The sequence below is a fragment of the Melanerpes formicivorus genome, unplaced genomic scaffold, assembly GCF_026170545.1.
Source record: "Melanerpes formicivorus ecotype bairdi unplaced genomic scaffold, bMelFor1.0.p_v2 SCAF_134, whole genome shotgun sequence".
Lineage (NCBI taxonomy): Eukaryota > Metazoa > Chordata > Aves > Piciformes > Picidae > Melanerpes > Melanerpes formicivorus.
In genome coordinates, this window is record NW_027142486.1 from 829,136 (window position 1) to 899,173 (window position 70,038).

At 53.4% G+C, this 70,038-nt stretch overlaps 2 protein-coding genes and 1 long non-coding RNA gene across 3 annotated transcripts; all 3 read right to left on the reverse strand.

The window, feature by feature from the left end:
• Nucleotides 1-949: 949 nt before the first annotated feature.
• LOC137456655 (uncharacterized) lies at nt 950-3,358 on the reverse strand. Its single transcript, XR_010991069.1, has 5 exons — nt 3,230-3,358; nt 2,203-2,241; nt 2,039-2,077; nt 1,569-1,643; nt 950-1,091 (listed from the first exon to the last, which is right to left on the reverse strand). It is a non-coding gene; the product is annotated as an uncharacterized lncRNA (long non-coding RNA).
• Nucleotides 3,359-21,812: 18,454 nt separating this feature from the next.
• On the reverse strand, nt 21,813-22,878 carry LOC137456652 (olfactory receptor 14J1-like). Its single transcript, XM_068168222.1, has 2 exons — nt 22,855-22,878; nt 21,813-22,768 (listed from the first exon to the last, which is right to left on the reverse strand). Exon 2 carries the CDS (start codon nt 22,743-22,745, stop codon nt 21,813-21,815), a length of 933 nt encoding a protein of 310 aa, XP_068024323.1. The 5' UTR covers nt 22,746-22,768; nt 22,855-22,878.
• Nucleotides 22,879-46,407: 23,529 nt separating this feature from the next.
• On the reverse strand, nt 46,408-50,868 carry LOC137456686 (olfactory receptor 14J1-like). The gene is made up of 4 exons (XM_068168246.1): nt 50,738-50,868; nt 47,450-47,592; nt 47,226-47,363; nt 46,408-47,018 (listed from the first exon to the last, which is right to left on the reverse strand). The coding sequence occupies exons 3-4, from the start codon at nt 47,338-47,340 to the stop codon at nt 46,408-46,410; spliced, it is 726 nt and encodes a 241-aa protein (XP_068024347.1). The 5' UTR covers nt 47,341-47,363; nt 47,450-47,592; nt 50,738-50,868.
• Nucleotides 50,869-70,038: the final 19,170 nt, after the last annotated feature.

Sequence of the window (70,038 nt, forward strand, 5' to 3'; positions counted from 1 at the left end):
CTCTCCAGTCTGAATCTCCCTCAGGTCAAACCATCAGCCCCTGCCTTGTCACACCAGGCCCTGCTCAGAATCCCTCCACAGCTTTCTCATCAGCCCTTTAAGTACTGTTAGGCCCCAGTTGTGGTTTCCCCTTTTCCTGTTGGTTCCCTGCAGTCCAGGGATAAGCCACAGGAAGCTGCTGCCCACCATTCCTCTTGCATTTGGCTGCCCTGGGGATGCTAAGGTCTCCCTCTGCATCCAGGGAAATATTCCCCTGAAGTCACCCCCACTGAAGAGAGGAAATGATGCAATCATGGAACCACTGAGGCTGGAAAAGACCCTTGAGATCACCACATGCCATGGGGTGAGGGAAACATTGCCGCTGTGACAGTGGCTGGTAACTCAGTGCATGCCTGGAGAGAGCAAAGCACAGCCCAGAGAATGGACACAAAGTCCCCAAGGCTGGGCCACACAGGGCAGGGGACAGAGGAGCATCCAACCAGTGTCTTGTGCCCATGCACCTCCTGGTCTGCATTGGGGTACCCCAGAGAAGAGTGTGGGCTGAGGGCCAGGAAGGCCTCTGGGCCCTGCATGGGGCTCTGCAATCTCCTGTAAGCCCAGGGGTGCTGAGCCCATGGGATAGGGAACCACCACCCCTGCCAGAGTGGGGCAGAGGAACCAGGGGTCCCAGCTGCCTCTCCATGCTCCTCACCTGCCCTCACCCCAAAACACCAGAGCGTTTCACCCCTCCCAAACACCACCTGCCCAAGGCCTGGCATTGTGACTGCCTGCATCTCCCAGCCTCATGGCAGGGTGCTCCAAGGGAACCTTCTCTGGACAGAGGCCCCCAGACATCCAGGCTCCCAGACCTGCCCTCTGCCAGTCTGCTCCTCACCATGGTGCTGCCAGAGGATGCAGGTGTTGGGGTAATGGCAGAGGAGGGGCAACATGGTCCTGGACACACAGAGTGTAGCTTTGCTGAGGGGGTTTATTGATCATGAGAGGGACATGGCCCAGGGCTCCCAGGGGATCAGGTGGGGACATCCAGGGATGATCATCTCCTCTTTCCTCTGAAGGGGGCCAGGACAGAGGTGTCACCAGCAGTTCCAGCCCTGAAAGAGAGAGACTCCTAGGGTCAGCTAGGACATAAGAGGAACCTTGTCCCCACTATGTCTCTTTGCAGAGACTTGGGGAAAGAGAAGGGAATTGGAGCTCTCAATATACCCTGGACAGGATTTGGCTCTCCTGAGATCCAGATGTCACCAGAGCCCCTTGCCCAGTGTGTGGTTACCCTGGGATGTCCCTAAATCTCCCAGAGCCCTGCCCAGCTCTTACTGTGCCTGTGGAGATCTGTGTGGCACCAAAGCCTCTGCCTGGCCTGCACAGCGACCCTCTGGGTCTGTAGAGCCCTAGTGAGTTGAAGCAAAGGCACAGAGCCAGCTCTGTGCTGTGTCCCCTGGGGCACGGATCAGGGACAGTGACCTCTGTTTCCTTTTCTCACACCTAAGGTCTGCCCACCCCAGAGGGCTCAGGGATGCCCCAGGGCCCAGGATTCTTTGTGGGGTTAGGAATGCCCTGGTGCTGCTCACCTAGACAGCAGCTTTAGCAGCTACAGCCAGGCGCTTCTGGCGCACCCGCTCCAGCAGGACATCAGCCGCAGGCAGCTGGGGAGAAAGGGAGGTTAGGGACAAGTCTGGGTGCACTGGGGTGTGCTGGGAGGATGGGGGGAAGCAATGGAGTCCTTGGGGAAGTTGCTTCTGGAGCAGATGAGCTTGGATGGTGGTGCCCAGAAGGCAGTGAGGGTCCTGGGAAGGGGCCCACCTGGCTGTGTGGTTGTGTACTGGGGCAGCCGGGGGTGTACTGGGTTGTACTGGGGTGGATGGGGATGCAAAGGGGGCTCTGGGGGAGAGGTCCTCCCTTGGAAAGCACTGGGGTGCTGGGGTATTCTCTGGAGTTGCAGTGGGATGCACTGGGGTGTGCTGGAGCACCCTGGGATGCTCTGCAGTGTTGTGGCCATGGGAAGGGAGGGGGTGGGTCCAGCAGAACTCTTGGTACCCACCTCGACACTCTCCAATGGCTCAGGTTTGGCTACATTCACCTGCAGAGAGACCAGGAGACCTCACTGGTCACTGGGATACCTCCAGTCCCAGCAAGAGATGGGAGGGCCAAAATGCCCTCCCGTTCCCCAGACTGGATGCCCTCCAAGTCCACCTCACTACTTACATCCAGTTGAGAATTTTCCTCAATGCTTTCCAGCAGTGCCTAGGGAGGAAGAGCAAGGAGGTGACCTGGAAGGAACCTCAGTGGGGCCCTGAGTGGGGCACAACTGTCCTCAGTCCCAGCAGGCCAAAGGCTTCCCTCTGGTCTGAAGGGGAAAATGCCTTCTGCTCCCCTCGGCCTGATTCCTCCAAGTTCCCCTGGGATGCCTCTCCATGCAGGGTCCAGGGCTGGGGATGGAGACAAGAAGAGTGTAGGGAATTCAGGTCTCCAAAGAGGATGAGGTTAAGGAAAAGGCTTCCAACAACAGAGCACTGGGGTGAATTAATGGACCCCAATGGACTGGGCTGGAGTGTTGAAGGGGCAGGACAGTGTGGGATGCAATTCATAGGTAAAGGATTCAAGATGAGGGGGCATGGGGACATCAAGAGAGCTGGTTGGTGGGGGCAGAAGAGAGAGGCCAAAACCAAAGGGACTGGGAGAGTGTTTGGGAATGGCTATGGCAGGAAGAGGATTTGGGGTGACCACTGCAATGGAGAGGATGAAAGGCAAAGGGCTGAGGGACAAGATGGAAAGAAAGGCATTGGGAGAGATCAAAGGGAGGGCATCTGGGGACATTAGATAGGACATGGAGGAGATCCCAGGCAGAAGATGTTTGAGGGGAGCAAAAGCATGGGATGGGGAGTTGCAGAAGGGAGGGGTGTGGGGTCACCAAGAGAAGAAACTGGTGGGAGCCTTCCCAGCTTTGGTGTTGGACCTTCCCAGGGAGGGAACAGCTCCAGGCATTCACTGAGGAACTCAGGCCTTGGGCACAAGAAGCTGCTTAGTGGGGGAAGTGGAGGGAAGAGATGGAGCTGTGGGAGGGAGAGAGCTGCATTGCCAGGAGAGGCAGGGGAGCCTGGAGGAGCCTCTTGCTTGGGCAAGGGAGAGGCCAAATCAAGGGGTTTCATCCTCACCACTCCAATTTCATTCCCCATGTCGTGTAGCCATGACCCATCCCCATGAGCCCCTCCCTGTGGCACTGGAGTCTTACCTTGGCATCTGCTGGGGTGCACAGCAGGATGGTGAAGAGCAGAGCCACGCCGACCACTGCCACCTTCATTTTCCTCTGTGGTGTGGTAAGTCCTGGGTGAAGCTGGGGAAGGTGAGGGGCAGATTTATCCCTCCCAGGACTCCTCCTTCTTCCTCCTAAGAGCCCCCAGGGCAAAGGCAGGCTTGGCAGTGGCACCAGCCCTGGCAACAAGCCCAGGCCTGGCACGCAGTCACCCTCACCTCTGGCACAGATCCATCCACCTTCCTTGGCATCTCTCCAGCTTCCTGCATGGGGCAGCTGCAAATCAAACAGCCCAGGCCTCCAGGGGCACTGGGGGGTGGGGTGGATAGAGTACTGCTGACAGCAGTGACCACTCACTGCTTCCACATGAAGACTCCAAAAGCCAGACCCTCCCCATCTCCCAGTGCCTCTCCTTTCCCAGCACTGCCACCTTCCAGTCTCCCTCACCTCCCAGCCCAGTCTTTCACTCCAGTAATGCTCCAGAGATGACACCAAACTCAAACCCAGGGTCACTAAGAGCCATCCCTGACACCTCTCCAGCCCCCTGGGGAAATTTGGGGCTGAGACTGACTCCTCTTCTTGGGAACACTGGGAGATGGGAGGACAATTGGTGGCCTGGGCAGTAGGGACAGCAGAGTGGCTGAGTGTCTTGGTTTGAGGAGCGAGACAGCTGCTCTTCAGCCCTTCCCAGGGGAGTAAAGGACAATGCTCCCTGCTGGCTATGAAAGAAAGAAGTGGCAGTGGAAGTATCAATCACAACTGCATACAGCAGCACAAAATCCATCATCCACCTCGGCCATGGCTCTCCAAGAACCTCCTTAAGCCAAAGCTTCACACCACCTTCCTCCAAACCAGGCCAAACACCCAGGCCTCACATGCACCCTCCTCCCCACCCCCAAGAGAAATTCTGCTTGCCAGCTCCAGGCCAAGCCAGGCCACTCCAGGCCCCAAGTGGCAGCCTGGCCAAGGCTGAACAAGCCTGAGTCCCCTGCACAAACCCAAGATAAAGCTCCACCTGTCCTCCTGGGAGCAGAGAGGTACAAAAAATGGAAGAACAAAGAGAAATGGCAGTGTTTATAGAAATGCAGGGCTTATGGGCATGAAATAACAGGAGATTACACTTTTTGGTCCCCCTCTGGGACCTATCTAGGAGGCCTGTAAGGTATGGTTTAAGACACCCCAGTGCTTAAAGCCTCGACACTGAGATCTTCAGTGACTGGAAGCACTGCTGGGGAGCACTGGGGGGTGCTGACCACTGGGAGATGAGAGCTCATTTGGGGGAAGTGCTGGGGTGGTTGCAGTGCTCAGCTCCAGCCCACCCCATTGCCCTTGCACTCCAGGACCCAAAGTGGTCCAGTCTGCAGCCACAGCTTCCCCAGAGCAGAGACCAGAGGGGAATATCCTCTCCCCTGGCCCTGACCCTGACAATGCCTGGGGCCACTGAGCCCTCCCAGACAACCTGGGTCCCACTCTGCAGAGCTGCCCCTGGATGGTAGGTCCCAGTGACCCTGGCCCCAACAAGACTCTGGCTCCAGCCCTGTCACTGGCTAGAACTTGGCCACAGCTCACCCCAGGCATTGGGTGTCCTTGAGTGTCCTTTCAATGCCCTTTTCCTTGGCCCAGGCCAGCACTGTTCCTTAGCAGGGTGTGGCCATCCACAGGGTCACAATGAAGAGGGCTCTTGTGCCCAGGCAGCCACTTGGAGCTAATGGTGGGGCCAGAGCTGCCCTGGCAAGAGGAAGGATGTTTGTTCCTGCAGCACCTCTGATCAGCTGTGAGTGCCCAGGGCCTGTGGCACAAAGAGCCCCTTCAGCACTGACCTCCTGGGGCATTTTGAAGGGCCATTGGTCTCTCTTTACAGGACACTAACTGTAAACAAGAGCTCTGCTGTGGGGCAGTTGTGCAAAGGCCTAAGGCAACAGACTTGAGAGTTTGCTTTGGAAGCTGCCCAAGAGCAGGCAGTCACCTGGCAGATGGTCACTGTGACAGCTCCTGCTCTGGGAGCTCTTTGTCAGAGCTGAGTGGCTCAGGGATGAATTCTTGAGCCTATCAACACTGTGCTGTGAGCTGATTGGTGTTCTGGAGTTCCCTCCAGGACTGCAAGAGAATCTCACCTCCTCCCCACAAGCCTGTGTCCCAGCCCTTGTGCCAGCATTTCCAAGAGGATGCCTTCCTCTCTCACACTGAGCTGTGTCTCTGCAGTTAAGGCTCAGGCTTTTTCTGCTCAAGGGAAAGGGCACTGCTGGCACACACCACATGCCACCCTGTGTGACCAGGGAGGACATGAGGAGGTGGCATGGTGAACCTACCTGGGGAGTGGAACCTTGGGGATAGGAAGTGCAAGAACAACCAACAGCCAAAGGCCATGGACCCAGGAAAAGTGCTGCTGAAGGGTCTGTTGGGTGGAGCAGAAGGGCTGCTCCTACTTTCCACCTGGAGGAAGGGAATTCTGCTCTGCAGCTACAAAACCCAAACCCTGCCTATGCTGACCAGAAGTAAAGGGTCCTGTCTCCAGCTGGGCAGAGGAAAGACGTCAAAGGTCAACGAGTCCAACCTGTCACCACAGAACTAGACCATGGCACCAAGTGCCATATCCAGTCCCCTCTTGAAAACCTCCAGAGACAGTGATTCCACCACCTCCCTGGGCAGCACATTCCAATGATGAATAACTCTCTCAGTGAAGAACTTTCTCCTCATCTCCAGCCTAAACTTCCCCTGGCGCAGCTTGAGACTGTGTCCTCTTGTTCTGGTGCTGGTTTCTTGGGAGAAGAGACCAACCCAGCTCTTTGGAGGGAGTCCTTATCTCCTGCTAACATGAAGGGCAGACCTGCAGACGCCTGACTAATTTTCTCCTGTGCAATTATGGCCTGCTTAGGCCAGGGAGACAATGAGTGGGGGAGAAAAGGAGCAGCTGGGGTTTGTGGTTCAGTCTGCTTGGGGGATGGGGTTTGTGCATTTTCATGCATTCTGTATTTTTCCTGTCTATTTCTGAATACAATTTCTGTACTTATCTCCAATTCCACAAGTGTCTTTGGTTTACTTCCATTGGGAGTAAAATGATCTCTGTCCACTCTTTAAACTAAGACAACATTCTAATTAGATTTGCATCATCATCATCATCATCATTATTATTACATCTCCCTTTCATTTTCTGTCCTATTAAACTGTCTTTATTTCAGCACACAAATTTGACTTTTTCCCCTCTGCTGGGCTCTGGCACATGGAGGATGATGTTAGACCACTGTGCACCCTGTAAAGAGCTGGCTGCATCCAAAAGGGATTGTCTGAGGCAAGCACTAGCAGGTGGCCATTACTTGATAGCTCAGAAATAACAGCAGGATCAAGACAGCTTCTCCTGCGTTCATTGCTCTCAGCGTCCCTCAGATGGGAAGTGTGAGACAGGATTTGTGTCTTAATGTCTGTGTGCAATGTGTTCAGGCATGATCAAGTCTTCTCTGTCAGGAGTGAAATGTAAAGATCAGAACTATTAAGATCTAAGTTCTTCTTTACAATGTCTGTTATCTTTGACCATGTATTATGCCAGCTCTGTTAGAACATTGTAACTAGTTCAACTTAAGCTTTGTCCCTTGTATGGGTTACATCAGTCTGTTAGACATGCTGTGCTACAGAACTCCTGCTTTTGCTATATAGCTTAGGTTTAATTTGCTAGCTTCTGTGTATGCAAGTAGTATCTTGTATAGGATGAGAAGAACTCCTATGACCAAATGCCAGTGATGAGCAGTGTGAGCGATCAGGCAGTGTAGGCCTAGAGCCTGACATGGTGGTAGGCCATGCTCAGCATAAGTGCAGAAGTGGCTAGCAGTGTAGCAAAACAGTGCTGTGCCTGCAGCATGTAACTAAAGCAGGACACTGGTAGCTATAAACACAGAAAGTTATCTGGGAATAACAGGACACACACCTGCATCAACAACCTCACATGTCATTAGGAGTTGGACCAAGACTCTATAATAGTGCCATGTGTGGTCACTCATAGGGAACCAATGAAGCTATGCCAATGAGGCTCTCCGAGTTTATATAAGTTGTAGAAGTTCCCTTGATATGCACTTCTTCTTCTTTGCTTTATTTTACCTTCTTTACTGTGCTATACTCACTATGCTTGCTCTACAGTCCTACAATACTGGAACAATGGCTCAAGGGTATGGGTGTGAAGACTTTGATGGAATGTGTTGTTTGAACCTGTCAGATCATGGAGTGTCAATGCATGCTGAGATTAAGTGGCTAAGGAATCACACGCGTGCTGTTGCAATTGTAAAAAGTCCCTTGGATGATTGGTTAAGATCAATATTTGGGAATGTGTCACAGTGGGTTATACAATTGATAAAAGAAGCTTTAAGGTTTTTAGGTATTATTGTACTAATTTTGATTCTTGTTAAACTTGTCTATAATTGTATCATGCAAAGTGTTCAAAGGATAACCTCCAAGGCCTTACTTGCACAAAAGAAAAATGGGGGAATTGTTGGGGATTGGCTTAGGGAGAAGGGACAATGGTCCCAGGAACATCTGTGCAATTCAGGCCTTGAAGGACTTTCTGTTGAAAATATAGCAAGGGAGTAGGAGTTGTGGAAAAGTGCCTGGTATGCTAAGGTCAAGCTTCCCCTGAGAAGAGACAAACAAAATAAGGAGGAGGCAAGATCTGGGAAAAAGAGCAATTAGACTTAGTAGAAAAAACCACAGAGTAGTGAAATAATGATGTAATCTTTCAGAGTTAAACCAATAGTATGTGTTAAATTAGAATAGAATTAACTGTGCATAAGATAAGACTATAAATAATGAAGTGTGGAACAATAAAGTTGGATGATTTCTATCACTCATATTGAGTGCTGTCGTCCCTGTCTCCATTCTCGTCAATCCATGAGTGTGACATCTGTGCTGCCATCAAGCAGGCCAAGCGCACAAAGCTTCTGTGGTATGGGGGGAGATGGTCGAAATATAAGTACGGAGAGGCCTGGCAGATCGACCACATCACCATTCCTCGGTCTCACAGCGGCAAGCAGTACCTACTGACCATGGTGGAGGCAAGTACAGGGTGGCTGGAGACCTACCCAGTACCTCATGCCACTGCTCGCAACACCATCCTGTACCTAGAGAGACATGTCCTGTGGAGACACAGCACCCCTTGGATGATTGAATCAGACAATGGAACCCACTTCAAGAACCATCTCCTAAGGGACTGGGCAAAGGAACATGGCATTGAGTGGATTTACCACATCCCATACCTTGCACCAGCTGCAGGGAAGGTTGAGCGCTACACTGGCTTGCTAAAAACCGCCCTAAAAGCCATGGGGAGTGGAGCCTTTAGGAACTGGGAGAGACACCTAGCTCAAGCCACTTGGTTAGTGACCAGCAGAGGATCTGTGAAATGAGCTGGTCCTGCCCAGTCCGACCTGCTGCAAACAGTGGATGGAGATGGAGTTCCTGTGACTGCTGAGAAGAACCTGCTGGGGAAGCCAGTGTGGGTTTTCCCTGCTGCTGGTGGGTGCAGACTAACCCGAGGAGTGGTCTTGGCTGAGGGGCCTGGTGACACCTACTGAGTCATGTTAGAAACTGGGGACATTCAGTGTATCCCACAGCAGAATGTGACTCTGGCTGAGAGGGGATGAACTGAGAGGGGGCAGCGCGGATCAATGTATTATAGTCACTGAGTGAATAGTTATAAGTTGTTCAAAGTTTCTCCCTCCTAGCTTAATATCAGCCTAGCATCCAGGACTCAGCATACACACCACACACCAACCCAGAGAACTCCTGGGTCATCTCACCTGCTTCCCTACAGCAACGGACTGTTCCTGATTTTTTCCTTTCCCTTTCAAAAACAGACTGATTCCTGATTCTTCTCCACATCCCTGCCCAGTTCAAGCACCACCTACATTGACCAGCACCAGAGAGAGAGAGACTGCCCTGAGAGAGAGCGAGCCGGGATAACAAGGGACTTGCACCAAGGATTCCAATACCACATGTCAAGATTGGATGAAGGGGCTGTGACAGGAGAGTGGAAGTGGAACAGAGGGGTGGATTGTGGTGGGTTAACACCCATTCTGAAAATAACACAGAGCAGGGTGGAGGGCTTGCAGGTGCTTTGCCCTCCCTGCAGGGCATTTTCCCCCTGGGAAACTGAGTCTGTTCCACTCCCCCCTCCCTGCCCAGTAAGGTATAAAAAGCAGGACATTGCAGTCATTAGGCTCTCTCCTTTTGGCTCCTGCCTCTCCTGGATGAGAGCTACTGCGGCTGCCCTCCTGATCCTTTGCCATGTGGTTGGGAAGAAGTTCTATACAGAGAGAGTGATTGCCCATTGGAATGGGATGCCTGGGAAGGTTGTGGAGTCGCCGTCATTGGAGGTTTTCAGGAGGAGACTTGATGGGGTGCTTGGTGGCATGGGTTAGTTGTTTAGGTGGGTTGGATTGGTTGATGGGTTGGATGCGATGATCTTGAAGGTCTCTTCCAACCTGGTTTATCCTATGTAATTCTATTCTATGTAATTCTCCCAGCTGCCTCCATGCCTCTGCAGAGGGAGAGACTAGTTTTGTATTCTTGGGGTTTTTTTTCCCCATCCTATCCATCCTTGTTCCTTGCCCTTGTGAACCTTACCTGCTGTTATTATATATTGTTATATATATTGTTATATATTGTTTAAAGAAAACTCTTTACCTCTCTACTTCCAGGCTGACTCCAAATTATTGCTTGGTGGATTTGCTCCTTCCCTTTCCATTTTTCCTTTTCCCCCCTTCTGTTGGGAGGGAGGAGGGGTGAGCAGGGGAGAGATTCTCAGCCTTGCCCCCATCTGAGCTCTTAACTCCCAGTTAAGGCTCAAACCACTACAAGTGTCATAGAGGCAGAGTGTCACAGTGCCAGAGAGACACGGTGCCAAAGTATAACGGTGCCAAATTATCACAGTGCCAGAGCATCACAGTACCACAGCCTCACAGTGCCAGAGCGTCACACTGCCAGAGTTTCACAGTGTTGGAGTGTTACAGTTCCGGAGTGCCACAGTGCCAAAGTGCCAGACTTCCAGAGTGTGACAGTGCCAGACCATCACAGTTCCAGAGTATCACAGTGCCACAGTGTCACAGTGCCAGTGTGTCACAGTGCCAAACTGTCACAGTGCCAGAGTGTCACAGTGCAATAGCATCACAGTATCAGAGCATCACAGTAGCAGAGCATTACAGCACCGTAGCATCACAGTACCATAGCATCTCAGTGCAGGTATCACAATGTCCATGCATCACAGTGCCAGAGCATCACAGCACCACAGGATCACAGTGCCAGAGAGTAACAATACCAGAGTGTCAGTGTATCAGAGCATCACAATGCCAGAGCATCACAGTAGCATAGTGCCACAATACCAGAGGATTACAGTGCCAGAAAGTAACAATTCCAGAGTGTCACAGTATCAGAGCACCACAATGACAGAGAATCACAGTGCCAGAGCGTCACTGTACCATAGTGTCACAGTGCTAGGGCATCATGGTGCCAGAGTGTGGTAGAGCCAGAGCATCACCATGCCAGATTGTAACAATGCCAGAGCATCAGAGAGCCATAGCATCACAGTACCATAGTGTCCCACTACCATACCATGAAATTGCCATAGCATCACTGTTCCACAGCATCACAGTGCCATAGCATCACAGTACCAGAACGTCGCAGTACCATAGTGTCACAGTAACATAGCGTCACAGTGACAGAGCGTCACAGTGACAGAGCATGGTAGAGCCAGAGCATCACAATGCCAGAGCATCACAGTGCCAGAATGTCACAGTAAAAAAGTGTCACAGTGCCAGAGTGTCACAGTGCCAGAACATTACAATGCCATAGCATCACAGAACCAGAGCATCACAACACCAGAGCATCACAACGACAGAGCATCACAGTGCCAGAGTGTCATAGTACCATAGCATCACAGTACCAGAGCATCACTGTGCCATAGCATCACAGTGAGAGAGCAAGATAGTGCCAGAGCATCAAGAGCCAGAGCATCACAATGCCAGAGCATCACAATAGCATAGCATCACAGTGCTGGAGTGTCACAGTTCCAGAACATCACAATTCCAGAGTGTCACAGTGCCAGAGCATCACAACTTCAGAGCGTCATAGTGCCCCAGCATCACAGAACCAGAGCATCACAATATCACAGTATCACAGTTCCCTAGCATCACAGTGCCATATCGACACAGTGCCATAGCATCACAGTACCATAACGTCCCAGTGCCAGAGTCACACTGCCAAAGTGTAGCAATGCAATAGTGCCACCATGAGAGAGGGTCAAAATACAATGGTGTCACAGTGGCAGAGCACCACAACAACAGAGCTTCACAGTGCCATAGTGGCACAGTGCCAGAGCTTCACAGTGCCAGTTTCACAGTACCACAGATTCACGGTAAAAGAGCATCACAGTACCAGAGCTTCACAACCTCAGAGCATCATAGTGCCAGAGTATCACAGAGCTAGAGCATCACAGTACAAGAGCACCACAATAGCAGAGCTCCACAAGATCAGAGCATCCTGGTGCCATACCATCACATAGCCAGAGCTCACAGTGCCCCAGATTCACACTGCCATATCAAAACAGTGCATAGCATCACACTACCAGAGCATCACAGTCCCATAGGATCAGAGTGACAGAGTGTTAGAGTGCCAGAACATCACAGTACTATACGGTCACAGTGCAATAGTGTCACAGTACCATTGAATCCCGTGTCCTGTAGGGGCTTGGCAAGTGACAGGCTGGGTACAGAGCTGGTGGAGTGGTGATCCTTGGTAAGGCTAAGGCCGAATCGACATCTGGTGGTGAAACACGCTGCAGCTCCTTCAAAATGCACATCGCAGAAAGGTTCAGTGGCACAGTGCCCAGAGCAGCTGGCACAACCAGAACATCCAGGGCTGCTATCGGCTTAAAGTCTTGTGCCACAGTAAAAGACACCACTTTAGAGTCTATCTCCTTAAAATCCCTTTTGTGGCACCACAGTTCAGGCAGTTTGAAATAAAGAAGGTGAAGAGGGTCTGGCTCCGGACACCCAGGCGTGGTCTCCACGAACCATGTTGGGATTGCACAGCTGTTTGGGCTCTGGGAGGAGCTGGAAATACAATCAGTGTCTGACTCCACAAGTGATCTAAAGACAGCATTAGACTCCTTAACCATGAAGCCTCTGGCTCTTTATCTCCAACCTCTCAACTCTTTCTCCAAATAAAAAATCCTCTTATCAAAATATCCATTTTTTTGCCTCATCATTTTCAAGTTCGTCCAGCACCTGCTCGCCGCAGGAGCCCAGGGTCACAGCAGGGTCACTGCTGGGGCCACTGCTGGAGCGCAGCAGGGTCGCTGCTGGGTTTGCAGCAGGGTCACAGCAGGGTCACTGCTGGGTTCTCAGCAGAGTCACAGCAGGGTTGCTGCTGGGGTCACAGTAGGGTCACAGCAGGGTCACTGCTGGGGTCACAGTAGGGTCGCTGCTGGGTTTGCAGCAGGGTCACAGCAGGGTCACAGCAGGGTCACTGCTGGGTTCACAGCAGGGTCACAGCAGGGTTGCAGCAGGGTCACAGCAGGGTCACAGTAGGGTCACTGTGGGTTCACAGCAGGGTCACAGCAGGGTCGCAGAGGGGTCACAGCAGGATCACTGATGGGGTCACAGCAGGGTCACTGCTGGGGTCGCTGCTGGAGCACAGCAGGGTTGCTGCTGGGGTCACAGCAGGGTTGCTGCTGGGTTTGCAGCAGGGTTGCAGCAGGGTCACAGCAGGGTCACAGCAGGGTCACTGCTGGGGTCGCTGCTGGAGCACAGCAGGGTTGCTGCTGGGTTTGCAGCAGGGTCGCAGCAGGGTCACTGCTGGGTTCACAGCAGAGTCACAGCAGGGTTGCTGCTGGGGTCACAGTAGGGTCACAGCAGGGTCACTGCTGTGGTCGCAGCAGGGTTGCTGCTGGGTTTGCAGCAGGGTTGCAGCAGGGTCACAGCAGGGTCACTGCTGGGGTCACAGTAGGGTCGCTGCTGGGTTTGCAGCAGGGTCACTGTGGGGTCACAGCAGGGTCACAGCAGGGTCACTGCTGGGGTTGCTGCTGGAGCACAGCAGGGTTGCTGCTGGGGTCGCAGCAGGGTTGCTGCTGGGTTTGCAGCAGGGTCACAGTAGGGTCACAGCAGGGTCACTGCTGGGGTTGCAGCAGGGTTGCTGCTGGGTTTGCAGCAGGGTTGCAGCAGGGTCACTGCTGGGTTCACAGCAGAGTCACAGCAGGGTTGCTGCTGGGGTCACAGTAGGGTCACAGCAGGGTCACTGCTGGGGTCGCTGCTGGAGCACAGCAGGGTTGCTGCTGGGGTCACAGTAGGGTCGCTGCTGGGTTTGCAGCAGGGTCACAGCAGGGTCACAGCAGGGTCACAGCAGGGTCACTGTGGGTTCACAGCAGGGTCACAGCAGGGTTGCAGCAGGGTCACAGCAGGGTCGCAGCAGGGTCACAGCAGGGTCACAGCAGGGTCACTGTGGGTTCACAGCAGGGTCGCAGCAGGGTCACAGCAGGGTCACAGCAGGGTCGCAGCAGGGTCACAGCAGGGTCACTGCTGGGTTCACAGCAGGGTCACAGCAGGGTTGCAGCAGGGTCACAGCAGGGTCACTGTGGGTTCACAGCAGGGTCACAGCAGGGTCGCAGAGGCGTCACAGCAGGATCACTGATGGGGTCACAGCAGGGTCGCAGCAGGGTCACTGATGGGGTCACAGCAGGGTCACTGATGGGGTCACAGCAGGGTCACTGTGGGTTCGCAGCAGGGTCACAGCAGGGTCACTGCTGGGGTCGCTGCTGGAGCACAGCAGGGTTGCTGCTGGGTTTGCAGCAGGGTCGCAGCAGGGTCACTGCTGGGTTCACAGCAGAGTCACAGCAGGGTTGCTGCTGGGGTCACAGTAGGGTCACAGCAGGGTCACTGCTGGGGTCGCAGCAGGGTTGCTGCTGGGTTTGCAGCAGGGTTGCAGCAGGGTCACAGCAGGGTCGCAGCAGGGTCACTGCTGGGTTCGCAGCAGGGTCACTGCAGGGTTGTTGCTAGGGTCACAGTAGGGTCACAGCAGGGTCACTGCTGGGGTCGCTGCTGGAGCACAGCAGGGTTGCTGCTGGGTTTGCAGCAGGGTCGCAGCAGGGTCACTGCTGGGTTCGCAGCAGAGTCACTGCAGGGTTGTTGCTAGGGTCACAGTAGGGTCACAGCAGGGTCGCTGCTGGGGTCACAGCAGGGTCGCTGCTGGGTTTGCAGTAGGGTCACTGCTGGGTTTGCAGTAGGGTCACAGCAGGGTCGCAGCAGGGTCGCAGCAGGGTCACAGTAGGGTCGCAGCAGGGTCGCAGCAGGGTCACTGTGGTTCGCAGCAGGGTCGCAGAAGGGTCACAGCAGGGTCACTGCTGGGTTCACAGCAGAGTCACAGCAGGGTTGCTGCTGGGGTCACAGTAGGGTCACAGCAGGGTCACTGCTGGGGTCACAGCAGGGTCGCTGCTGGGTTTGCAGCAGGGTTGCAGCAGAGTCACAGCAGGGTTGCTGCTGGGGTCACAGTAGGGTCACAGCAGGGTCACTGCTGTGGTCGCAGCAGGGTTGCTGCTGGGTTTGCAGCAGGGTTGCAGCAGGGTCGCAGCAGGGTCGCAGCAGGGTCACAGCAGGGTCACTGCTGGGGTCACAGCAGGGTCACAGCAGGGTTGCAGCAGAGTCACAGCAGGGTCGCAGCAGGGTCACAGCAGGGTCACTGTGGGTTCACAGCAGGGTCACAGCAGGGTCGCAGAGGGGTCACAGCAGGATCACTGCTGGGGTCACAGCAGGGTCGCAGCAGGGTCACTGATGGGGTCACAGCAGGGTCACAGCAGGGTCACATCAGGGTCACTGCTGGGGTCGCTGCTGGAGCACAGCAGGGTTGCTGCTGGGTTTGCAGCAGGGTTGCAGCAGGGTCACTGCTGGGTTCACAGCAGAGTCACAGCAGGGTTGCTGCTGGGGTCACAGTAGGGTCACAGCAGGGTCACTGCTGGGGTCACAGCAGGGTTGCTGCTGGGTTTGCAGCAGGGTTGCAGCAGGGTCACAGCAGGGTCACAGCAGGGTCACTGCTGGGGTCGCTGCTGGAGCACAGCAGGGTTGCTGCTGGGGTCACAGTAGGGTCACAGCAGGGTCGCTGCTGGGGTCACAGTAGGGTCACAGCAGGGTCACTGCTGGGGTCACAGTAGGGTCACAGTAGGGTCGCTGCTGGGTTTGCAGCAGGGTCACAGCAGGGTCACTGCTGGGTTCACAGCAGGGTCACAGCAGGGTTGCAGCAGGGTCATAGCAGGGTTGCAGCAGGGTCACAGCAGGGTCACTGTGGGTTCACAGCAGGGTCACAGCAGGGTCACAGCAGGGTCACTGCTGGGGTCACAGCAGGGTCGCAGCAGGGTCACTGATGGGGTCACAGCAGGGTCACTGTGGTTCGCAGCAGGGTCACAGCAGGGTCACTGCTGGGGTCGCTGCTGGAGCACAGCAGGGTTGCTGCTGGGTTTGCAGCAGGGTCGCAGCAGGGTCACTGCTGGGTTCACAGCAGAGTCACAGCAGGGTTGCTGCTGGGGTCACAGTAGGGTCACAGCAGGGTCACTGCTGGGGTCGCAGCAGGGTCGCTGCTGGGTTTGCAGCAGGGTTGCAGCAGGGTTGCAGCAGGGTCACAGCAGGGTCACTGCTGGGGTCGCTGCTGGAGCACAGCAGGGTTGCTGCTGGGGTCACAGTAGGGTCACAGCAGGGTCACTGCTGGGGTCGCAGCAGGGTCGCTGCTGGGTTTGCAGCAGGGTTGCAGCAGGGTTGCAGCAGGGTCACAGCAGGGTCACTGCTGGGGTCGCTGCTGGAGCACAGCAGGGTTGCTGCTGGGGTCACAGTAGGGTCACAGCAGGGTCACTGCTGGGGTCACAGTAGGGTCGCTGCTGGGTTTGCAGCAGGGTCACAGCAGGGTCACAGCAGGGTCACAGCAGGGTCACTGTGGGTTCACAGCAGGGTCACAGCAGGGTTGCAGCAGGGTCACAGCAGGGTCGCAGCAGGGTCACAGCAGGGTCGCAGCAGGGTCGCAGCAGGGTCACAGCAGGGTCACTGTGGGTTCACAGCAGGGTCACAGCAGGGTCGCAGAGGCGTCACAGCAGGATCACTGATGGGGTCACAGCAGGGTCGCAGCAGGGTCACTGATGGGGTCACAGCAGGGTCACAGCAGGGTCACAGCAGGGTCACTGTGGGTTCGCAGCAGGGTCACAGCAGGGTCACTGTGGGTTCGCAGCAGGGTCACAGCAGGGTCACTGCTGGGGTCGCTGCTGGAGCACAGCAGGGTTGCTGCTGGGTTTGCAGCAGGGTCGCAGCAGGGTAACTGCTGGGTTCACAGCAGAGTCACAGCAGGGTTGCTGCTGGGGTCACAGTAGGGTCACAGCAGGGTCACTGCTGGGGTCACAGCAGGGTCGCTGCTGGGTTTGCAGCAGGGTCACTGCTGGGTTTGCAGCAGGGTCACTGCTGGGTTTGCAGTAGGGTCACAGCAGGGTTGCAGCAGGGTCTCAGAGGGTCACAGTAGGGTCACAGCAGGGTCACTGTGGTTCGCAGCAGGGTCACAGCAGGGTCGCAGCAGGGTCACAGCAAGGTCGCAGCAGGGTCACAGCAAGGTCACAGCAGGGTCACTGCTGGGTTCGCAGCAGGGTCGCAGCAGGGTCACAGCAGGGTCACTGTGGGTTCGCAGGAGCCTTGGCTAAGTCTTCCTCAGTGGGATCTGGAATTTAACAATTTTTCATAGTTTCATAGTTTCATAGTTTCATTCAGGGTTGGAAGGGACCACAAGGATCATCTAGTTCCAACCCCCCTGCCATGGGCAGGGACACCCCACACTAGATCAGGCTGGACAGAGCCTCATCCACCCATTCCAAATCTGAGCTTGTAAATCCATGTCCCCTCGTGGGCAAGGCCTCCAGGATGGAATACCCTGCTCACTGCACCATGAGGATATGAATTATTCATTTATCTATCAATAATCAGGCAAAGATATTCACACAAATACATACATGATTTATTAATGCAAAAGTCTCACCAGAGCTCATTTGCAGATTCGGTGGTGGTTTGGTTATTTGCACAAAAGGTTTCTACACAACAGTAGAAATCATTCAGGAAAATCAGAAACTTGGGAAAATTAGGGAAAGCAATGTTTGGGAAAGAGAAAAGCTGCAGTCCTGGTGTTGGTCACAAGGTGGAACCTGCGATTCAGCAATAGAGTCAAGGACACAGATCAAGCCAAATGTGAGAGCTTATGGAAGAATTAACCAAAACCTATTCAGGAGAATTTCCTGTGTGAGGCACTTCCAGAGTTGTGATATGGAATGGAATGGAATGGAATGGAATGGAATGGAATGGAATGGAATGGAATGGAATAGAATAGAATAGAATAGAATAGAATAGAATAGAATAGAATAGAATAGAATAAACCAGGTTGGAAAAGACCTTTGCAATCCTCAAGTCCAACCTATCATCCAACACTATTTAATCAACTGAACCATGGCACCAAGCACCCCATCCAGTCTCTTCCTAAACACCTCCAGTGATGGTGACTCCACCACCTCCCTGGGCAGCACATGGCAATGGCTAACAAGTCTTTCTATGAAGAACTTCTTCCTAACATCCAGCCTAAACCTCCCCTGGTGCAGCTTGAGACGGTGTCCTCTTGTTCTGGAGGAGGAGGAGGCTGTTCAGTGGCTGTTTGGCTATAACACATTCTGCTGAATCACCTTGGGGATTGCAAAGTGGCTGCTATGATCCAACCTCCTTCTCACTACCCAGAAATTCTGCCTGGCTGATAAATCATAACCATGCCTCAACTTGTTGGTGTGGCCACATGATTGTAGAGAGGCCACCTGCTGAGAGACAGCTTGTGCTGAGCAGCTGGCTCCAGGGGGGCTGCATTGCTGATGGGACTTTCTCAGGCTTTACTTTGCTTAGCTTCCAAACAGCAACAATTCTGTTGTGGCTGTGTGCAGACTCGTCTCTAAGGAGAGCAGGGGGGGAGCTGGTGCCATGGAGCTGTGAGCTCCAGCTGCAGAGAGCAGTGGAGAAGTCTGATGCAAGGAGCAGTAAGTAAGCCCCAGGTGGGCAGGGACAATCATGGGGAGGCTGGGGAGGTGAGGAGCAAAGTTGTCCATACAGTGTCAGAGCTGAAGAAACAGATGTTCTGCAAGTGCAGCTGTGCTGGTGAGACAGCCTGGCTCATGTCACTTGATGAATGATCACCAAATGAGCTTTATTAGGTGCACTTTGGAATCTTGAAGGAAATTACAGAGACACAAATAGCTCCTTAGGGCACTTGGGCTCATTACAGGAACCTCAGGCACTGAGAGAAGACTGAAGAGACTGCTCAAGAAGTCAGAAGCAAAACACAAGCTCCTTGAAGTAGGAATGGGCCCCACTGAGGCTTGTTACTGCCAAAGCCTCCCCAGGGACTCCTTAGAGCAGCTCATTGGAGGCCATGACTGCAGGGAGACAAAGGCAAAGTGCAGGGCAGCAAAACCTGGGTTTGGTTTATGGAGCAGAAAGGTCAAGATCTGACCACAGCCCCTGGGGCAGGCAGATCCTGTCCCTCATGTGTGGTGCAGGGGGGTGTGGATGTTGTGATGCTGAGTGAAGGACAAGGGGATGACAGCCCCCAGCCTTCCTGGGGAAGTGCAAGGAGGCACTGAGGCCCTGCCAGTGCCTTAGGACAATGTCTCCTCACAGGCCTTGGTGGCAGATGGTTGTCATAGCCAAGGGGGCACAGCCTTGGGTTCTCTTGATCACTCCCAGCATTGTCTATGCCCTTTGCCATCTCCATCACAGACTGCCCTGCACTGTCCCACAGCTGCTTCTGCTTCCCTGCAGGCTGGAGACCCTCATCTCACTTCCCCACCTTGGCATTTCCAGACCTTCCCTGATGTCTGTCCACACTCACACTCTGCTCCTTGGAACACAAATTGCTGAGCTGAGCTCAGACTCCTTCTGGAGACCTTCTCCTACCACAGCACTCCCCTTTGAGAGAGGTTTCTTGCTCCTCATGTCCAGTCCCCACCTGCCAAGCTGCATCATGTGGCAGTGTCCCTCTCTCCTGCTGCTTCCTATCTCCAAGGAAAGCTCCATCTGGGAAGCACCCTTCAAGCAGGCACCCATCCCATCAGCCTTCTTGTGGCCTTTCAGCTGAGCAGGCAGAAGTGGCCTCACCAGGAGCTCCCAAGGCTGCTGGCCTTGCAGCTTCTCAGACAGACACCACCGAGCCCTGTGCCTGCTGCTGTCCCATCAGGTACTCAGGCAGCAGAGACCTGGCAACCAATACCTGAGCCCCTTCCTGCCATGAGCCCAGGTCCCTTGGCAGAGGGCATCTGACAGTCCCTGTGCCAGCCAGCTGCCTTCTGCTGGCCTGGCAGAGATGCTGTCAGATGGCAACTTAAAAGCTCATCTGCCAGCCAGGAGCCCAGGGCTGCCCTATCAGCTCCTGCAGACAGAACTGACCTCACAGTCCCTTTCCAGCCATGCTCCTGCTGCTGGCCAATCCCCTCCTGAGGCAGAAGTCACCTCACAGTCTCCCTAGTGAATTGTGAGCTCCTGACACACAACTGACCACATGATCTCACACCCAACCACCCCCCTCCTTGTGGCCAGAGCCTGAGAAGATCACAGTTTCATCAAACCCATCTGGTTCCTTTCCTGCCAAGGGTTTGAGTGGAGAAACCTTCCTCAGAGGAGCTGCTGGATCTGTCCTGGTGGAAGGGGTCCCTGCACATCATCCTGTCCAGTGACCCTACTAAAGGCAGGGTGAGGCAGATGACATCCCTCAAAGGCTCTGTCCAGTTTGGCCTCATCCCCAAAGGAGCTGCACAGGCCCTGGGTCAGATGGTGCAGGGAGCTGATGAAGACATTGCACAGTGCTGGCCCAAGGGCTTGCCCTGAGGGGGATGTCACTGGGAAGCATCTGCCAGGAGCACTCCAAGCTGGTGACATTTGGGCTTGATCCACCAGCTGGCTTCCCATCCACCACCTCATCCATTGCTTCTCTCCAGCTATCACCATTCTGGCTCTAAAGAAACTATGAGAGACCATGGCAAAGCCCTGGCTAAGGTCCAGGGACAAACCATCTTCTTTCCCCTACTCACAGATATTCCTTACTCTCTCTCTTGGCCTGCAAATAGCTGCAGGGGGGGTTTGGCCAATCACCTTCCCAGGGACTGTGCTGAGGGTGACCAGTCTGGAATGTGTCCCATCCTCCTTCTTGGCCTCCTTGAAGATGCATTTTCCAAAGACCCAAAACCTCTCTGCTGGTTCTGTGCACAGTGCAGGGCACAGTCCAGGGAGGGTGATGTGAGCAGACAGGAACTGTTGCAATGAACCTGTCCAAGGCACCTGAGATGAATCTCCCTGGAGCAGAGAGTTTGTTCTGCAGTCACACACAGAAAGGTCAGAGCTCTGTCAGGTGTCCACATCTGAGCTGGCCTCATGAACTCCTTCCTCACCTTGGGATGTTTAGAGACAGAATCTTTCCCCATCACTCACACAGACCCTGCACTGCAGCAGTCACAGGGTCTCCCTGGCCTCCTGCTGCCCCTGCCAGAGGCTGAGAGGCTCCTCCAACCTCCAGGGCCTTGGCTGTTGGTGTTTGTGCTCACTCAGGTTCCCCTCACCCCACACACAATGCCCCTGCTGACCTCTCACCTGCACAATGCAAGCAGGCACTGCTGGCCTCCCAGGGAGGGACCTAGGAACCTATCCAAGCTGGGGTGAGAGGCCAGTGCTGGAAGTGGTGGTTGTGAGGGACTAGTCCAGGGTGACTGCCCTGGGACAGCTTCCCCAGGGTGTGCAGTGAGCACAGGCACAGGTCAGACCCTGCTCTGATGCTCTTCAGGTCTCTTGCAGGAGGCCTGGCTGTGTGAGGACACTGCTGTGTGCCCCATCCCTGCACACTCCACACTTAAACCCTTCCCTGGTGTTTGTCTCTGGGGGACAATTTCTTGGGCATGCTCTTGAAAGAAACTTTAGATAAAGACCTAAGCCTCCAGACACTGCCCTCAGCAGATCACCTGTCTTGATGGAACTGCCCTTGGGGGCCAGCTCAGTCACAGAAGTGCTCATGGCCTGTCCCTGCCTGCGGTCACAGGGCTGCACACGGCAGAGCCATGAGCAAGGTGCCACAGCACTCAGGCCTTAGACCAACACAAGGGATCTGAAGGAGAGTGTGGCAGGGGAAAGAGAGCAGCCCTGGAAGAACGAGTGCTGGGGCTGTGTGGCAGAGCTGTTGTGCTGGGACTCTTCACCTCTACCTCTGAAGAGATGAACTGCCCCTGGAGCTGCAGAGAAGGCTTGGAGGAAGGAGCTCAGGAAAAGACAAATGCTCACAGAAAAGCCTTTCTGTTGTTTAACCAAAGAAGGAGCACAGCTCCTGTTACACAAACTCTGGGTCAGAAAAGCAAAGCAGGGAGGGGATTAGAAAGGGGATGACAACATTATAAAGAGCAAAAATCCCCCTCCCCTGCTCCAACCCCTCAAAGTACAGGAGCCAGGCTGGGCCTGCTCTGAGAGGCATCAGAACTGCTCTGCAGGAGAACACAAAGAGTTTATTGCTTCTCAAAACACCCAGGCATCAGTTTGCTGAGGGCATCCTTCAGCTCCTGGTTCCTCAGGCTGTAGATGAGAGGGTTCACTGCTGGAGGCACCACCGAGTACAGAACTGCCATCACCAGATCCAGGGATGGGGAGGAGATGGAGGGGGGCTTCAGGTAGACAAAGATGCCAATGGTGATAAATAGAGAGACCACAGCCAGGTGAGGCAGGCAGGTGGCAAAGGCTTTGTGGCGTCCCTGCTGAGAAGGGATCCTCAGCACTGCCCTGAAGATCTGCACATAGGACACCACAATGAACACAAAACATCCTGCAAATGCAAAAGCACTGAAAGCAAGAAGCCAAACTTCCCTGAGGTAGGAGGTGGAGCAGCAGAGCTTGAGGATTGGGGGAATTTCACAGAAGAACTGCTCCACAGCATTGCCCTGGCAGAGGGGCAGGGAAAAGGTATTGGCTGTGTGCAGCAGAGCAGTGAGAAAGCCACAGGCCCAGGCAGCTGCTGCCAGGAGGACACAAACTCTGCTGCCCAGGAGGGTCTCATAGTGCAGGGGTCTGCAGATGGCAGCGTAGCGATCGTAGGCCATGACGGTGAGGAGAAAATACTCTGCTGAAAGGAACAAGGAAAAGAAAAAGAGTTGAGAAGCACATCCTGCATAGGAGATGGCCCTGGTGTCCCAGAGGAAATTGGCCATGGATTTGGGAAGAATTGTGGTGATGGAAACGAGATCTAGGAAGGCAAGGTTGAGGAGAAAGAAGTACATGGGGGTGTGGAGGTGGTGGTCCCAGGCTATGGTGGTGATGATGAGACTGTTACCCAGCAGGGCAGCCAGGTAGGTGGCCAGGAAGAGCCAGAAGTGCAGGAGCTGCAGCTGCCTTGTGCCTGTGAATGCCAGCAGGAGGAAGTGGGTGGTGGAGCTGCTGTTGGACATGGTCTGTCTCTGGCCATGGAGGACTGTTGGAAGAGGAGAAGACATCACACAGGTTAGGAGAGAATTCCTTCAGACAACTCCTTGGCTATTTCCCAGACAATCCTCTCACATTTACTTCTCCTTCTGTGCAGGAACTTTGTGCACTCCAAGCTTCACAGCCTTGCAGTCACCCCAGCAGGAGGTAGCTGTCCTGTCCTGTGTCTCTGATGGTGCAGATGGGAAGCTCTGCTCTGGAGCATCTCCTGCCCCTCCCTAGAAGAGAGAGATCCCAGAGGCTGTGGGATGTGGCAGCTTTACAAGCTCCACAAACTGCAAATCCATCCTCCTGCACCACAGACTCACCACACCCAGGGCTGGGAAGCTTTCTCCTCTTTGAGCTCTCAGCACCCAACCTGTCCTGCCTACCTTGAAGCTCTCTCTGCCTTCCTCATCTCCTTGAGATGTCCTGGCAGTGCCCTCAGTCCTGCTGCCCTGTGCAGAGGAGCAGCTCCTGGGCAGAGCTGTCTCTCTGCAGTGCTGCCTGCTTGACAGCAGCTCCCTCCAGCCCAGGAGCCTGGCCCAGCTCAGCAGCAGAGGACCAGCCCAAGGCATTTAATGACTCCTCTGGTGGCCTTGGTGTCGAGTCCATGAGTCTGAGAGACTGAGAGCAAGCTGAAGAAACCTCTCAGGAAGCCAAATGCCAACTGCCAACTTTGCTGGAGCCTTAATGGGTCCCACTGAGGACCATCACTGACAAAGCCTCCCCAGGGGCTTGTTAGAGCAGAAAAGCAGAAGCAAGAGCAACAACCTGGAGCTCAAGACGGTGCCAGGGTTGCTCTGATGCTGAGCAAACCTGGATGGGCTTGATCAAGCCAAAGGGCCAAGTCCTGGCCCCCAGCCCCTTGGAAGGCAGATCCTGTCCCTCAGACATGGCTCAGGGCTCTTCCTGGGGCAGTGGGATGTGAGGATGTGCAATGGCTGGAGCAGGTCTATGGTGTGACAGTGCTGGGTGGGGCAAGGAGGCAATGAGGTCTTTGTGAATGAAGTTCAGCTACCTTCTGGTTGCAGAGACAATGGCCACAGCCATGGTGATGAAGAGGTCATCTCTGATGAGGGCTTTAAGCTTTGCCAATGCCCTCAGTGGTCCCCACCACAGCCTGCCCTATGGTGTCCCATAGCTGCACCTCTGCCTTTGAAGACACCCAGTCCTCTCTCCAAGTTCACCTCAATCTCTCATCCCCCTCACTGACATCTCTCCATCCTCCCTGCCTTTTCCATGGAAGAGAAAGCCAAGGGCTGGGTCAGCCTCCCTCTGAGTGTCCTCTGGTCCCAGAGGTTATCAATTTATGCTGGACCTTGTTCTCACCAACAGGGAAGGGCTGGTAACCAATGTGAGGCTCAGAGACATCCTTGGCTGCAGTGACCATGAAGCAGTGAATTTAATATCCTCAGGGTAATCAGGAGGAAGTAGAATATAGAATATAGAATATAGAATATAGAATATAGAATATAGAATAAACCAGGTTGGAAGAGACCTCCAAGATCATCGTGTCCCCCTTCAACCAATCCAACACCACCCAATCAACTAAGCCATGGCACCAAGCACCCCATCAAGTCTCCTCCTGAACACCTCCAATGACAGCGACTCCACCACATCCCCAGGCAGCCCATTCCAATGGGCAATCACTCTCTCTATATAGAACTTCTTCCTAACATCCAACCTAAACCTCCCCTGGTGCAGCCTGAGACTGTGTCCCCTTGTTCTGGTACTGGCTGCCTGGGAGAAGAGACCAACCTCTGCCTGTCTACAACCTCCCTTCAGGTAGTTGGAGAGAGTAGTAAGGTCACCCCTGAGTCTCCTCTTCTCCAGGCTATGCAACCCCAGCTCCCTCAGCCTCTCCTCATAGGGCTTGTGTTCCAAACCCCTCACCAACTTTGTTGCCCTTCTCTGGACAACTTCCAGCAAGTCAACCTCCTTCCTAAACTGAGGGGCCCAGAACTGGACACAGTACTCGAGGTGTGGCCTAACCTGTGCAGTGTACAGGGGCAGAATGACCTCCCTGCTCCTGCTGGCCACACTCTTCCTGATGCAGGCCAGGATGCCATTGGCCCTCTTGGCTGCCTGGGCACATTGCAGGCTCATGTTCAGCCTACCATCGACCAGCATCCCCAGGTCCCTCTCTACCTGGCTGCTCTCAGCCACTCTGACCCCAGCCTATAGCACTGCATGGGGTTGGTGTGGCCAATGTGCAGCACCTGGCACTTGGATGTGTTCAATCTCATGCCGTTGGACTCTGCCCATCTGTCCAGCCTGTTGAGGTCCCTCTGCAGAGCCTCTCCACCCTCCAGCAGATCAACTCCTGCCCCCAGCTTGGTGTCATCTGCAAATTTACTGATGATGGACTCAATGCCCTCATCCAGCTCATCAGTAAAGATGTTAAAGAGCACAGGGCCCAGCACTGATCCTTGGGGCACACCACTGGTGCCTAGCTGCCAGCTGGCTGTGGCACCATTCACCACCACTCTCTGTGCTCAGCCTCCAGCCAGTTCCTAACCCAATGCAGTGTGCTCCTATCCAAGCCATGGGCTGACAGCTTGGCCAGGAGTTTGCTATGGGGGACAGTGTCAAAGGCCTTGCTGAGGTCTAGATAGGCTAAATCCACAGGCTGCCCCACATCCACCAGGCAGTCACCTGATCATAGAAGGAGATCAGGTTGGTCAGGCAGGACCTGCCCTTCCTAAATCCATGCTGGCTGGGCCTGATCCCTTGGCCATCCTGTAAGTGCTGTGTGATTGCACTCAGGATGACCTGTTCCATGATCTTGCCTGGCACTGAGGTCAGGCTGACAGGCCTATAATTCCCTGGCTCATCCAACCGGCCCTGCTTGTGGATGGGCCCCACGTTGGCCAGCTTCCAGTCTTCTGGGACCTATTGTGTCAATTGTGTCAGAATGAGCTCATTGACCCAGCTCTGGTTTTTTGCTGGCTTACAGCAGCTATTTGGGGCATGAACAAGGGCCCTCAGATGCTCTCATGAACCCCTTCAATTATCATATTGGAGTCTGTGACCAATCTGCTGTGACACTGCTCTCTATCCCAGGATCACAGGATCACAGGAATGACTTCTGTAGACCTTAGCATTATTTTGCTTTTGTGTCCAGTGGGTACTAAAAAGGTTTTTTACGTTCACTCGTTGCAGTCAGGGACTAGGCTGAAGTTCCCCCTTCAGACTGTAATAGGAACTCATGGATTGTGACAGAAGGCAGAACAGAGTCCCCCTCGGGTGTTGGTGTGCAGCCTTGTACTCTGCTTCCCCAAGGTGGAACACAAGATGGAGCAGTGACCTTGGCCTGCACACCAATCCTTGGCAGGCACTCTGAACATCAGCATTCTCACTGCCAGAGGCAGCCACCATGCAAACCTGCTCTGAACATCAGAAAGTGCTGGCACTGAGCAGAGACTGAGCTGAGCAGTCAGATCCCTGAACAGAGTTGGCTCTATTCCAGCTCAAGCCAGGACACCTCTCCATGTTTTGTCCTCAAGAATCCCAAAGAATCCCAGAATCATACAATGATTTGGGTTGGAAGAGACCTTTAAAGATCACAGAGACCAACCTGCTTGCAATGATCAGGAACATCTGCAACTAGAGCAGGCTGCTCAAAGCCCCCCTCCAATCTCCTCTGGAATGGTTCCAGGATTGGGCATCTCCCACCTCCCTGGGCAACCTGGGCCAGGCTCTCACCTCCCTCAGTGTCAAACATTTCTTCCTTCTCTCCAGTCTGAATCTCCCTCAGGTCAAACCATCAGCCCCTGCCTTGTCACACCAGGCCCTGCTCAGAATCCCTCCACAGCTTTCTGATCAGCCCTTTAAGTACTGTTAGGCCCCAGTTGTGGTTTCCCCTTTTCCTGTTGGTTCCCCAGATGACAGCTCCAGTCCCTGCCCCACAGCCCAGGGATAAGCCACAGGAAGCTGCTGCCCACCATTCCTCTTGCATTTGGCTGCCCTGGGGATGCTAAGGTCTCCCTCTGCATCCAGGGAAATATTCCCCTGAAGTCACCCCCACTGAAGAGAGGAAATGATGCAATCATGGAACCACTGAGGCTGGAAAAGACCCTTGAGATCACCACATGCCATGGGGTGAGGGAAACATTGCCGCTGTGACAGTGGCTGGTAACTCAGTGCATGCCTGGAGAGACCGAAGCACAGCCCAGAGAATGGACACAAAGTCCCCAAGGCTGGGCCACACAGGGCAGGGGACAGAGGAGCATCCAACCAGTGTCTTGTGCCCATGGCCTGCCCTCCTGGTCTGCATTGGGGTACCCCAGAGAAGAGTGTGGGCTGAGGGCCAGGAAGGCCCCTGGGCCCTGCATGGGGCTCTGAAATCTCCTGTAAGCCCAGGGGTGCTGAGCCCATGGGACAGGGAACCACCACCCCTGCCAGAGTGGGGCAGAGGAACCAGGGGTCCCAGCTGCCTCTCCATGCTTCTCACCTGCCCTCACCCCAAAACACCAGAGCGTTTCACCCCTCCCAAACACCATCTGCCCAAGGCCTGGCATTGTGACTGCCTGCATCTCCCAGCCTCAGGGCAGGATGCTCCAAGGGAACCCTCTCTGGACAAAGGCTCCCAGGTATCCAGGCTCCCAGACCTGCCCTCTGCCAGTCTGCTCCTCACCATGGTGCTGCCAGAGGATGCAGGTGTTGGGGTAATGGCAGAGGAGTGGCAACATGGGCCTGGACACACAGAGTGTAGCTTTGCTGAGGGGGTTTATTGATCATGAGAGGGACATGGCCCAGGGCTCCCAGGGGATCAGGTGGGGACATCCAGGGATGATCATCTCCTCTTTCCTCTGAAGGAGGCCACGACAGAGGTGTCACCAGCAGTTCCAGTCCTGAAAGAGAGAGACTCCCAGGGTCAGCTAGGACATAAGAGGAACCTTGTCCCCACTATGTCTCTTTGCAGAGACTTGGGGAAAGAGAAGGGAATTGGAGCTCTCAATATACCCTGGACAGGATTTGGCTCTCCTGAGATCCAGATGCCACCAGAGTCCCTTGCCCAGTGTGTCGTTACCCTGGGATGTCCCTAAATCTCCCAGAGCTCTGCCCAGCTCTTACTGTGCCTGTGGGGGTCTGTGTGGCACCAAAGCCTCTGCCTGGCCTGCACAGCGACCCTCTGGGTCTGTAGAGCCCTAGTGAGTTGAAGCAAAGGCACAGAGCCAGCTCTGTGCTGTGTACCCTGGGGCACGGATCAGGGACAGTGACCTCTGTTTCCTTTTCTCACACCTAAGGTCTGCCCACCCCAGAGGGCTCAGGGATGCCCCAGGGCCCAGGATTCTTTGTGGGGTTAGGAATGCCCTGGTGCTGCTCACCTAGACAGCAGCTTTAGCAGCTACAGCCAGGCGCTTCTGGCGCACCCGCTCCAGCAGGACATCAGCCGCAGGCAGCTGGGGAGAAAGGGAGGTTAGGGACAAGTCTGGGTGCACTGGGGTGTGCTGGGAGGATGGGGGGAAGCAATGGAGTCCTTGGGGAAGTTGCTTCTGGAGCAGATGAGCTGGGATGGTGGTGCCCAGAAGGCAGTGAGGGTCCTGGGAAGGGGCCCACCTGGCTGTGTGGTTGTGTACTGGGGCAGCCGGGGGTGTACTGGGTTGTACTGGGGTGGATGGGGATGCAAAGGGGGCTCTGGGGGAGAGGTCCTCCCTTGGAAAGCACTGGGGTGCTGGGGTATTCTCTGGAGTTGCAGTGGGATGCACTGGGGTGTGCTGGAGCACCCTGGGATGCTCTGCAGTGTTGTGGCCATGGGAAGGGAGGGGGTGGGGCCAGCAGAACTCGTGGTACCCACCTCGACACTCTCCAATGGCTCAGGTTTGGCTACATTCACCTGCAGAGAGACCAGGAGACCTCACTGGTCACTGGGATACCTCCAGTCCCAGCAAGAGATGGGAGGGCCAAAATGCCCTCCCGTCCCCCAGACTGGATGCCCTCCAAGTCCACCTCACTACTTACATCCAGTTGAGAATTTTCCTCAATGCTTTCCAGCAGTGCCTAGGGAGGAAGAGCAAAGAGGTGACCTGGAAGGAACCTCAGTGGGGCCCTGAGTGGGGCACAAGTGTCCTCAGTCCCAGCAGGCCAAAGGCTTCCCTCTGGTCTGAAGGGGAAAATGCCTTCTGCTCCCCTCAGCCTGATTCCTCCAAGTTCCCCTGGGATGCCTCTCCATGCAGGGTCCAGGGCTGGGGATGGAGACAAGAAGAGTGTAGGGAATTCAGGTCTCCAAAGAGGATGAGGTTAAGGAAAAGGCTTCCAACAACAGAGCCCTGGGGTGAATTAATGGACCCCAATGGACTGGGCTGGAGTGTTGAAGGGGCAGGACAGTGTGGGATGCAATTGATAGGTAAAGAATTCAAGATGAGGGGGCATGGGGACATCAAGAGAGCTGGTTGGTTGGGGCAGAAGAAAGAGGCCAAAACCAAAGGGACTGGGAGAGTGTTTGGGAATGGCTATGGCAGGAAGAGGATTTGGGGTGACCACTGCAATGGAGAGGATGAAAGGCAAAGGGCTGAGGGACAAGATGGAAAGAAAGGCATTGGGAGAGATCAAAGGGAGGGCATCTGGGGACATTAGATAGGACATGGAGGAGATCCCAGGCAGAAGATGTTTGAGGGGAGCAAAAGCATGGGCTGGGGAGTTGCAGAAGGGAGGGGTGTGGGGTCACCAAGAGAAGAAACTGGTGGGAGCCTTCCCAGCTTTGGTGTTGGACCTTCCCAGGGAGGGAACAGCTCCAGGCATTCACAGAGTCAGGATGTGGCTCAGTTGGTAGCGCATCAGACCCTTAATGGGAAGGTCGTGAGTTCAAGCCTGAAGTGGGCAGTAGTGTCCTCCCTACTCTAGTCATGAGGTGACAGGTTGGACTCGATGATCTTTGAGGTCTCTTCCAACCTTAGTGATACTGAATACTGAGGAACTCAGGCCTTGGGCACAAGAAGCTGCTTAGTGGGGGAAGTGGAGGGAAGAGATGGAGCTGTGGGAGGGAGAGAGCTGCATTGCCAGGAGAGGCAGGGGAGCCTGGAGGAGCCTCTTGCTTGGGCAAGGGAGAGGCCAAATCAAGGGGTTTCATCCTCACCACTCCAATTTCATTCCACATGTCGTGTAGCCATGACCCATCCCCATGAGCCCCTCCCTGTGGCACTGGAGTCCTACCTTGGCATCTGCTGGGGTGCACAGCAGGATGGTGAAGAGCAGAGCCACGCCGACCACTGCCACCTTCATTTTCCTCTGTGGTGTGGTAAGTCCTGGGTGAAGCTGGGGAAGGTGAGGGGCAGATTTATCCCTCCCAGGACTCCTCCTTCTTCCTCCTAAGAGCCCCCAGGGAAAGGCAGGCTTGGCAGTGGCACCAGCCCTGGCAACAAGCCCAGCCCTGGCACGGAGTCACCCTCACCTCTGGCACGGATCCATCCACCTTCCTTGGCATCTCTCCAGCTTCCTGCATGGGGCAGCTGCAAATCAAACAGCCCAGGCCTCCAGGGGCACTGGGGGGTGGGGTGGATAGAGTACTGCTGACAGCAGTGACCACTCACTGCTTCCACATGAAGACTCCAAAAGCCAGACCCTCCCCATCTCCCAGTGCCTCTCCTTTCCCTGCACTGCCACCTTCCAGTCTCCCTCACCTCCCAGCCCAGTCTTTCACCCCAGGAATGCTCCAGAGGTGACACCAAACTCAAACCCAGGGTCACTAAGAGCCATCCCTGACACCTCTCCAGCCCCCTGGGGAAATTTGGGGCTGAGACTGACTCCTCTTCTTGGGAACACTGGGAGATGGGAGGACAATTGGTGGCCTGGGCGGTAGGGACAGCAGAGTGGCTGAGTGTCTTGGTTTGAGGAGCGAGACAGCTGCTCTTCAGCCCTTCCCAGGGGAGTAAAGGACAATGCTCCCTGCTGGCTATGAAAGAAAGAAGTGGCAGTGGAAGTATCAATCACAACTGCATACAGCAGCACAAAATCCATCATCCACCTCAGCCATGGCTCTCCAAGAACCTCCTTAAGCCAAAGCTTCACACCACCTTCCTCCAAACCAGGCCAAACACCCAGGCCTCACATGCACCCTCCTCCCCACCCCCAAGAGAAATTCTGCTTGCCAGCTCCAGGCCAAGCCAGGCCACTCCAGGCCCCAAGTGGCAGCCTGGCCAAGGCTGAACAAGCCTGAGTCCCCTGCACAAACCCAAGATAAAGCTCCACCTGTCCTCCTGGGAGCAGAGAGGTACAAAAAATGGAAGAACAAAGAGAAATGGCAGTGTTTCTAGAAATGCAGGGCTTATGGGCATGAAATAACAGGAGATTACACTTTTTGGTCCCCCTCTGGGACCTATCTAGGAGGCCTGTAAGGTATGGTTTAAGACACCCCAGTGCTTAAAGCCTCGACACTGAGATCTTCAGTGACTGGAAGCACTGCTGGGGAGCACTGGGGGGTGCTGACCACTGGGAGATGAGAGCTCATTTGGGGGAAGTGCTGGGGTGGTTGCAGTGCTCAGCTCCAGCCCACCCCATTGCCCTTGCACTCCAGGACCCAAACTGGTCATGTCTGCTTCCCCAGAGCAGAGACCAGAGGGGAATATCCTCTGCCCTGGCCCTCACCCTGACAATGCCTGGGGCCACTGAGCCCTCCCAGACAACCTGGGTCCCACTCTGCAGAGCTGCCCCTGGATGGTAGGTCCCAGTGACCCTGGCCCCAACAAGACTCTGGCTCCAGCCCTGTCCCTAGCTGGAACTTGGCCACAGCTCACCCAAGGCCCTTGAGTGTCCTTTCAATGCCCTTTTCCTTGGCCCAGGCCAGCACTGTCCCTGAGCAGGGTGCGACCATCCACAGGGCCACAATGAAGAGGGCTCTTGTGCCCAGGCAGCTACTTGGAGCTAATGGTGGGGCCAGAGCTGCCCTGGCAAGAGGAAGGATGTTTGTTCCTGCAGCACCTCTGATCAGCTGTGAGTGCCCAGGGCCTGTGGCACAAAGAGCCCCTTCAGCACTGACCTCCTGGGGCATTTTGAAGGGCCATTGGTCTCTCTTTACAGGACACTAACTGTAAACAAGAGCTCTGCTGTGGGGCAGTTGTGCAAAGGCCTAAGGCAACAGACTTGAGAGTTTGCTTTGGAAGCTGCCCAAGAGCAGGCAGTCACCTGGCACATGGTCACTGTGACAGCTCCTGCTCTGGGAGCTCTTTGTCAGAGCTGAGTGGCTCAGGGATGAATTATTGAGCCTATCAACACTGTGCTGTGAGCTGATTGGTGTTCTGGAGTTCCCTCCAGGACTGCAAGAGAATCTCACCTCCTCCCCACAAGCCTGTATCCCAGCCCTTGTGCCAGCATTTCCAAGGGGATGCCTTCCTCTCTCACACTGAGCTGTGTCTCTGCAGTTAAGGCTCAGGCTTTTTCTGCTCAAGGGAAAGGGCACTGCTGGCACACACCACATGCCACCCTGTGTGACCAGGGAGGACGTGAGGAGGTGGCATGGTGAACCTACCTGGGGACTGGAACCTTGGGGATAGGAAGTGCAAGAACAACCAACAGCCAAAGGCCATGGACCCAGGAAAAGTGCTGCTGAAGGGTCTGTTGGGTGGAGCAGAAGGGCTGCTCCTACTTTCCACCTGGAGGAAGGGAATTCTGCTCTGCAGCTACAAAACCCAAACCCTGCCTATGCTGACCAGAAGTAGAGAGTCCTGTCTCCAGCTGGGCTAAATAAGAATATGGAACTAAAAAGTGAGACAAGGATGTTTTCTCTTATGATCAAATGTGTCTTGTGCAGATTTGTCATGGGTTGAGGTGGTGCCTCTTTAAAAAAGCACAGAGTTGAGTCCTCTAGGATGGAGTGGAAAATTGTGCCTTTGTTATTCAATGGCAGGATTCTGCTCTTTCTTTACAGCTGGCAGCAAGGCCAACTCGCTCTTGTTCTGCCTCCTGCCAGCTCAGTATCACAGTATCACCAAGGTTGGAAGAGACCTCAAAGATCAATGAGTCCAACCTGTCACCACAGAACTCATGACTAGACCATGGCACCAAGTGCCATGTGCAGTCCCCTCTTGAACACCTCCAGGGACGGTGACTCCACCACCTCCCTGGGCAGCACATTCCAATGATGAATGACTCTCTCCTCACCTTGAGCCTAAACTTCCCCTGGCGCAGTTTGATACTGTGTCCTCTTGTTCTGGTGCTTGTTGCTTGGGAGAAGAGACCAACCCAGCTCTTTGCAGGGAGTCCTTATCTCCTGCTAACATGAAGGGCAGACCTGCAGACGCCTGACTAATTTTCTCCTGTGCAATTATGGCCTGCTTAGTCCAGGGAGACAATGGGTGGGGGAGAAAAGGAGCAGCTGGGGTTTGTGGTTCAGTCTGCTTGGGGGATGGGGTTTGTGCATTTTCATGCATTCTGTACTTTTCCTGTCTATTTCTGAATACAATTTCTGTACTTATCTCCAATTCCACAAGAGTGTCTTTGGTTTACTTCCATTGGGAGTAAAATGATCTCTGTCCACTCTTTAAACTAAGACAACATTCTAATTAGATTTGCATCATCATCATCATCATCATTATTATTACATCTCCCTTTCACTTTCTGTCCTATTAAACTGTCTTTATTTCAGCACACAAATTTGACTTTTTCCCCTCTGCTGGGCTCTGGCACATGGAGGATGATGTTAGACCACTGTGCACCCTGTAAAGAGCTGGCTGCATCCAAAAGGGATTGTCTGAGGCAAGCACTAGCAGGTGGCCATTACTTGATAGCTCAGAAATAACAGCAGGATCAAGACAGCTTCTCCTGCGTTCATTGCTCCCAGCATCCCTCAGATGGGAAGGGTGAGACAGGATTTGTGTCTTAATGTCTGTGTGCAATGTGTTCAGGCATGATCAAGTCTTCTCTGTCAGGAGTGAAATGTAAAGATCGGAACTATGAAGATCGAAGTTCTTCTTTACAATGTCTGTTATCTTTGACCATGTATTATGCCAGCTCTGTTAGAGCATTGTAACTAGTTCAGCTTAAGCTTTGTGCCTTGTATGGGTTACATCAGTCTGTTAGACATGCTGCGCTACAGAACTCCTGCTTTTGCTATATAGCTTAGGTTTAATTTGCTAGCTTCTGTGTATGCAAGTAGTATCTTGTATAGGATGAGAACAACTCCTATGACCATATGCCAGTGACGAACAGTGTGAGCGATCAGGCAGTGTAGGCCTAGAGCCTGACATGGTGGTAGGCCATGCTCAGCATAAGTGCAGAAGTGGCTAGCAGTGTAGCAAAACAGTGCTGTGCCTGCAGCATGTAACTAAAGCAGGACACTGGTAGCTATAAACACAGAAAGTTATCTGGGAATAACAGGACACACACCTGCATCAACAACCTCACATGTCATTAGTAGTTGGACCAATAATCTATAACAGTGTGATGTGTGGTCACTCATAGGGAACCAATGAAGCTATGCCAACGAGGCTCTCCCAGTTTATATAAGTTGTAGAAGTTCCCTTGATATGCACTTCTTCTTCTTTGCTTTATTTTACCTTCTTTACTGTGCTATACTCACTATGCTTGCTCTGTAGTCCTACAATACTGGAACAATGGCTCAAGGGTATGGGTGTGAAGACTTTGATGGAATGTGTTGTTTGAACCTGTCAGATCATGGAGTGTCAATGCATGCTGAGATTAAGTGGCTAAGGAATCACACGCGTGCTGTTGCAATTGTAAAAAGTCCCTTGGATGATTGGTTAAGATCAATATTTGGGAATGTGTCACAGTGGGTTATACAATGGATAAAAGAAGTGTTAAGGTTTTTAAGTATTATTGTACTAATTTTGATTGTTGTTAAACTTGTCTATAATTGTATCATGCAAAGTGTTCAAAGGATAACCTCCAAGGCCTTACTTGCACAAAAGAAAAATGGGGGAATTGTTGGGGATTGGCTTAGGGAGAAGGGACAATGGTCCCAGGAACATCTGTGCAATTCAGGCCTTGAAGGACTTTCTGTTGAAAATATAGCAATGGAGTAGGAGTTGTGGAAAAGAGCCTGGTATGCTAAGGTCAAGCTTCCCCTGAGAAGAGACAAACAAGATAAGGAGGAGGCAAGATCTGGGAAGAAGAGCAATTAGACTTAGTAGAAAAAAACACAGAGTAGTGAAATAATGATGTAATCTTTTAGAGTTAAACCAATAGTATGTGTTAAATTAGAATAGAATTAACTATGCATAAGATAAGACTATAAATAATAAAGCATGGAACAATAAAGTTGGATGATTTCTATTACTCATATTGAGTGCTGCCGTCCCTGTCTCCATTCTCGTCAATCCATGAGTGTGACATCTGTGCTGCCTTCAAGCAGGCCAAGCGCACAAAGCTTCTGTGGTATGGAGGGAGATGGTCGAAATATAAGTACGGAGAGGCCTGGCAGATCGACCACATCACCCTTCCTCGGTCTCACAGTGGCAAGCAGTACCTACTGACCATGGTGGAGGCAAGTAGAGGGTGGCTGGAAACCTACCCAGTACCTCATGCCACTGCTCGCAACACCATCCTGTACCTAGAGAGACATGTCCTGTGGAGACACAGCACCCCCGGGATGATTGAATCAGACAATGGAACCCACTTCAAGAACCTTCTCCTAAGGGACTGGGCAAAGGAACATGGCATTGAGTGGATTTTCCACATCCCATACCTTGCACCAGCTGCAGGGAAGGTTGAGCGCTACACTGGCTTGCTAAAGACCACCCTAAAAGCCATGGGGAGTGGAGCCTTTAGGAACTGGGAGAGACACCTAGCTCAAGCCAGTTGGTTAGTGACCAGCAGAGGATCTGTGAAATGAGCTTGTCCTGCCCAGTCCCACCTGCTGCAAACAGTGGATGGAGATGGAGTTCCTGTGACTGCTGAGAAGAACCTGCTGGGGAAGCCAGTGTGGGTTTTCCCTGCTGCTAGTGGGTGCAGACTAACCCGAGGGGTGGTCTTGGCTGAGGGGCCTGGTGACACCTACTGAGTCATGTTAGAAACTGGGGACATTCAGTGTATCCCGCAGCAGAATGTGACTCTGTCTGAGAGGGGATGAACTGAGAGGGGGCAGCGCGGATCAATGTATTATAGTCACTGTGTGAATAGTTATAAGTTGTTCAAAGTTTCTCCCTCCTAGCTTAATATCAGCCTAGCATCCAGGACTCAGCATACACACCACACACCAACCCAGAGAACTCCTGGGTCATCTCACCTGCTTCCCTACAGCAATGGACTGTTCCTGATTTTTTCCTTTCCCTTTCAAAAACAGACTGATTCCTGATTCTTCTCCACATCCCTGCCCAGTTCAAGCACCACCTACATTGACCAGCACCAGAGAGAGAGAGACTGCCCTGAGAGAGAGCGAGCCGGGATAACAAGGGACTTGCACCAAGGATTCCAATACCACATGTCAAGATTGGATGAAGGGGCTGCGACAGGAGAGTGGAAGTGGAACAGAGGGGTGGATTGTGGTGGGTTAACACCCATTCTGAAAACAACACAGAGCAGGGTGGAGGGCTTGCATGTGCTTTGCCCTCCCTGCAGGGCATTTTCCCCCTGGGAAACTGAGTCTGTTCCACTCCCCCCTCCCTGCCCAGCTAGGCTATAAAAAGCAGGACATTGCAGTCATTAGGCTCTCTCCTTTTGGCTCCTGCCTCTCCTGGATGAGAGCTACTGCGGCTGCCCTCCTGATACTCTGCCATGTGGTTGGGAAGAAGTTCTATACAGAGAGAGTGATTGCCCATTGGAATGGGATGCCTGGGAAGGTTGTGGAGTCGCCGTCATTGGAGGTTTTCAGGAGGAGACTTGATGGGGTGCTTGGTGGCATGGGTTAGTTGTTTAGGTGGGTTGGATTGGTTGATGGGTTGGATGCGATGATCTTGAAGGTCTCTTCCAACCTGGTTTATCCTATGTAATTTTATTCCATGTAATTCTCCCTGCTGCCTCCATGCCTCTTCAGAGGGAGAGACTAGTTTTGTATTCTTGGTTTTTTTCCCCCCCTCCTATCCATCCTTGTTCCTTGCCCCTCAGTTTAGGAAGGATGTTGACTTGCTGGAACGAGTCCAGAGAAGAGCAACAAAGTTGGTGAGGGGTTTGGAACACAAGCCCTATGAGGAAAGACTGAGGGAGCTGGGGTTGCTCAGCCTGGAGAAGAGGAGACTCAGGGGTGACCTTATCACTCTCTACAACTACCTGAAGGGAGGCTGTAGACAGGCGGATGATGGTCTCTTCTCCCAGGCAGCCAGTACCAGAACAAGAGGACACAGTCTCAGGCTGTGCCAGGGGAGGTTCAGGTTGGATGTTAGGAAGAAGTTCTATACAGAAAGAGTGATTGCGCTATGGAATGGGCTGCCTGGGGAGGTGGTGGAGTCGCCGTCATTGAAGGTGTTCAGGAGGAGACTTGATGGGGTGCTTGGTGCCATGGGTTAGCAGTTTGGGAGGGTTGGATTGGTTGATGGGTTGGACACGATGATCTTGAAGGTCTCTTCCAACCTGGTTTGGTTTATTCTAATAAAGGTTTTTATTGCCCTTGTGAACCTTACCTGCTCTTATTATATATTGTTATATATATTGTTATATATTGTTTAAAGAAAACTCTTTACCTCTCTACTTCCAGGCTGACTCCAAATTATTGCTTGGTGGATTTGCTCCTTCCCTTTCCATTTTTCCTTTTCCCCCCTTCTGTTGGGAGGGAGGAGGGGTGATCAGGGGAGAGATTCTCAGCCTTGCCCCCATCTGAGCTCTTAACTCCCAGTTAAGGCTCAAGCCACTACAAGTGTCATAGAGGCAGAGTGTCACAGCGCCAGAGAGACACGGTGCCAAAGTATCACGCTGCCAAATTATCACAGTGCCAGAGCATCACAGTACCACAGCCTCACAGTGCCAGAGCGTCACACTGCCAGAGTTTCACAGTGTCGGAGTGTTACAGTTCCGGAGTGTCACAGTGCCAAAGTGCCAGACTTCCAGAGTGTGACAGTGCCAGACCATCACAGTTCCAGAGTATCACAGTGCCAGAGTGTCACAGTGCCAGTGTGTCACAGTACCATAGCATCACAGTATCAGAGCGTCACAGTAGCAGAGCATTACAGCACCGTAGCATCACAGTACCATAGCATCTCAGTGCAGGTGTCACAATGTCCATGCATCACAGTGCCGGAGCATTGCAGCACCACAGGATCACAGTGCCAGAGAGTAACAATACCAGAGTGTCAGTGTATCAGAGCATCACAATGCCAGAGCATCACAGTAGCATAGAGCCACAATACCAGAGGATTACAGTGCCAGAAAGTAACAATTCCAGAGTGTCACAGTATCAGAGCACCACAATGACAGAGAATCACAGTGCCAGAGCGTCACTGTGCCATACTGTCACAGTGCTAGGGCATCATGGTGCCAGAGTGTGGTAGAGCCAGAGCATCACCATGCCAGATTGTAACAATGCCAGAGCATCAGAGAGCCATAGCATCACAGTATCATAGTGTCCCACTACCATACCATCAAATTGCCATAGCATCACTGTTCCACAGCATCACAGTGCCATAGCATCACAGTACCAGAACGTCGCAGTACCATAGTGTCACAGTAACATAGCGTCACAGTGACAGAGCGTCACAGTGACAGAGCATGGTAGAGCCAGAGCATCACAATGCCAGACCATCACAGTGCCAGAATGTCACAGTAAAAAAGTGTCACAGTGCCAGAGTGTCACAGTGCCAGAACATTACAATGCCATAGCATCACAGAACCAGAGCATCACAACACCAGAGCATCACAACGACAGAGCATCACAGTGCCAGAGTGTCATAGTACCATAGCATCACAGTACCAGAGCATCACTGTGCCATAGCATCACAGTGAGAGAGCAAGATAGTGCCAGAGCATCAAGAGCCAGAGCATCACAATAGCATAGCATCACAGTGCTGGAGTGTCACAGTTCCAGAACATCACAATTCCAGAGTGTCACAGTGCCAGAGCGTCACAACTTCAGAGCATCATAGTGCCCCAGCATCACAGAGCCAGAGCATCACAATATCACAGTATCACAGTTCCCTAGCATCACAGTGCCATATCGACACAGTGCCATAGCATCACAGTACCATAACGTCCCAGTGCCAGAGTCACACTGCCAAAGTGTAGCAATGCAATAGTGCCACAATGAGAGAGGGTCAAAATACAATGGTGTCACAGTGGCAGAGCACCACAACAACAGAGCTTCACAGTGCCATAGTGTCGCAGTGCCAGAGCTTCACAGTGCCAGAGTCACAGTACCACAGATTCACGGTAAAAGAGCATCACAGTACCAGAGCTTCACAACCTCAGAGCATCATAGTGCCAGAGTATCACAGAGCTAGAGCATCACAGTACAAGAGCACCACAATAGCAGAGCTCCACAAGATCAGAGCATCCTGGTGCCATACCATCACATAGCCAGAGCTCACAGTGCCCCAGATTCACACTGCCATATCAAAACAGTGCATAGCATCACACTACCAGAGCATCACAGTCCCATAGGATCAGAGTGACAGAGTGTTAGAGTGCCAGAACATCACAGTACTATGTGGTCACAGTGCAATAGTGTCACAGTACCATTACATTCCATGTCCTGTAGGGGCTTGGCAAGTGACAGGCTGGGTACAGAGCTGGTGGAGTGGTGATCCTTGGTAAGGCTAAGGCCGAATCGACATCTGGTGGTGAAACACGCTGCAGCTCCTTCAAAATGCACATCGCAGAAAGGTTCAGTGGCACAGTGCCCAGAGCAGCTGGCACAACCAGAACATCCATGGCTGCTATCGGCTTAAAGTCTTGTGCCACAGTAAAAGACACCACTTTAGAGTCTATCTCCTTAAAATCCCTTTTGTGGCACCACAGTTCAGGCAGTTTGAAATAAAGAAGGTGAAGAGGGTCTGGCTCCGGACACCCAGGCGTGGTCTCCATGAACCATGTTGGGATTGCACAGCTGTTTGGGCTCTGGGAGGAGCTGGAAACACAATCAGTGTCTGACTCCACAAGTGATCTAAAGACAGCATTAGACTCCTTAACCATGAAGCCTCTGGCTCTTTATCTCCAACCTCTCAACTCTTTCTCCAAATAAAAAATCCTCTTATCAAAATATCCACTTTTTTGCCTCAAAATTTTCAAGTTTGTCCAGCACCTGCTCACCGCAGGAGCCCAGGGTCACAGCAGGGTCACTGCTGGGGTCGCTGCTGGAGCACAGCAGGGTTGCTGCTGGGGTCACAGTAGGGTCACAGCAGGGTCACTGCTGGGGTCACAGTAGGGTCGCTGCTGGGTTTGCAGCAGGGTCACAGCAGGGTCACAGCAGGGTCACTGTGGGTTCACAGCAGGGTCACAGCAGGGTTGCAGCAGGGTCACAGCAGGGTCGCAGCAGGGTCACAGCAGGGTCACAGCAGGGTCACTGTGGGTTCACAGCAGGGTCGCAGCAGGGTCACAGCAGGGTCACTGTGGGTTCACAGCAGGGTCACAGCAGGGTCGCAGAGGCGTCACAGCAGGATCACTGATGGGGTCACAGCAGGGTCGCAGCAGGGTCACTGATGGGGTCACAGCAGGGTCACTGATGGGGTCACAGCAGGGTCACTGTGGGTTCGCAGCAGGGTCACAGCAGGGTCACTGCTGGGGTCGCTGCTGGAGCACAGCAGGGTTGCTGCTGGGTTTGCAGCAGGGTTGCAGCAGGGTCACTGCTGGGTTCACAGCAGAGTCACAGCAGGGTTGCTGCTGGGGTCACAGTAGGGTCACAGCAGGGTCACTGCTGGGGTCGCAGCAGGGTTGCAGCAGGGTCACAGCAGGGTCACAGCAGGGTCACTGCTGGGGTCGCTGCTGGAGCACAGGAGGGTTGCTGCTGGGGTCACAGTAGGGTCACAGCAGGGTCGCTGCTGGGGTCACAGTAGGGTCACAGCAGGGTCGCTGCTGGGGTCACAGTAGGGTCGCTGCTGGGTTTGCAGCAGGGTCACAGCAGGGTCACTGCTGGGTTCACAGCAGGGTCACAGCAGGGTTGCAGCAGGGTCACAGCAGGGTTGCAGCAGGGTCACAGCAGGGTCACTGTGGGTTCACAGCAGGGTCACAGCAGGGTCACAGCAGGGTCACTGCTGGGGTCACAGCAGGGTCGCAGCAGGGTCACTGATGGGGTCACAGCAGGGTCACTGTGGTTCGCAGCAGGGTCACAGCAGGGTCACTGCTGGGGTCGCTGCTGGAGCACAGCAGGGTTGCAGCAGGGTCACTGCTGGGTTCACAGAAGAGTCACAGCAGGGTTGCTGCTGGGGTCACAGTAGGGTCACAGCAGGGTCACTGCTGGGGTCGCAGCAGGGTCGCTGCTGGGTTTGCAGCAGGGTTGCAGCAGGGTTGCAGCAGGGTCACAGCAGGGTCACTGCTGGGGTCGCTGCTGGAGCACAGCAGGGTTGCTGCTGGGGTCACAGTAGGGTCACAGCAGGGTCACTGCTGGGGTCACAGTAGGGTCGCTGCTGGGTTTGCAGCAGGGTCACAGCAGGGTCACAGCAGGGTCACTGCTGGGTTCACAGCAGGGTCACAGCAGGGTTGCAGCAGAGTCACAGCAGGGTCGCAGCAGGGTCACAGCAGGGTCACTGCTGGGTTCACAGCAGGGTTGCAGCAGGGTCACAGCAGGGTCACAGCAGGGTCACAGTGGGTTCACAGCAGGGTCACAGCAGGGTCGCAGAGGGGTCACAGCAGGATCACTGATGGGGTCACAGCAGGGTCGCAGCAGGGTCACTGATGGGGTCACAGCAGAGTCACTGTGGGTTTGCAGCAGGGTCACAGCAGGGTCACTGCTGGGGTCACAGCAGGGTCACAGTGGGTTCGCAGCAGCCTTGGCTAAGTCTTCCTCAGTGGGATCTGGAATTTTACAATTTTGTCTCACCCATTCCAAATCTGAGCTTGTAAATCCATGTCCCCTTGTGGGCAAGGCCTCCAGGATGGAATACCCTGCTCACTGCACCATGAGGATATGAATTATTCATTTATCTATCAATAATCAGGCAAAGATATTCACACAAATACATACATTATTTATTAATGCAAAAGTCTCACCAGAGCTCATTTGCAGATTCGGTGGTGGTTTGGTTATTAGCACAAAAGGTTTCTACACAACAGTAGAAATCATGTAGGAAAATCAGAAACTTGGGAAAATTAGGGAAAGCAATGTTTGGGAAAGAGAAAAGCTGCAGTTCTGGTGTTGGTCACAAGGTGGAACCTGCGATTCAGTAATAGAGTCAAGGACACAGATCAAGCCAAATGTGAGAGCTTATGGAAGAATTAACCAAAACCTATTCAGGACAATTTCCTGTGTGAGGCGCTTCCAGAGTTGTGATATGGAATGGAATGGAATGGAATGGAATGGAATGGAATAGAATAGAATAGAATAGAATGGAATGGAATGGAATGGAATGGAATGGAATGGAATGGAATGGAATGGAATGGAATGGAATGGAATGGAATAGAATAGAATAGAATAGAATAGAATAGAATAGAATAGAATAGAATAGAATAGAATAGAACTAACCAGGTTGGAAAAGACCTTTGCAATCCTCAAGTCCAACCTATTATCCAACACTATTTAATCAACTAAACCATGGCACCAAGCACCCCATCCAGTCTCTTCCTAAACACCTCCAGTGATGGTGACTCCACCACCTCCGTGGGCAGCACATGGCAATGGCTAACAAGTCTTTCTATGAAGAACTTCTTCCTAACGTCCAGCCTACACCTCCCCTGGTGCAGCTTGAGACTGTGTCCTCTTGTTCTGGAGGAGGAGGAGGCTGTTCAGTGGCTGCTTGGCTATAACACATTCTGCTGAATCACCTTGGGGATTGCAAAGTGGCTGCTATGATCCAACCTCCTTCTCACTACCCAGAAATGCTGCCTGGCTGATAAATCATAACCATGCCTCAACTTGTTGGTGTGGCCACAGGCTTGTAGAGAGGCCACCTGCTGAGAGACAGCTTGTGCTGAGCAGCTGGCTCCAGGGGGGCTGCATTGCTGATGGGACTTTCTCAGGCTTTACTTTGCTTAGCTTCCAAACAGCAACAATTCTGCTGTGGCTGTGTGCAGACTCGTCTCTAAGGAGAGCAGGGGGGGAGCTGGTGCCATGGAGCTGTGAGCTCCAGCTGCAGAGAGCAGTGGAGAAGTCTGATGCAAGGAGCAGTAAGTCAGTCCCAGGTGGGCAGGGACAATCATGGGGAGGCTGGGGAGGTGAGGAGCAAAGTTGTCCATACAGTGTCAGAGCTGAAGAAACAGATGCTCTGCAAGTGCAGCTGTGCTGGTGAGACAGCCTGGCTCATGTCACTTGATGAATGATCACCAAATGAGCTTTATTAGGTGCACTTTGGAATCTTGAAGGAAATTACAGAGACCCAAATAGCTCCTTAGGGCACTTGGGCTCATTACAGGAACCTCAGGCACTGAGAGAAGACTGAAGAGATTGCTCAAGAAGTCAGAAGCAAAACACAAGTTCCTTGAAGTAGGAATGGGCCCCACTGAGGCTTGTTACTGCCAAAGCCTCCCCGGGGACTCCTTAGAGCAGCTCATTGGAGGCCATGACTGCAGGGAGACAAAGGCAAAGTGCAGGGCAGCAAAACCTGGGTTTGGTTTATGGAGCAGAAAGGCCAAGGTCTGACCACAGCCCCCGGGGCAGGCAGATCCTGTCCCTCATGTGTGGTGCAGGGGGGTGTGGCTGTTGTGATGCTGAGTGAAGGACAAGGGGATGACAGCCCCCAGCCTTCCTGGGGAAGTGCAAGGAGGCACTGAGGCCCTGCCAGTGCCTTAGGACAATGTCTCCTCACAGGCCTCGGTGGCAGATGGTTGTCATAGCCAAGGGGGCACAGCCTTGGGTTCTCTTGATCACTCCCAGCATTGTCTGTGCCCTTTGCCATCTCCACCACAGACTGCCCTGCACTGTCCCACAGCTGCTTCTGCTTCCCTGCAGGCTGGAGACCCTCATCTCACTTCCCCACCTTGGCATTTCCAGACCTTCCCTGATGTCTGTCCACACTCACACTCTGCTCCTTGGAACACAAATTGCTGAGCTGAGCTCAGACTCCTTCTGGAGACCTTCTCCTACCACAGCACTCCCCTTTGAGAGAGGTTTCTTGATCCTCATGTCCAGTCCCCACCTGCCAAGCTGCATCATGTGACAGTGTCCCTCTCTCCTGCTGCTTCCTATCTCCAAGGAAAGCTCCATCTGGGAAGCACCCTTCAAGCAGGCACCCATCCCATCAGCCTTCTTGTGGCCTTTCAGCTGAGCAGGCAGAAGTGGCCTCACCAGGAGCTCCCAAGGCTGCTGGCCTTGCAGCTTCTCAGACAGACACCACCGAGCCCTGTGCCTGCTGCTGTCCCATCAGGTACTCAGGCAGCAGAGACCTGGCAACCAATACCTGAGCCCCTTCCTGCCATGAGCCCAGGTCCCTTGGCAGAGGGCATCTGACAGTCCCTGTGCCAGCCAGCTGCCTTCTGCTGGCCTGGCAGAGATGCTGTCAGATGGCAACTTAAAAGCTCATCTGCCAGCCAGGAGCCCAGGGCTGCCCTATTAGCTCCTGCAGACAGAACTGACCTCACAGTCCCTTTCCAGCCATGCTCCTGCTGCTGGCCAATCCCCTCCTGAGGCAGAAGTCACCTCACAGCCCCTTCACAGTCTCCCTAGTGAATTGTGAGCTCCTGACACACAACTGACCACATGATCTCACACCCAACCACCCCCCTCCTTGTGGCCAGAGCCTGAGCAGATCACAGTTTCATCAAACCCATCTGGTACCTTTCCTGCCAAGGGTTTGAGTGGAGAAACCTTCCTCAGAGGAGCTGCTGGATCTGTCCTGGTGGAAGGGGTCCCTGCACATCATCCTGTCCAGTGACCCTACTCAAGGCAGGGGGAAGCAGATGAAGTCCCTCAGAGGCTCTGCAAAACTTGGCCTCATCCCCAAAGGAGCTGCACAGGCCCTGGGTCAGATGGTGCAGGGAGCTGATGAAGACATTGCACAGTGCTGGCCCAAGGGCTTGCCCTGAGGGGGATGTCACTGGGAAGCATCTGCCAGGAGCACTCCAAGCTGGTGACATTTGGGCTTGATCCACCAGCTGGCTTCCCATCCACCACCTCATCCATTGCTTCTCTCCAGCTATCACCATTCTGGCTCTAAAGAAACTATGAGAGACCATGGCAAAGCCCTGGCTAAGGTCCAGGGACAAACCATCTTCTTTCCCCTACTCACAGATATTCCTTACTCTCTCTCTTGGCCTGCAAATAGCTGCAGGGGGGTTTGGCCAATCACCTTCCCAGGGACTGTGCTGAGGGTGACCAGTCTGGAATGTGTCCCATCCTCCTTCTTGGCCTTCTTGAAGATGCATTTTCCAAAGACCCAAAACCTCTCTGCTGGTTCTGTGCACAGTGCAGGACACAGTCCAGGTAGGGTGATGTGAGCAGACAGGAACTGTTGCAATGAACCTGTCCAAGGCACCTGAGATGAATCTCCCTGGAGCAGAGAGTTTGTTCTGCAGTCACACACAGAAAGGTCAGAGCTCTGTCAGGTGTCCACATCTGAGCTGGCCTCATGAACTCCTTCCTCACCTTGGGATGTTTAGAGACAGAATCTTTCCCCATCACTCACACAGACCCTGCACTGCAGCAGTCACAGGGTCTCCCTGGCCTCCTGCTGCCCCTGCCAGAGGCTGAGAGGCTCCTCCAACCTCCAGGGCCTTGGCTGTTGGTGTCTGTGCTCACTCAGGCTACCCTCACCCCACACACAATGCCCCTGCTGACCTCTCACCTGCACAATGCAAGCAGGCACTGCTGGCCTCCCAGGGAGGGACAAAGAACCTATCCAAGCTGGGGTGAGAGGCCAGTGCTGGAAGTGGTGGTTGTGAGGGACTAGTCCAGGGTGACTGCCCTGGGACAGCTTCCCCAGGGTGTGCAGTGAGCACAGGCACAGGTCAGACCCTGCTCTGATGCTCTTCAGGTCTCTTGCAGGAGGCCTGGCTGTGTGAGGACACTGCTGTGTGCCCCATCCCTGCACACTCCACACTTCAACCCTTCCCTGGTGTTTGTCTCTGGGGGGCAATTTCTTGGGCATGCTCCTGAAAGAAACTTTAGATGAAGACCTAAGCCTCCAGACACTGCCCTCAGCAGATCACCTGTCTTCATGGAACTGCCCTTGGGGGCCAGCTCAGTCACAGAAGTGCTCATGGCCTGTCCCTGCCTGCGGTCACAGGGCTGCACACGGCAGAGCCATGAGCAAGGTGCCACAGCACTCAGGCCTTAGACCAACACAAGGGATCTGAAGGAGAGTGTGGCAGGGGAAAGAGAGCAGCCCTGGAAGAACGAGTGCTGGGGCTGTGTGGCAGAGCTGTTGTGCTGGGACTCTTCACCTCTACCTCTGAAGAGATGAACTGCCCCTGGAGCTGCAGAGAAGGCTTGGAGGAAGGAGCTCAGGAAAAGACAAATGCTCACAGAAAAGCCTTTCTGTTGTTTAACCAAAGAAGGAGCACAGCTCCTGTTACACAAACTCTGGGTCAGAAAAGCAAAGCAGGGAGGGGATTAGAAAGGGGATGACAACATTATAAATAGCAAAAATCCCCCTCCCCAGCTCCAACCCCCCAAAGTACAGGAGCCAGGCTGGGCCTGCTCTGAGAGGCATCAGAACTGCTCTGCAGGAGAACACAAAGAGTTTATTGCTTCTCAAAACACCCAGGGATCAGTTTGCTGAGGGCATCCTTCAGCTCCTGGTTCCTCAGGCTGTAGATGAGAGGGTTCACTGCTGGAGGCACCACCGAGTACAGAACTGCCATCACCAGATCCAGGGATGGGGAGGACATGGAGGGGGGCTTCAGGTAGACAAAGATGCCAATGGTGATAAATAGAGAGACCACAGCCAGGTGAGGCAGGCAGGTGGCAAAGGCTTTGTGGCGTCCCTGCTGAGAAGGGATCCTCAGCACTGCCCTGAAGATCTGCACATAGGACACCACAATGAACACAAAACATCCCGCAAATGCAAAAGCACTGAAAGCAAGAAGCCAAACTTCCCTGAGGCAGGAGGTGGAGCAGCAGAGCTTGAGGATTGGGGGAATTTCACAGAAGAACTGCTCCACAGAGTTGCCCTGGCAGAGGGGCAGGGAAAAGGTATTGGCGGTGTGCAGCAGAGCAGTGAGAAAGCCACAGGCCCAGGCAGCTGCTGCCAGGAGGACACAAACTCTGCTGCCCAGGAGGGTCTCATAGTGCAGGGGTCTGCAGATGGCAGCGTAGCGATCGTAGGCCATGACGGTGAGGAGAAAATACTCTGCTGAAAGGAACAAGGAAAAGAAAAAGAGTTGAGCAGCACATCCTGCATAGGAGATGGCCCTGGTGTCCCAGAGGAAATTGGCCATGGATTTGGGAAGAATTGTGGTGATGGAAACGAGATCTAGGAAGGCAAGGTTGAGGAGAAAGAAGTACATGGGGGTGTGGAGGTGGTGGTCCCAGGCTATGGTGGTGATGATGAGACTGTTACCCAGCAGGGTGGCCAGGTAGGTGGCCAGGAAGAGCCAGAAGTGCAGGAGCTGCAGCTGCCTTGTGCCTGTGAATGCCAGCAGGAGGAAGTGGGTGGTGGAGCTGCTGTTGGACATGGTCTGTCTCTGGCCATGGAGGACTGTTGAAAGAGGAGAAGACATCACACAGGTTAGGAGAGAATTCCTTCAGACAACTCCTTGGCTATTTCCCAGACAATCCTCTCACATTTACTTCTCCTTCTGTGCAGGAAGTTTGTGCACTCCAAGCTTCACAGCCTTGCAGTCATCCCAGCAGGAGGCAGCTGTCCTGTCCTGTGTCTCTGATGGTGCAGATGGGAAGCTCTGCTCTGGAGCATCTCCTGCCCCTCTCTAGAAGAGAGAGATGCCAGAGGCTGTGGGATGTGGCAGCTTTACAAGCTCCACAAACTGCAAATCCATCCTCCTGCACCACAGACTCACCACACCCAGGGCTGGGAAGCTTTCTCCTCTTTGAGCTCTCAGCACCCAACCTGTCCTGCCTACCTTGAAGCTCTCTCTGCCTTCCTCATCTCCTTGAGATGTCCTGGCAGTGCCCTCAGCCCTGCTGCCCTGTGCAGAGGAGCAGCTCCTGGGCAGAGCTGTCTCTCTGCAGTGCTGCCTGCTTGACAGAAGCTCCCTCCAGCCCAGGAGCCTGGCTCAGCTCAGCAGCAGAGGACCAGCCCCAGGCATTTAATGACTCCTCTGGCGGCCTTGGTGTCGAGTCCATGAGTCTCAGAGACTGAGAGCAAGCTGAAGAAACCTCTCAGGAAGCCAAATGCCAACTGCCAACTTTGCTGGAGCCCTAATGGGTCCCACTGAGGACCATCACTGACAAAGCCTCCCCAGGGGCTTGTTAGAGCAGAAAAGCAGAAGCAAGAACTAGGAAGACTAAGACAATATCAAGGTTGCTCTGATGCTGAGCAAACCTGGATGGGCTTGATCAAGCCAAAGGGCCAAGTCCTGGCCCCCAGCCCCTCGGAAGGGAGATCCTGTCCCTCAGACATGGCTCAGGGCTCTTCCTGGGGCAGTGGGATGTGAGGATGTGCAATGGCTGGAGCAGGTCTATGGTGTGACAGTGCTAGGTGGGGCCGGGAGGCAATGAGGTCTTTGTGAATGAAGTTCAGCTACCTTCTGGTTGCAGAGACAATGGCCACAGCCATGGTGATGAAGAGGTCATCTCTGATGAGGGCTTTCAGCCTTGCCAATCCCCACCACAGCCTGCCCTATGGTGTCCCATAGCTGCACCTCTTCCTTTGAAGACACCCAGTCCTCTCACCAAGTTCACCTCAATCTCTCATCCCCCTCACTGACATCTCTCCATCCTCCCTGCTGGTTCCATGGAAGAGAAAGCCAAGGGCTGGCTCAGCCTCCCTCTGAGTGCCCTCTGGTCCCACAGCACTGCCCTTGCAGGGACATTTCCTTCTCCTCACTTCTGCTCTCAGCCTCCCTAGCCACACTTCCTATCTCCTGATTTTTTTCCCACCACTCAGAACAACTCCACCAGCTCTGAAACCACACTTCAGCCACCTGCAGGTTGTGACTGGCATGCTCTGAGCTTCTCCTTTACCTGCCTCAAGAAGCCCAGGTCCTTCAGCCTCCCCAGGCAGGCTTTGTGCTCAAGGCTTCCAATCTCAGCTTGTCAGAGCTCCTCTGGACTCTCTCCACTCCTCCCCACTTCTCTCCAACAGGAAGCCCCCCAGAGGGACTCACTGGTCCTCTCGTGGCCACACTAGGGCTCAGTGGAGGGGGATGACAACTGCCCTGGTGTAGAAGACCCAGCTCCTCCTAACACAGACCTGGGTACACAATGGCCTTGTTCACGGTGAGCATTCCCTGCTGGCTCCTCTTGCATCCCCCGCAGTGCCCAGGCCCTTCTGCTCAAGGTTCTGTGCTGAAGGCACCAGGTGCCTAGAATTATGCCCCCAATACTGTCAAACTTACCCCAACATGTTTGGCCACATTCCCCCTTCCACCCTCCTTTCCAGAGTGGGTACTCAGCCCAGAGCTGAGGAACAAAGACCAGGTGTGCTGGTTTGAGCCTTAACTGGAGTTTAACAGCTCAGATGAGAACAGACTGAGAATTCCTCCCCCCTCCCCCTCCCTTTCCCTAGTAAGGAAGGGGAAAGGAAAAGGAGAAAAGGGAAAAAAAAGGGGGTGTCGAGGGTTGGGGGGAAGGCCTCAAGCCTTCTTCCCCCCCCACCCCCCCGTAAGTAAAGGGAAGAAAATTGAAAGGAAAAAAAACTACAGCTGGATTAGCAAAGGATTGTGTGCTATATTTACAAAGCAGTTTGGGAAATGCAGGGGAATATACAGAATTTACAGTATTTACAATATATACAGAAATATACAACGAAGTAACACAGAAATGAGATTCCCCTCCCCCGCCAGGAGGAAGAGTTTCCCCCTGTACCTTTTTCCCAGAAGAGGGTTAGAAAGAGAGAAAAAGAGAAGTTGTTAATTAAAAGCAGTTATATGGTTAGAGCAAGTGTGTTAGCAGAGGCCTTATCTTTTTCCAAGGTCAGTCTGGCTGAAAGCCCAGAACCTGTGAGCAGTGGGAAGGAGAAAGTGCAAGACTGAACTGAGACAAGTCCCACTGGGAATCAAAACCTAAGGCAGTGCCTCTGCTTCTCCACCAATGAAATTAGTTTAGACCTGTCTTGCTTATAAAACATTCTGCCATGGTGTGACCGGTTGAGGCTGTCCCCTTAAGAAAGGGAATATGGTGGATGGAAGTTGGTAAACGAAAAGAAGGATCTAAACTAATTTCATTGGTAGATTGGGAGGAAGCACCTTCAGGACTGGGAGTGCAGCAGGGTATCTTGGGCTTTCCTGCACTTTTCCAGTTCAGTTCAGTTCTGTCTTTCTTCCGCTCCTTCGGTGGTTTGCAGCTCACAGCGTTCTGGGCTTTCAGCCAAGGCTTGACCTTGAAACTGATAAGCTGCAAGGCCTGTATTAACTGCTTTCCAATTAACACATAACTGCCTCTAACTTTTTTCTCTTTCTCTCTCTTTCTAACCCGCTCTGGGGAAAGGGGGAGAGTCATTCCCCCCTCAGCAGAGGGGGGAACTCTCATTTCTGTGCTGCTTTGTTGTATATTTTTGTATATATTGCAAATATTGTAAATTCTGTAAATTCCCCTGCATATCCTGTATTGCTTTTGTAAATATACAGCTCCATTGCTTTGCTAATTCAGCTGTGAGGTTTTTTTTCCCCTTTCCCTTCAATTTTCTTTCCCTTTACTTTACAGGGAGGAGGGAGGAGGCTTTTTGGCCTTACCCTTCCAACCCTCGACACATGGTGTCCCTTTGTTAAAGGCACCACCTCAAATGGTCACAGGGGGGATAGGAAAAAAGGGAAGGAGGTGACTCTACAAAAGAGTAGTTTGGACTTGGTTTGGAAGTAGGAGAAGTAACTTTTTTAACAAAATATATATATAGCAATAGCAGGGAGGGTTCACAAGGGCAAGGGATAAGGATAGATAGGAAAATGTACAAACCCAAGCCTGGATGGCCTTGGATTTCCCTGGATGGAAGTGGATTCAGTCCTTCAGAAAGCTTGGATGCAGCTTGGAGAGAGAACCAGGCCTGACCACGTGGCCAGCACAGGAAACCAGCAGCAGCTGAATGCTCTTTCAAGCAGGCAAGGCAGGAGCAGAGGGCAGCAGCAAATGTCCTCTCTTTATAGGCTTGCTGGGCAGGCAGGGGGAGTGGAATAGAGCACCTTTGACCTCCTGGAAAGGGGAAACCAAGTCCTTCTCTGCCCACCTGGGTCAAGTTTCTTGTGTCCTCCTGATGAGCTGGCCTCTTTCAGCCTCCCCTCTGCTCCCCAGGATGAGTGTAACCCAGCACACCAGGGTACCAGCCAGTCAAGTAAACAACCCAGACTGCCTTCCCAGGGGTAAACAGCAACATGCACCCCTGCATGGGATGCTCGTGGCACTGCCTAGTAAGGGCAGAATTCCAGCCTCACAAATAGAATAGAATAGAATAGACCAGACCAGGTTGGAAGAGACCTTCAATATCAAGTCCAACCTATCATGCAACACCACCTAATCAACTAAACCATGCAACCAAGCACCCTGTCAAGTCTCCTCCTGAACACCTCCATCGATGGCGACTCCACCACCTCCCAGGGCAGCCCATTCCAATGGGCAGTCACTCTGTGAAGAATTTCTTGCTAACCTTCAGCCTACACCTCCTCTGGTGCAGCTTGAGACTGTGTCCCCTTGTTCTGGTACTGGCTGCCTGGGAGAAGAGACCAACATCTGCCTGTCTACAACCTCCCTTCAGGGAGTTGGAGAGAGCAATAAGGTCACCCCTGAGTCTCCTCTTCTCCAGGCTAAGCAACCCCAGCTCCCTCAGCCTCTCCTCACAGGGCTGTGTTCCAAGACCCTCACCAACTTCGTTGCCCTTCTCTGGACACCTTCCAGCAACTCAACCTCCTTCCTAAACTGAGGGGCCCAGAACTGGACACAGTACTCGAGGTGTGGCCTAACCACTGCAGTGTACAGGGGCAGAATGACCTCCCTGCTCCTGCTGGCCACACTGTTCCTGATGCAGGCCAGGATGCCATTGGCCCTCCTGGCTGCCTGGGCACACTGCAGGCTCATGTTCAGCCTACCATCGACCAGTACCCCCAGGTCCCTCTCTACCTGGCTGCTCTCCAGCCACTCTGACCCCAGCCTATAGCTCTGCATGGGGTTGCTGTGGCCAATGTGCAGAACCCGGCACTTGGATGTGTTCAATCTCATGCCCTTGGACTCTGCCCATCTGTCCAGCCTGTCAAGGTCCCTCTGCAGAGTCTCTCTACCCTCCAGCAGATCAACTTCTGCCCCCAGCTTGGTGTTGTCAACAAATTTACTGATGATGGACTCAATACCCTCATCCAGCTCATCAGTAAAGATGTTAAAGAGGATGGGGCCCAGCACTGATCTCTGGGGGACTCCACTACTGACTGGCTGCCAGCTGGATGCGGCACCATTCACCACCACTCTCTGGGCTCGGCCATCCAGCCAGTTCCTAACCCATCTCAGTGTGCTCCCATCCAAGCCATGGGCTGACAGCTTGGCCAGGAGTTTGCTATGGGGGACAGTGTCAAAGGCCTTGCTGAGGTCCAGGTAGACCACATCCACAGGCCTCCCCACATCCACCAGGCAGTCACCTGATCATAGAAGGAGATCAGGTTGGTCAGGCAGGACCTGCCCTTCCTAAATCCATGTTGGCTGGACCTGATCCCTTGGCCATCCTGTAAGTGCTGTGTGATTGCACTCAAGATGACCTGTTCCATGATCTTGCCTGGGACTTTCTGGAGGCTAAAGCTCTCTGTTGACAAGATTGCCCACTGGCCAACTTCAGCCTCCAGAAACTTACAAGTATTGCCCCAAGCTGCAAACAAGCCACTCTCTCTTTGCTAGGAAGCCTTCTCATTCCACACACAAGCAAACTAGCAGCCTCTGCAGTCTGGAGAGAAGCCAGCACCCTCCAGAGCCTGCAAAGGAGAGGCCTTCGCTGCAGCTCCAGGCGGCCAGCGTTGCATTTGCCAGTCCCACTGGCGGGAGACAGCTGCTGTGTCTCCAAGAGGACTGCAGCCCTGAGGGTGAGAGTGCCCAGGGGTGGGGGAAGGGACTAGCCTGAATCTCGGCAGTCCAAACATCTACCACAGCTCCAAGCAGCGGAGCCACAACCCTGTGTGCCAGCTTGTAAAGCAGGAACAGTGCCCAGCCGCATCCTGCCCGACCCTGCTCCGTCACGGGGGAAGAGGAATCACCACCTGTGCCTGCTCTGCAGCCCTGTAACCCCCAGGGTACCTCAAAGCCAGGACTAGCTGTGAAAGTTCTGCCAGCTCCTCTGAGCCAAGGGGAAGCTCCATGGCCACTGCACACTGCCCCGAGGTAGCCACCTGAACCCTGCAAGGGAATGTGCCGAGTGGCAGAGTCTGCATCTCATGGTGTAGTTGCCGTCACAGAAGCGTGGGGTGGTGATCCCCAGGGCTGGAGCACTGCACTGCATGCTTCCAATCTCTTTGGGAGAGACAGGTGAGGCAGAAGAGGAGGAGGGGTGGCTCTGGGTGTCAGGGAATCTCTCAAGGCCACAGAACTTGAGGTAGAGGATGAAAGGATCGAGTGCCTGTGGGTTAAAATCAGAGAGAGGGCTAACAAAACTGACATCCTGGTTGGAGTCTGCTAAAGACCACCCAACCAGGATGAAGAGGTAGGTGAAGTGCTCTACAAGCAGCTGGAGGCTGTCTCAAGATCGCCAGCCCTTGCTCTTGTGGTGACTTTAACCTGCCAGATATCTGCTGGGGCCTTAGCACAGCAGAGAGGAGGCAGCCCAGAAGGTTCCTAGAGTGTATGGAGGACAGCTTCTTGGCACAGTTCTTAAGTGAGCTTACCAGGGGTCAGGCCCTGCTTGACCTGCTGGTGGGAGATGTGATGGTAGGAGGCTGTCTAGGGTGCAGCAACCATGAGACAGTGGAGTTTTCACTATGCAGGGAAATAAGGAGGAGCAACAACAAAACCCTGACCTTGGCCTTCCAGAGGGCAGACTTCAGCTTACTTAAGCAGCTGATCCTGAGAGTCCCCTGGGGAGCAGCACTTAGGAACTGTGACAGTTTCAGGCTGTGCCTTCAAGAAAGATAGCTGCAGAGTTCTCTAGCTGAAAGCTTTGCTGTAAGAAGGAAAACAAAAGGAAGATGTCTACATGAATTTCATTGGTCAGCTGTGAGACTACCACAGCAACAGATCCCTCACAGTCCTTCCTCTCAGCCAGTTCTGCCTCTCTTCTGCTCCTGGCCGAGTGCATTCTCCTCGGGAGGGAGTTTCTGTGTTACATTCTTCCCTGTGTATTTTTGGGCATACTGTAAATGCTGCATGCTTTGTATATGGAGGCACTACTGGCTCAGAAGAATAGTGAAGAGGTGATTGGGAACAGTCAGCATGGCTTCGCCAAGGGCAAATCCTGCCTGACCAACCTGGTTGCCTTCTATGAGCAGGTGACAAAATTAATAGATGAGGGGAGAGCAGCTGATGTCGTTTGCCTGGGGCTGAGCAAAGCCTTTGACTCTGTCCCACACCACATCCTGGTCTCCAAACTGGTGACACATGGGTGTGATGGGTGGGAACTAGATGGATAAGGAACTGGCTTGATGGCTGCACCCAAAGAGTGGCTGTCCATGGGTCCATGTCCCAGTGGAGGCCAGTGACAAACGCAGTCCCTCAGGGATCAGTCCTGGGACCTGTCTTGTTCAACATCTCTGTGGGTGCCATGGACAGTGGCATTGAGTGCACGCTCAGCAAGTTTGCTGATGACACCAAGCTGTGTGGTGCAGCAGACAGCTGGAGGGAAGGGAGGCCATCCAGAGGGACCTGGACAGGCTGGAGAGGTGGGCACAAGCCAACCTCTGGAGGTTCAATAAGAGCAAGTGCAAGGTCCTGCATCTGGGTCGAGGCAATCCCAGGCACAAATACAGGCTGGGCAGGGACTGGCTGGAAAGCAGCACTGAGGAGAGAGACTTGGGGGTGCTGGGGGAGGAGAAGCTCAGCAGGAGCTCTCAGTGTGCACTTGCAGCCCGCAAAGCCAATCAGATCCTGGGCTGCAGCAGGAGAAGTGTGGCTAGCAGGTCGAGGGAGGTGATTCTCCCCCTCTACTCAGCTCTGGGGAGACCCCACCTGGAGTACTGCCTCCAGTTCTGGAGCCCCTAGGACAAGAGGGATGTGGAGGTGATGGAAGGTGTCCAGAGAAGGGCCAGGAGGATGATCAGAGGGCTGGAGCTGCTCTCCTGTGAGGACAGACTGAAGGAGTTGGGGCTGTTCAGTCTGCAGAAGAGAAGGCTCTGAGGTAACCTAATTGTGGGGAATGGAATGAAGCTGGAGGTGGGAAGATTCAGGTTGGAGGTGAGGAGGAAGTTCTTCCCCATGAGAGTGGTGAAGCCCTGGAATGGGTTGTCCAGGGAGGTGGTCGAGGCCCCGTCCCTGGAGGTGTTTAAGCCCAGGCTGGATGAGGCTGTGGCCAGGCTGATCTAGTGTGGGGTGTCCCTGCCCATGGCAGGGGGGTTGGAACTAGCTGATCCTTGTGGCCCCTTCCAACCCTGAATGATACTATGATATCTTCATTGCATTTCATTCTGCTTGTCCAATGCAGCAATTTCCTTTGCTCCTCCCACTGAGTGAGCTGTGCTTTACGTGGTGGGAGGGTTAAACCTTCACACTGCCACACACCCTGACGCTTTGGCACTGTGACACCCTGGTACTGTGACACTGTGTGTAGCACTTTGGGCCAGGTGCCCCCTGCTGTGCCCACATGAGGAACACCTCCCCTGTCCCAGAGGGGTCCAGCCCAGTGGGTGGACACAGGATGCTGTGCATTTCATCCTATTATGTCCTGCTCCCTATAAACTGACCTGCAAAGTCCTGCACTTCCTCTTTCTGCCCTCACTGCTATCTGGTAATGGGGGGAGCTATCTCAGGGCCTTTTGGGCCTGGCTAGGGCCAAGGCCAGGGGGAAGGGCAATCTCACATCTGGCCAGCTGAGATTAGCCTAACAGTGGAGGGGAGGGGGAAGAAAGAGCCCTGGGGGGTTTGGTTGTACCCTCAGGTGGGGATGGGATGCTTCTGGGTATGCTTTGGGACCTCTTTTGTCACTGTGCTCGTGGTTCTCTGTAAAACTTTCACTGCTTTTCCATTGCAACTTTCCACCACTTTGTGCAATCCATTTGTCTGAGTCTTATTTTCTGCCCGTGGTGGGAGCATCAGCCTCTTCAACTCACCACACCAACTCACCCTGGGGCTGCTGGGTTAAGATGGTGACCTCTTGACTGATGCCTTGGGAGGAGGTTTTGGAGCTGCTGCCACCTTCTGGGCTGGTTTCTTTCTCTTGGTGGAAGTCCCTCAAGCAGCTGCTTTGTCCAAAAAAGGAGCAGGAGCAGAGGGGAGACCCTGGAAGCATCCCAGGTCAGGTTGGACTGGGATCTGAGCAACCTGATCCAGCTGGAGTCATGGAGCAGCGACCTTGAAAGGTGCCTTCAAGCCAGACCACTCTGTGAGGCATTTAAGGATTCTGCAGAAAAGCTGAGGGAGGAGAAAGGAGAAGGGAAATCTGCAGGACAGGTGAGGGGAGATGCCTCTCCTCCAACCCCTTTTGCCACCGAGGTTGGAGGACTTGGAGATGCAAGTCTGGAGCAGCTCCCACATCCCCCAACCCTTAGAGGTGCTGGAGAACATATGGAAAGTTGACATCTCCTCTGTAGGAGCTGAGGCAGGATGGAGGCTCCCAAGAGACTCTGAGCTCAGAACATCCTGGGCAGGACAAGCTGAGGATGCCAATGTGCCACCACCCAGCACCAGGCCTCCTGGGTGTGGGCTGAAAAGCCTTGGGCTGGTTGGGGATGGAGCTGGGAGAGCTGAAATTGGTGGGATCCCAGATGTTCACATCCACCACCTTGCCCTGGACCAAGCAAGGAGTTACAGGCCATGAGCTGGGGGAAAACCTCAAGGAAAGAGAGGGGGGAGGGTGAGCATTGGGCTGCAGTGCGGTGGGGACCACTGGCAGAGGTGGTTATGCCCAAGCCAAGAATCACAGAGTGGTGAGGGCTGGAAGGGACCTCTGGAGATCATCTGGTCCAACCTCCCTGCTGAAGCAGGTTCCACATCAGGCTGCACAGGAAGCTATCCAGGTAGGGTTTGGAAGTCTCCAGAGAAGGAGACTCCACAACCTTCTGGGCAGCCTGCTGCAGGGCTCCAGCAGCCTCCAAGTGAAGAAGTTTCTCCTGAAGTTCAGGTGAAACCTCCTGGGCTCCAGTTTGTAGCAGTTGTCCTTTCTCCTATCCTTGGCCAAGGTCCAGGGTGTCTTGGAGCAGCAGGGGGTTGTAGCTCTGCTCCATTCTCCACATCCCAGCAGATCCTGGCCAGAGTTTGGGATGCAGCCACATTCCCAGTTGGGGCTGAGAAGCTGGAGTGGAAAAGCCTCTTTGCCTTGGAGCTCATGGAGGGTGAGTTGGGAACCTGTAGAGATGGACACTGGGGGCACCTCACAAAGCCCCCTGGGTGGGAGACCCCCAAACTGCATCTGGGGGCAGGACTTTTCCATCCTCCAACACCTTCCCCCTCAGCACCCTGGGCTCTGGGTCTCCCTTGGAAGGGTCCTGGTGAGCCCAGAGCAGCCCCTGGCAGTGACTCCTCACTGTGTCCCCTCTTCCTGCAGACAAAAGTTGCCTTTTTCTCACTTTTCCCCCCAGAAGTTGGATTTTTCCATTTCCCAGCATGATTTGGGTGTGGTCAGGGCCAGAGCCCCCAGAGAAGGAGACTCCACAACCTGCAGCCCGCTCTGAACCCTCACACCAAAGGAGTTTCTCCTCATGTTGAGAAGGAAATTCCTGGGTTCCAGTCTGTCTGTCACCCTTTGTCCTAGCACTGGGCACTGAGCCCAGCCCCTTCCTCTTGCCCCCTTCCCCCATCCTCAGATATTTGTCATCATTGAGCAGATCTCCTCTCAGGCTGCTCCTCTCCAGGCCAAACAGCCCCAGGGCCTCACCCTTTGCTCCTCACACAGACATTCCAGGCCCTTCTTCATCCTCACAGCCCCCACTGGACTCTCTCCAGTAGTTTCCTGTCCCTCTTGAGCTGGGGAGCGCAGACCTGGACACAATACTCCAGCTGTGGTGTCACCAGGGCAGAGCAGAGGGGCAGGAGAACCTCTCCAGACCTGCTAGACACAGGGGGCAAGGAGAGGGTCTCCCCTCTGCAACCTCCTCTGGCCTTGTAGAGTCTGCAGCTCCTGCACTGCCCTCAGCTCACAGCTTCCCTCCTGCCCCTCTGGCTCCCCTCGGCTCCAGCACCTCACACCCAGACCTTTCCTTCCTCTGCTCTCCAGCACTGAACCTCAGTCGATGCAGTTCTTTCCCTTCCCATTTCTCCTCTGCTCTGCTGTCAGCTGAGGGGTTGGTTGCTGAGAGAGCTGGCAGATGAGCTGGCCAAGCCACTCTCCATAATCTTGCAGCAGTCCTGGCTCACTGGAGAGGTCCCAGAAGACTGGAAGCTGGCCAACGTGGTGCCCATCCACAAGCAGGGCCGGTTGGATGAGCCAAGGAATTATAGGCCTGTCAGCCTGACCTCAGTGCCAGACAAGATCATGGAACAGGTCATCCTGAGTGCAATCACACAGCACTAACAGGATGGCCAAGGGATCAGGCCCAGCCAGCATGGATTTAGGAAGGGCAGGTCCTGCCTGACCAACCTGATCTCCTTCTATGATCAGGTGACTGCCTGGTGGATGTGGGGCAGGCTGTGGATGTAGTCTACCTGGACCTCAGCAAGGCCTTTGACACTGTCCCCCATAGCAAACTCCTGGCCAAGCTGTCAGCCCATGGCTTGGACGGGAGCACACTGCAATGGGTTAGGAACTGGCTGGATGGCCGAGCCCAGAGAGTGGTGGTGAATGGTGCCACATCCAGCTGGTGGCCAGGCACCAGTGGTGTGCCCCAGGGATCAGTGCTGGGCCCTGTGCTCTTTAACATCTTTATTGATGATCTGGATGAGGGCATTGAGTCCATCATCAATAAATTTTTGGATGACACCAAGCTGGGGGCAGGAGTTGATCTGCTGGAGGGTAGAGAAGCTCTGCAGAGGGACCTCAACAGGCTGGACAGATGGGCAGAGGCCAAGGGCATGAGATTGAACACATCCAAGTGCCAGGTTCTGCACACTGGCCACAACAACCCCATGCAGTGCTACAGGCTGGGGTCAGAGTGGCTGAGAGCAGCCAGGTAGAGAGGGACCTGGGGGTACTGGTCGATGGTAGGCTGAACATGAGCCTGCAGTGTGCCCAGGCAGCCAAGAGGGCCAATGGCATCCTGGGCTGCATCAGGAACAGTGTGGCCAGCAGGAGCAGGGAGGTCATTCTGCCCCTGTACACTGCACTGGTTAGGCCACACCTCGAGTCCTGTGTCCAGTTCTGGGCCCCTCAGTTTAGGAAGGAGGTTGACTTGCTGGAACGAGTCCGGAGAAGAGCAACAAAGTTGGTGAGGGTCTTGGAACACAGCCCTGTGAGGAGAGGCTGAGGGAGCTGGCGTTGCTCAGCCTGGAGAAGAGGAGACTCAGGGGTGACCTTATCACTCTCTACAACTCCCTGAAGGGAGGTTGTAGACAGGAGGATGATGGTCTCTTCTCCCAGGCACCCAGCACCAGAACAAGAGGACACAGTCTCAGGCTGCACCAGGGGAGGTTCAGGTTGGATGTTAGGAAGAAGTTCTATATAGAGAGAGTGATTGCCCATTGGAATGGGCTGCCCAAGGAGGTGGTGGAGTCGCCATCATTGGAGGTGTTCAGGAGAAGACTTGATGGGGTGCTTGGTGCCATGGGTTAGCTGTTTGGGTGGGTTGGATTGGTTGATGGGTTGGACACCATGATCTTGAAGGTCTCTTCCAACCTGGTTTGGTTTATTCTAAATAAAGGTTTATTCTAAATAAACTTTCCCAAGTCTTCAAGGAAGCTGTTTGAGTGCAGCTTTAGGTGGTTTTAGGAAGTTCTAAAGCTTTTGAAAGATTTCAGTCAGTTTTTAATGGGGTTTAAGAGTTCTAAAGAGTTGTTGATGATTTTTAGGGCAGTTTGTAACCATTTGTAAGTGTGCTTGGAGTGTGCCAAAACTGACCAATAAGCCTAGAAAGTCCCTAAACCCTCTTCAGAATCAGTTGTTGTGAGGTGCTCAGAGATTTTCACACTTCTCCTGATGCAGCCCAGGATCTGATTGGCTTTGCGGGCTGCAAGTGCACACTGAGAGCTCATGTTGAGCTTTTTGTCCACCAGCACCCCCAAGTCTCTCTCTTCAGGGCTACTTTCCAGCCAGTCACTGCCCAGCCTGTATTTGTGCCTGGGATTGCCTCGACCCAGCTGCAGGACCCTGCACTTGCTCTTATTGAACTTCATGAGGTTGGCTTGTGCCCACCTCTCCAGCCTGTCAAGGTCCCTCTGGATGGATCCCTTCCCTCCAGCGTGTCTGCTGCACCACACAGCTTGGTGTCATCAGCAAACTTGCTGAGGGTGCACTCAATGCCACTGTCCATGTCCCCCACAAAGATGTTGAATAAGACAGGTCCCAGGACTGATCCCTGAGGGACTCCGCTTGTCACTGGCCTCCAATTCTGCCCTGCAGTTACAAAACCCAAACCCTGCCTATGCTGACCAGAAGTAAAGGGTCCTGTCTCCAGCTGGGCAGAGGAAAGACCTCAAAGGTCAACGAGTCCAACCTGTCACCACAGAACTAGACCATGGCACCAAGTGCCATATCCAGTCCCCTCTTGAACACCTCCAGAGACAGTGACTCCACCACCTCCCTGGGCAGCACATTCCAATGACAAATGACTCTCTCAGTGAAGAACTTTCTCCTCATCTCCAGCCTAAACTTCCCCTGGCGCAGTTTGATACTGTGTCCTCTTGTTCTGGTGCTGGTTGCTTGGGAGAAGAGACCAACCCAGCTCTTTGGAGGGAGTCCTTATCTCCTGCTAACATGAAGGGCAGACCTGCAGAGGCCTGACTAATTTTCTCCTGTGCAATTATGGCCTGCTTAGGCCAGGGAGACAATGAGTGGGGGAGAAAAGGAGCAGCTGGGGTTTGTGGTTCAGTCTGCTTGGGGGATGAGTTTTGTGCATTTTCATGCATTCTGTATTTTTCCTATCTATTTTTGAATACAATTTCTGTACTTATCTCCAGTTCCACAAGAGTGTCTTTGGTTTACTTCCGTTGGGAGTAAAATGATCTCTGTCCACTCTCTAAACTAAGACAACATTCTAATTTGATTTGCATCATCGTTATTATTACATCTCCCTTTCATTTTCTGTCCTATTAAACTGTCTTTATTTCAGCACACAAATTTGACTTTTTCCCCTCTGCTGGGCTCTGGCACATGGAGGATGATGTTAGACCACTGTGCACCCTGTAAAGAGCTGGCTGCATCCAAAAGGGATTGTCTGAGGCAAGCACTAGCAGGTGGCCATTACTTGATAGCTCAGAAATAACAGCAGGATCAAGACAGCTTCTCCTGCGTTCATTGCTCCCAGTGTCCCTCAGATGAGAAGGGTGAGACAGGATTTGTGTCTTAATGTCTGTGTGCAATGTGTTCAGGCATGATCAAGTCTTCTCTGTCAGGAGTGAAATGTAAAGATCGGAACTATGAAGATCGAAGTTCTTCTTTACAATGTCTGTTATCTTTGACCATGTATTATGCCAGCTCTGTTAGAACATTGTAACTAGTTCAGCTTAAGCTTTGTGCCTTGTATGGGTTACATCAGTCTGTTAGACATGCTGCGCTACAGAACTCCTGCTTTTGCTATATAGCTTAGGTTTAATTTGCTAGCTTCTGTATATGCATGTAGTATCTTGTATAGGATAAGAACAACTCCTATGACCAAATGCCAGTGACGAACAGTGTGAGCGATCAGGCAGTGTAGGCCTAGAGCCTGACATGGTGGTAGGCCATGCTCAGCATAAGTGCAGAAGTGGCTAGCAGTGTAGCAAAACAGTGCTGTGCCTGCAGCATGTAACTAAAGCAGGACACTGGTAGCTATAAACACAGAAAGTTATGTGGGAATAACAGGACACACACCTGCATCAACAACCTCACATGTCATTAGGAGTTGGACCAATAATCCATAACAGTGTGATGTGTGGTCACTCATAGGGAACCAATGAAGCTATGCCAATGAGGCTCTCTGAGTTTATATAAGTTGTAGAAGTTCCCTTGATATGCACTTCTTCTTCTTTGCTTTATTTTACCTTCTTTACTGTGCTATACTCACTATGCTTGCTCTACAGTCCTACAGTACTGGAACAATGACTCAAGGGTACGGGTGTGAAGACTTTGATGGAATGTGTTGTTTGAACCTGTCAGATCATGGAGTGTCAATGCATGCTGAGATTAAGTGGCTAAGGAATCACACGCGTGCTGTTGCAATTGTAAAAAGTCCCTTGGATGATTGGTTAAGATCAATATTTGGGAATGTGTCACAGTGGGTTATACAATGGATAAAAGAAGCTTTAAGGTTTTTAGGTATTATTGTACTAATTTTGATTGTTGTTAAACTTGCCTATAATTGTATCATGCAAAGTGTTCAAAGGATAACCTCCAAGGCCTTACTTGCACAAAAGAAAAATGGGGGAATTGTTGGGGATTGGCTTAGGGAGAAGGGACAATGGTCCCAGGAATATCTGTGCAATTCAGGCCTTGAAGGACTTCTGTTGAAAATATAGCAATGGAGTGGGAGTTGTGGAAAAGCGCCTGGTATGCTAAGGTCAAGCTGCACCTGAGAAGAGACAAGATAAGGAGGAGGCAAGATCTGGGAAAAAGAGCAATTAGACTGAGTAGAAAAAAACACAGAGTAGTGAAATAATGATGTAACCTTTTAGAGTTAAACCAATAGTATGTGTTAAATTAGAATAGAACTAACTATGCATAAGATAAGACTATAAATAATAAAGCATGGAACAAAAAAGTTGGATGATTTCTATTACTCATATTGAGTGCTGCCATCCCTGTCTCCATTCTCGTCAATCCATGAGTGTGACATCTGTGCTGCCATCAAGCAGGCCAAGCGCACAAAGCTTCTGTGGTATGGAGGGAGATGGTCGAAATATAAGTATGAAGAGGCCTGGCAGATCGACCACATCACCATTCCTCGGTCTCACAGCAGCAAGCAGTACCTACTGACCATGGTAGAGGCAAGTACAGGGTGGCTGGAGACCTACCCAGTACCTCATGCCACTGCTCGCAACACCATCCTGTACCTAGAGAGACATGTCCTGTGGAGACACAGCACCCCCGGGAGGATTGAATCAGACAATGGAACCCACTTCAAGAACCATCTCCTAAGGGACTGGGCAAAGGAACATGGCATTGAGTGGATTTACCACATCCCATACCTTGTACCAGCTGCAGGGAAGGTTGAGCGCTACACTGGCTTGCTAAAAACCGCCCTAAAAGCCATGGGGAGTGGAGCCTTTAGGAACTGGGAGAGACACCTAGCTCAAGCCACTTGGTTAGTGACCAGCAGAGGATCTGTGAAATGAGCTGGTCCTGCCCAGTCCGACCTGCTGCAAACAGTGGATGGAGATGGAGTTCCTGTGATTGCTGAGAAGAACCTGCTGGGGAAGTCAGTGTGGGTTTTCCCTGCTGCTGGTGGGTGCAGACTAACCCGAGGGGTGGTCTCGGCTGAGGGGCCTGGTGACACCTACTGAGTCATGTTAGAAACTGGGGACATTCAGTGTATCCCACAGCAGAATGTGACTCTGTCTGAGAGGGGATGAACTGAGAGGGGGCAGCGCGGATCAATGTATTATAGTCACTGTGTGAATAGTTATAAGTTGTTCAAAGTTTCTCCCTCCTAGCTTAATATCAGCCTAGCATCCAGGACTCAGCATACACACCACACACCAGCCCAGAGAACTCCTGGGTCATCTCACCTGCTTCCCTACAGCAACGGACTGTTCCTGATTTTTTCCTTTCCCTTTCAAAAACAGACTGATTCCTGATTCTTCTCCACATCCCTGCCCAGTTCAAGCACCACCTACATTGACCAGCACCAGAGAGAGAGACTGCCCTGAGAGAGAGCGAGCCGGGATAACAAGGGATTTGCACCAAGGATTCCAATACCACATGTCAAGATTGGATGAAGGGGCTGTGACAGAAGAGTGGAAGTGGAACAGAGGGGTGGATTGTGGTGGGTTAACACCCATTCTGAAAATAACACAGAGCAGGGTGGAGGGCTTGCAGGTGCTTTGCCCTCCCTGCAGGGCATTTTCCCCCTGGGAAACTGAGTCTGTTCCACTCCCCCCTCCCTGCCCAGCTAGGCTATAAAAAGCAGGACATTGCAGTCATTAGGCTCTCTCCTTTTGGCTCCTGCCTCTCCTGGATGAGAGCTACTGCGGCTGCCCTCCTGATCCTCTGCCATGTGGTTGGGAAGAAGTTCTATACAGAGAGAGTGATTGCCCATTGGAATGGGATGCCTGGGAAGGTTGTGGAGTCGCCGTCATTGGAGGTTTTCAGGAGGAGACTTGATGGGGTGCTTGGTGGCATGGGTTAGTTGTTTAGGTGGGTTGGATTGGTTGATGGGTTGGATGCGATGATCTTGAAGGTCTCTTCCAACCTGGTTTATTCTATGTAATTCTATTCTATGTAATTCTCCCAGCTGCCTCCATGCCTCTGCAGAGGGAGAGACTAGTTTTGTATTCTTGGTTTTTTTCCCCCCTCCTATCCATCCTTGTTCCTTGCCCCTCAGGTTAGGAAGGATGTTGACTTGCTGGAACGAGTCCAGAGAAGAGCAACAAAGTTGGTGAGGGGTTTGGAACACAAGCCCTATGAGGAAAGACTGAGGGAGCTGGGGTTGCTCAGCCTGGAGGAGACTCAGGGGTGACCTTATCACTCTCTACAACTACCTGAAGGGAGGTTGTAAACAGGCGGATGATGGTCTCTTCTCCCAGGCAGCCAGTACCAGAACAAGAGGACACAGTCTCAGGCTGCGCCAGGGGAGTTTCAGATTCGATGTTAGGAAGAAGTTCTATACAGAAAGAGTGATTTCGCTATGGAATGGGCTGTCTGGGGAGGTGGTGGAGTAGCCGTCATTGAAGGTGTTCAGGAGGAGACTTGATGGGGTACTTGGTGCCATGGGTTAGCAGTTTGGGAGGGTTGGATTGGTTGATGGGTTGGACACGATGATCTTGAAGGTCTCTTCCAACCTGGTTTGGTTTATTCTAATAAAGGTTTTTATTGCCCTTGTGAACCTTACCTGCTCTTATTATATATTGTTATATATATTGTTATATATTGTTTAAAGAAAACTCTTTACCTCTCTACTTCCAGGCTGACTCCAAATTATTGCTTGGTGGATTTGCTCCTTCCCTTTCCATTTTTCCTTTTTCCCCCCTCTGTTGGGAGGGAGGAGGGGTGAGCAGGGGAGAGATTCTCAGCCTTGCCCCCATCTGAGCTCTTAACTCCCAGTTAAGGCTCAAACCACTACAAGTGTCATAGAGGCAGAGTGTCACAGTGCCAGAGAGACACGGTGCCAAAGTATCACGCTGCCAAATTATCACAGTGCCAGAGCATCACAGTACCACAGCCTCACAGTGCCAGAACGTCACACTGCCAGAGTTTCACAGTGTTGGAGTGTTACAGTTCCGGAGTGTTACAGTTCCGGAGTGTCACAGTGCCAAAGTGCCAGACTTCCAGAGTGTGACAGTGCCAGACCACCACAGTTCCAGAGTATCACAGTGCCAGAGTGTCACAGTGCCAGTGTGTCACAGTACAATAGCATCACAGTATCAGAGTGTCACAGTAGCAGAGCATTACAACACCGTAGCATCACAGTACCATAGCATCTCAGTGCAGGTGTCACAATGTCCATGCATCACAGTGCCGGAGCATCACAGCACCACAGGATCACAGTGCCAGAGAGTAACAATACCAGAGTGTCAGTGTATCAGAGCATCACAATGCCAGAGCATCACAGTAGCATAGTGCCACAATACCAGAGGATTACAGTGCCAGAAAGTAACAATTCCAGAGTGTCACAGTATCAGAGCACCACAATGACAGAGAATCACAGTGCCAGAGTGTCACTGTGCCATACTGTCACAGTGCTAGGGCATCATGGTGCCAGAGTGTGGTAGAGCCAGAGCATCACCATGCCAGATTGTAACAATGCCAGAGCATCAGAGAGCCATAGCATCACAATATCATAGTGTCCCACTACCATACCATCAAATTGCCATAGCATCACTGTTCCACAGCATCACAGTGCCATAGCATCACAGTAGCAGATCACAGTACCATAGTGTCACAGTAACATAGCGTCACAGTGACAGAGCGTCACAGTGACAGAGCATGGTAGAGCCAGAGCATCACAGTGACAGAGCATCACAGTGCCAGAATGTCACAGTAAAAAAGTGTCACAGTGCCAGAGTGTCACAGTGCCAGAACATTACAATGCCATAGAGTCACAGAACCAGAGCATCACAACACCAGAGCATCACAACGACAGAGCATCACAGTGCCAGAGTGTCATAGTACCATAGCATCACAGTACCAGAGCATCACTGTGCCATAGCATCACTGTGCCATAGCATCACAGTGAGAGAGCAAGACAGTGCCAGAGCATCAAGAGCCAGAGCATCACAATGCCAGAGCATCACAATAGCATAGCATCACAGTACTGGAGTGTCACAGTTCCAGAACATCACAATTCCAGAGTGTCACAGTGCCAGAGCGTCACAACTTCAGAGCATCATAGTGCCCCAGCATCACAGAACCAGAGCATCACAATATCACAGTATCACAGTTCCCTAGCATCACAGTGCCATATCGACACAGTGCCATAGCATCACAGTACCATAACGTCCCAGTGCCAGAGTCACACTGCCAAAGTGTAGCAATGCAATAGTGCCACAATGAGAGAGGGTCAAAATACAATGGTGTCACAGTGGCAGAGCACCACAACAACAGAGCTTCACAGTGCCATAGTGTCACAGTGCCAGAGCTTCACAGTGCCAGTTTCACAGTACCACAGATTCACGGTAAAAGAGCATCACAGTACCAGAGCTTCACAACCTCAGAGCATCATAGTGCCAGAGTATCACAGAGCTAGAGCATCACAGTACAAGAGCACCACAATACCAGAGCTCCACAAGATCAGAGCATCCTGGTGCCATACCATCACATAGCCAGAGCTCACAGTGCCCCAGATTCACACTGCCATATCAAAACAGTGCATAGCATCACACTACCAGAGCATCACAGTCCCATAGGATCAGAGTGACAGAGTGTTAGAGTGCCAGAACATCACAGTACTATGTGGTCACAGTGCAATAGTGTCACAGTACCATTACATTCCATGTCCTGTAGAGGCTTGGCAAGTGACAGGCTGGGTACAGAGCTGGTGGAGTGGTGATCCTTGGTAAGGCTAAGGCCGAATCGACATCTGGTGGTGAAACACGCTGCAGCTCCTTCAAAATGCACATCGCAGAAAGGTTCAGTGCCACAGTGCCCAGAGCAGCTGGCACAACCAGAACATCCATGGCTGCTATCAGCTTAAAGTCTTGTGCCACAGTAAAAGACACCACTTTAGAGTCTATCTCCTTAAAATCCCTTTTGTGGCACCACAGTTCAGGCAGTTTGAAATAAAGAAGGTGAAGAGGGTCTGGCTCCGGACACCCAGGCGTGGTCTCCACGAACCATGTTGGGATTGCACAGCTGTTTGGGCTCTGGGAGGAGCTGGAAACACAATCAGTGTCTGACTCCACAAGTGATCTAAAGACAGCATTAGACTCCTTAACCATGAAGCCTCTGGCTCTTTATCTCCAACCTCTCAACTCTTTCTCCAAATAAAAAATCCTCTTATGAAAATATCCATTTTTTTGCCTCATCATTTTCAAGTTCGTCCAGCACCTGCTCGCCGCAGGAGCCCAGGGTCACAGCAGGGTTGCTGCTGGGGTCACTGCTGGAGCACAGCAGGGTTGCTGCTGGGTTCTCAGCAGAGTAACTGCAGGGTTGTTGCTAGGGTCACAGTAGGGTCACAGCAGGGTCACTGCTGGGGTCGCAGCAGGGTTGCTGCTGGGTTTGCAGCAGGGTTGCAGCAGGGTCACAGCAGGGTCGCAGCAGGGTCACTGCTGGGTTCTCAGCAGAGTCACAGCAGGGTTGCTGCTGGGGTCACAGTAGGGTCACAGCAGGGTCACTGCTGGGGTCGCTGCTGGAGCACAGCAGGGTTGCTGCTGGGTTTGCAGCAGGGTCGCAGCAGGGTCACTGCTGGGTTCTCAGCAGAGTCACAGCAGGGTTGCTGCTGGGGTCACAGTAGGGTCACAGCAGGGTCACTGCTGGGGTCGCAGCAGGGTCGCTGCTGGGTTTGCAGCAGGGTTGCAGCAGGGTCACAGCAGGGTCACAGTAGGGTCACTGCTGGGGTTGCTGCTGGAGCACAGCAGGGTTGCTGCTGGGGTCACAGTAGGGTCACAGCAGGGTCACTGCTGGGGTCACAGTAGGGTCACTGCTGGGTTTGCAGCAGGGTCACAGCAGGGTCGCAGCAGGGTCACTGCTGGGTTCTCAGCAGAGTCACAGCAGGGTTGCTGCTGGGGTCACAGTAGGGTCACAGCAGGGTCACTGCTGGGGTCACAGCAGGGTTGCAGCAGGGTCGCAGCAGGGTCACAGTAGGGTGGCAGCAGGGTCGCAGCAGGGTCGCTGCTGGGTTTGCAGCAGGGTTGCAGCAGGGTTGCAGCAGGGTCGCAGCAGGGTCACAGCAGGGTCACTGCTGGGGTCGCTGCTGGAGCACAGCAGGGTTGCTGCTGGGGTCACAGTAGGGTCACAGCAGGATCACTGCTGGGGTCGCAGCAGGGTTGCTGCTGGGTTTGCAGCAGGGTCACAGCAGGGTCACAGCAGGGTCACTGCTGGGGTCGCTGCTGGAGCGCAGCAGGGTTGCTGCTGGGTTTGCAGCAGGGTCGCAGCAGGGTCACTGCTGGGTTCGCAGCAGAGTCACTGCAGGGTTGTTGCTAGGGTCACAGTAGGGTCAAAGCAGGGTCACTGCTGGGGTCGCTGCTGGAGCACAGCAGGGTTGCTGCTGGGTTTGCAGCAGGCTTGCAGTAGGGTCACAGCAGGGTCGCTGCTGGGGTCACAGTAGGGTCGCTGCTGGGTTTGCAGCGGGGTTGCAGCAGGGTCACAGCAGGGTCACTGCTGGGGTCGCTGCTGGAGCACAGCAGGGTCACTGATGGGGTCACAGCAGGGTTGCTGCTGGGTTTGCAGCAGGGTTGCAGCAGGGTCACAGCAGGGTCACTGCTGGGGTCGCTGCTGGAGCACAGCAGGGTTGCTGCTGGGGTCACAGCAGGGTCACTGCTGGGGTCACAGTAGGGTCGCTGCTGGGTTTGCAGCAGGGTCGCAGCAGGGTCACAGCAGGGTCACTGCTGGGGTCGCTGCTGGAGCACAGCAGGGTTGCTGCTGGGGTCGCAGCAGGGTTGCTGCTGGGTTTGCAGCAGGGTCGCAGCAGGGTCACTGCTGGGTTCACAGCAGAGTCACAGCAGGGTTGCTGCTGGGGTCACAGTAGGGTCACAGCAGGGTCACTGCTGGGGTCGCAGCAGGGTCGCTGCTGGGTTTGCAGCAGGGTTGCAGCAGGGTCACAGCAGGGTCACAGCAGGGTCACTGCTGGGGTCGCTGCTGGAGCACAGCAGGGTTGCTGCTGGGGTCACAGTAGGGTCACAGCAGGGTCACTGCTGGGGTCACAGTAGGGTCGCTGCTGGGTTTGCAGCAGGGTCACAGCAGGGTCGCAGCAGGGTCACTGCTGGGTTCTCAGCAGAGTCACAGCAGGGTTGCTGCTGGGGTCACAGTAGGGTCACAGCAGGGTCACTGCTGGGGTCACAGCAGGGTTGCAGCAGGGTCGCAGCAGGGTCACAGTAGGGTGGCAGCAGGGTCGCAGCAGGGTCGCTGCTGGGTTTGCAGCAGGGTTGCAGCAGGGTTGCAGCAGGGTCGCAGCAGGGTCACAGCAGGGTCACTGCTGGGGTCGCTGCTGGAGCACAGCAGGGTTGCTGCTGGGGTCACAGTAGGGTCACAGCAGGATCACTGCTGGGGTTGCAGCAGGGTTGCTGCTGGGTTTGCAGCAGGGTCACAGCAGGGTCACAGCAGGGTCACTGCTGGGGTCGCTGCTGGAGCACAGCAGGGTTGCTGCTGGGTTTGCAGCAGGGTCGCAGCAGGGTAACTGCTGGGTTCACAGCAGAGTCACAGCAGGGTTGCTGCTGGGGTCACAGTAGGGTCACAGCAGGGTCACTGCTGGGGTCACAGCAGGGTC

Coding starts and splice junctions, on each gene's coding strand:
- LOC137456686 (XM_068168246.1), bottom strand. CDS start 47,340: ATGTCCAACAGCAGCTCCACCACCCACTTCCTCCTGCTGGCATTCACA. Junction 47,019..47,225: donor CTACCTGGCCACCCTGCTGG/GTAACAGTCTCA, acceptor TGTTCCTTTCAG/CAGAGTATTTTCTCCTCACC.
- LOC137456652 (XM_068168222.1), bottom strand. CDS start 22,745: ATGTCCAACAGCAGCTCCACCACCCACTTCCTCCTGCTGGCATTCACA.